Source organism: Ascaphus truei, unplaced genomic scaffold (genome assembly GCF_040206685.1).
Source record: "Ascaphus truei isolate aAscTru1 unplaced genomic scaffold, aAscTru1.hap1 HAP1_SCAFFOLD_1723, whole genome shotgun sequence".
Classification (NCBI taxonomy): Eukaryota; Metazoa; Chordata; class Amphibia; order Anura; family Ascaphidae; genus Ascaphus; species Ascaphus truei.
Window position 1 is genome coordinate 7,453 of NW_027454619.1, and position 61,135 is coordinate 68,587.

At 50.2% G+C, this 61,135-nt stretch overlaps 1 protein-coding gene across 1 annotated transcript; it reads right to left on the reverse strand.

Moving 5' to 3' along the window:
• Nucleotides 1-32,442: 32,442 nt before the first annotated feature.
• On the reverse strand, nt 32,443-59,355 carry LOC142476770 (diacylglycerol O-acyltransferase 2-like). The gene is made up of 8 exons (XM_075581941.1): nt 59,275-59,355; nt 56,330-56,442; nt 55,358-55,465; nt 45,395-45,465; nt 44,361-44,565; nt 39,667-39,841; nt 37,475-37,677; nt 32,443-34,275 (listed from the first exon to the last, which is right to left on the reverse strand). The coding sequence occupies exons 2-8, from the start codon at nt 56,400-56,402 to the stop codon at nt 34,121-34,123; spliced, it is 990 nt and encodes a 329-aa protein (XP_075438056.1). The 5' UTR covers nt 56,403-56,442; nt 59,275-59,355; the 3' UTR covers nt 32,443-34,120.
• Nucleotides 59,356-61,135: the final 1,780 nt, after the last annotated feature.

Below are 61,135 nucleotides of genomic sequence, written 5' to 3' on the forward strand. Positions count from 1 at the left end.
GGGGGCTGGGCGTGCCGTGCTTGTTCGCTTACTACGAGGCAGCTCAATTAACGCAGATTCTGCAGTGGCACACAGACCCGACCCTTAGGAGATGGGTGGCACTGGAGAGGGAGTGCTGCGCCCCGGTAGATCTGAAGAACCTGATATGGCTACCTAAGAGTAGTCACATACGGATGTCTACACCACTGCAGGCCATGAACAATTCCCTGAAAGTTTGGGGGGCCACTAAATTCAGATGTTCTCTTACAACACAGCGGTCATTGATGACCCCCATATGGGGCAACCCAGATTTCGCTCCTGGCCTAAATAGCGCTCAGTTCACAAAGTGGATCCAAGCAGGCTATCTCCGATTCTATGATCTCGGCAGCAAGGGTGTAATTAAATCCTTCGCTCATGTAAAAGAGGAAAAAAACATTCCGAATACTGAATTATTTAGATACTTGCAGATCAGGGCCTTCTATTCCAGGACCCCAACTCGGCCACGGAGAACAAATTTTGAGCAGTTGTGTGCCAGACAAACGGACACACGGGGACTAACCTCTCGAATGTACAGGGAAGTGATCTGTCCAGAGACGGCTGACACTCCTAGACTTAATTATATGAGGCAATGGGAAGCTGACTTAGGGGACACACTAGAGGACGACGACTGGGATAGGATCCTACAGGCAGCAGCGAAGAGCTCTATCTGTACCACGCTAAAGGAGAACGCCTATAAGGTCCTCATGCGTTGGTACTACACCCCAACAAAACTCTCGAAATTTGTCAGAGGCTACTCCCCGCTCTGCCCCAAACAGTGCGGGGAGAGAGCGGACTTGCTACACATGCTGTGGTCGTGCGCAAAAGTGGCCCCGATTTGGGAAGAAGTACAGATGTGGTTGCAGCGTCTACTGGAGATCGAGGTCCCCTTGGACCCGTGGCTGTTCCTGTTAGGCCGGCGGGTTCAGGGGTTCTCAAACGCAACACACAGACTAGTGGCGCATTTTGCCACTGCCACCAGATGCGAGATCGCAGCGCTGTGGAAGCAACCACAAATTCCAATTATACCCAAAATCAGAAATCGAATTTGGTTCGTCTGCCGGATGGAACAGTTGACAAGTCTGGTCAACGACACCGGCACAAATTTTCTAAAAGTTTGGTCACCTTGGCTGACACAGACAGACATCCCGGGGGTTGATCTTACCAACATTTTGCAATGATTTTTAGCAAAGGCGTTCTCCGGTGGCGAAATGGATCCTGGACGTTAGGTACTGGGGTAAGCGACGTCGAAAAGGAGAATTCACTACAGGATATCACGAACTAATACAGGCAAGTAGGCGTATAGCTACGTAAAGAGCTGCGATCCCGACCCTACTTAGGAAGGCCTCAATTAGCATAGCCCACAAACCGCCAGTGTCGCTCTCCACACCCCCACTCCCTTCCTCCCCCCCCCCCCCGGTCCCTGGTTCCTTTGTTCGTCCGGTATGTCACGTTATGTTTTGTATGTTGATTGGAGGAGAAGTATGGAAACAAGGTGACGCATTGTAAGCCAATGGTTTGTGTTAACATGTCTGTATTGCCTCACCTAATAAAATGAAAGTTATAAAAAAAAAAAAACAGAGCTCCTCATACTTCCTCCCAAACCTGGCCCTACTACCTCCTTCCACATTACTGTTGGAACTACGATCATTCACCAAGTAGCCCAAGCATGCTGCCTAGGGGTCACATTCGACTCCTCTCTCACATTCGCCCCTCACATTCAAAACATTTCTAAAACTTGTCGCTTTTTCCTCCGCAATATAACTAAGATACGCCCTTTCCTCTGTTGCTCGACTGCTAAAACTCTGACCCAGTCCCTCATTCTCTCCCGTCTTGATTACTGTAACCTCCTGCTGTCCGGCCTTCCTGCCTCTCACCTGTCTCCACTACAATCTATCCTAAACTCTGCTGCCAGAATCACGCTACTCTTTCCTAGATCTGTCTCAGCATCTCCCCTCCTGAAATCCCTCTCCTGGCTTCCGATCAAATCCCGTATCTCACACTCCATTCTTCTCCTCACTTTTAAAGCTTTACATTCTTCTGCTCCTCCTTACATCTCAGCCCTAATTTCTCGGTATGCACCATCCAGACTCTTGTGTTCTTCTCAAGGATGTCTTCTTTCTACCCCCTTTGTATCTAAAGCCCTCTCCTGCCTTAAACCTTTTTCACTGACTGCCCCACACCTCTGGAATGCCCTTCCCCTCAGTACCCGACTAGCACCCTCTCTATCCACCTTTAAGACCCACCTTAAGACACACTTGCTTAAAGAAGCATATGAATAGCACTGTGGATATTCTAAACATGATACATAAAGCTTGGCCCCCTGCAGACGCACTTACCAGAACTCCCTCCTACTGTCTCTGTACGTTCTCCCTACCTACCAATTAGACTGTAAGCTCCTCGGGGCAGGGACTCCTCTTCCGAAATGTTACTTTTATGTCTAAAGCACTTATTCCCATGATCTGTTATTTATATTATCTGTTATTTATTTGATTACCACATGTATTACTACTGTGAAGCGCTATGTACACTAATGGCGCTATATAAATAAAGACATACAATACAATACAGTCACACAGAGAGGCACACAGTCACACAGAGAGGGACACAGTCACACACAGAGAGGCACACAGTCACACAGAGAGGCACACAGTCACACAGAGAGGGACACAGTCACACACAGAGAGGCACACAGTCACACAGAGAGGCACACAGTCACACAGAGAGGGACACAATCACACAGAGAGGGACACAGTCACACAGAGAGGCACACAGTCACGCAGAGAGGGAGACATCACACATAGAGAGGCACACAGTCACACAGAGTGGCACACAGTCACACAGAGAGGGACACAGTTACACAGAGAGGGACACAGTCACACAGAGAGGCACACAGTCACACAGAGAGGGACACAGTCACACAGAGGGGGACACAGTCACACAGAGAGGCACACAGTCACGCAGAGAGGCACACAGTCACGCAGAGTGGCACACAGTCACGCAGAGAGGGACACAGTCACACAGAGGGGGACACAGTCACACAGAGAGGCACACAGTCACGCAGAGAGGCACACAGTCACGCAGAGAGGCACACAGTCATGCAGAGAGGGACACAGTCACGCAGAGAGGGACACAGTCACGCAGAGAGGGACACAGTCACGAGAGAGGCACACAGTCACGAGAGAGGCACACAGTCACACACAGAGGGACACAGTCACACAGAGAGGCACACAGTCACACAGAGAGGCACACAGTCACACAGGGGGGGGACACAGTCACACATAGAGAGGCACACAGTCACACAGAGAGGCACACAGTCACACAGAGAGGCACACAGTCACACAGAGAGGCACACAGTCACACAGAGAGGGACACAGTCACACAGAGGGGGACACAGTCACACAGAGGGGGACACAGTCACACAGAGGGGGACACAGTCACACAGAGGGGGACACAGTTACACAGAGAGGGACACAGTCACACAGAGAGGGACACAGTCACACAGAGAGGGACACAGTCACACATAGAGAGGCACACAGTCACACAGAGAAGGACATAGTCACACAGAGAGGGACATAGTCACACAGAGAAGCACACAGTCACACAGAGAGGCACACCATCACACAGAGAAGGACATAGTCACACAGGGAAGGACACCACAAATGTGTGAGAATTTTTTTAGGGCTAATCCTGTACATTTTGAGAATTACTCAGATACATTCACATTAACCCTGTTATTTGTTAATTCTGTAAAAGGCTTTTTTTTATCCCCCAGTGACACCAAAACAATAAACTAGTTTTCATGTTAATAGGACACTGTGATAAAGGGTCAGTCCCACGTAGGGGCAAAGTGACCTAATGACAGGGACGTGTGTAATGGGTTAAAGGGTCAGTCCCACGTAGGGGCAAAGTGACCTAATGACAGGGACGTGTGTAATGGGTTAAAGGGTCAGTCCCACGTAGGGGCAAAGTGACCTAATGACAGGGACGTGTTTAATGGGTTAAAGGGTCAGTCCCACATAGGGGAAAAGTGACCTAATGACAGGAATGTGTTTAATGGGTTAAAGTGTCAGTCCCACGTAGGGGCAAAGTGACCTAATGACAGGGACGTGTTTAATGGGTTAAATTGTCAGCCCCACAAGGTGACCTCATTTGAGGGATTTTGCATCGTTAGGAGCAGCTGGAAATAATACTAACGATGCAAATGACGGAGACGTGTGAATTTGCATAATACGAGCAGATGTCCCGGGACCTCATCAGCAGGACATCGGGACAGCGAGCGGTCAAGGAGTTAACACAAGTCACAGGATGGACGGTACAACGCCTGGTTCTCCCCCCCCCCCCCCTCCCCCAATGTAATCTACATGTCAGCATATCTAGGTGTGAAGGGAGGAGGGGGACGGCGTGAGGGGGAGAGGGAAGGAGAGAAAGGGGAGGATGGAGGGGAGAGGGAGGAGAAGAAAAAGGGGGGGAGAAAGGGAAGGGGAGAGAGAGTGAAAAAAGAGGGGATAAAGAGAGAGAAAGGGGAACAAGTGGAGGGGGGGAGGGATTGTACTGAGGTTTATCATGTGGTCAGGGCAGTGCGGCTGGAATATATCACAGGGATATAAACATTTATATACAGAGAGGGAGGAGGGAGAGAGAGAGAGACAGAGAGAAGGGAAGACTGGGAGAAGGGGAGGAGAGGAACCCCAAGCTGACTGAATGAGGAGACCACAGGAAGAGAGTCCCCTCTGGTGATTGGTTAGTCAGAGGTTAATGGACTGTTTTGGCAGAGGGGAAGGGAGGTGGTGTGGATAGGCTTGGGGAGAGGTTATATAAGTTTGGGGGTACCATTGTTACGGCCTCTTCCTGTCATTTCAGCTTGGCGGGATGGTATTTCGGCCGGTGTAGGGACCATGCCGGGTTGGGTCCATTGCTGGGTGGTTGATGGACATCTTGAGGGGTAGTCATGGGGAGAAGAGGTGTCATGCTAGGCTAATGCGGCAGGTATGGGTGGGCCCGCCTAGGGAAATGTGTGTTTTTAGAGGGTCATCGGGCTTGGGGCAGACGGTTTTGGGGTATCCCATAGGCTTCTGGTTGCAGAGGTCTAGTGAGAGAGACTATCCCCCAGTCAGAGAGATTGCCCTCCAATGAAGGAGACTGCCCTCCAATTAGTGAGACTGCTCCCCAATGAGTGACATTGTTTTCCAATGAGTGACACTGTCCTCCAAGGAGTGACACTGTACTCCAATGTGTGACACTGCTCCCCAATGAGTGACACTGCCTTCCAATGAGTGACACTGCCCTCCAATGAGTGACACTGACTTCCAATGTGTAAGACTGTCCTCCAATGAGTGACACTGCCCTCCAATGAGTGACACTGCCCTTCAATGAGTGACACTGCCCTCCAATGAGTGACACTGCCCTTCAATGAGTGAGACTGCCCTTCAATGAGTGAGACTGCCCTTCAATGAGTGACACTGCCCTTCAATGAGTGACACTGCCCTCCAATGAGCGAGACTGTCCTCCAATCACTGACACTGCCCTCAAATGAGTGACACTGCCTCCCAATGAGTGACACTGTCCTCCAAAGAGTGACACTGCCTCCCATTGAGTGACACTGCCCTCCAATGAGTGACACTGCCCTCCAATGTGTGACAGTGCCTTCCAATGAGTGACACTGCCCTCCAATGTGTGACAGTGCCTTCCAATGTGTGACACTGCCTCCCAATGAGTGACACTGCCCTCCAATTAGTGACACTGCCCTCCAATGAGTGACACTGCCCTCCAATGAGTGACATTGCCCTCCAATTAGTGACACTGCCCTCCAATGAGTGACACTGCTCCCAATGAGTGACACTGCTCCCAATGAGTGACACTGCCCCCAATGAGTGACACTGCCTCCCAATGAGTGACACTGCCCCCAATGAGTTAGTCTGCCCTCCAATGAGTGACACTGCCTCCCATTGAGTGACACTGTCCTCCAAAGAGTGACACTGCCTCCCATTGAGTGACACTGCCCTCCAATGAGTGACACTGCCCTCCAATGAGTGACACTGCCCTCCAATGTGTGACAGTGCCTTCCAATGAGTGACACTGCCCTCCAATGTGTGACAGTGCCTTCCAATGTGTGACACTGCCTCCCAATGAGTGACACTGCCCTCCAATTAGTGACACTGCCCTCCAATGAGTGACACTGCCCTCCAATGAGTGACATTGCCCTCCAATTAGTGACACTGCCCTCCAATGAGTGACACTGCCCCCCAATGAGTGACACTGCCTCCCAATGAGTGGCACTGCCCCCAATGAGTTAGACTGCCCTCCAATGAGTGACACTGTCCTCCAATGAGTGACACTGTCCCCAATGAGTGACACTGCCTCCCAATGAGTGACACTGCCTCCCAATGAGTGACACTGCCTCCCAATGAGTGACACTGCCTCCCAATTTGTGACACTGCCCCCAATAAGTGACACTGCCCCAATGAGTGACACTGCCCCAATGAGTGACACTGCCCTCCAATGAGTGTCACTGCCATCCAATGAGTGACACTGCCATCCAATGAGTGACACTGCCTCCCAATGAGTGACACTGCCTCCCAATGGGCGTCACTGCCCTCCAATGAGCAACACTGCCCTCCAATGAGCAGCACTGCCCTCCAATGAGCGACACTGCCCTTCAATGAGCGACACTGCCCTCCAATGAGCGACACTGCCCTCCAATGAGTGACACTGCCCTCCAATGAGTGATACTGCCCTCCAATGAGTGAGACTGCCCTCCAATGTGTGACAGTGCCTTCCAATGAGTGACACTGCCCTCCAATGTGTGACAGTGCCTTCCAATGTGTGACACTGCCTCCCAATGAGTGACACTGCCCTCCAATGAGTGACACTGCCCTCCAATGAGTGACACTGCCCTCCAATGAGTGACACTGCCCTCCAATGAGTGACACTGCCCTCCAATGAGTGACACTGCCCCCAATGAGTGACACTGCCTCCCAATGAGTGACACTGCCCCCAATGAGTGACACTGTCCTCCAATGAGTGACACTGCCTCCCAATGAGTGACACTGCCTCCCAATGAGTGACACTGCCTCCCAATTTGTGACACTGCCCCCAATAAGTGACACTGCCCCAATGAGTGACACTGCCCTCCAATGAGTGACACTGCCCTCCAATGAGTGACACTGACCCAATGAGTGACACTGCCCCCAATGAGTGACACTGCCTCCCAATGAGTGACACTGCCCCCAATGAGTTAGACTGCCCTCCAATGAGTGACACTGTCCTCCAATGACTGACACTGTCCCCAATGAGTGACACTGCCTCCCAATGAGTGACACTGCCTCCCAATGAGTGACACTGCCTCCCAATTTGTGACACTGCCCCCCATAAGTGACACTGCCCCAATGAGTGACACTGCCCCAATGAGTGACACTGCCCTCCAATGAGTGACACTGCCGTCCAATGAGTGACACTGCCCTCCAATGAGTGACACTGCCCCCAATGAGTGACACTGCCTCCCAATGAGTGACACTGCCCCCAATGAGTGACACTGTCCTCCAATGAGTGACACTGCCTCCCAATGAGTGACACTGCCTCCCAATGAGTGACACTGCCTCCCAATTTGTGACACTGCCCCCAATAAGTGACACTGCCCCAATGAGTGACACTGCCCTCCAATGAGTGACACTGCCCTCCAATGAGTGACACTGCCCCAATGAGTGACACTGCCCCCAATGAGTGACACTGCCTCCCAATGAGTGACACTGCCTCCAATGAGTTAGACTGCCCTCCAATGAGTGACACTGTCCTCCAATGAGTGACACTGTCCCCAATGAGTGACACTGCCTCCCAATGAGTGACACTGCCTCCCAATGAGTGACACTGCCTCCCAATTTGTGACACTGCCCCCCATAAGTGACACTGCCCCAATGAGTGACACTGCCCCAATGAGTGACACTGCCCTCTAATGAGTGACACTGCCGTCCAATGAGTGACACTGCCGTCCAATGAGTGACACTGCCTCCCAATGAGTGACACTGCCTCCCAATGGGTGTCACTGCCCTCCAATGAGCGACACTGTCCTCCAATGAGCAACACTGCCCTCCAATGAGCAACACTGCCCTCCAATGAGGGACAGTGCCCTCCAATGAGTGACACTGCCCTCCAATGAGTGGCACTGCTCCCCAATGAGTGACACTGCTCCCCAATGAATGACACTGCCCTCCAATGGGTGACACATCTCCCCCAATGAGTGACACTGCACTCCAATGAGTGGCACTGCTCCCCAATGAGTGACACTGCTCCCCAATGAATGACACTGCCCTCCAATGAGTGACACTGCCCTCCAATGAGTGACACTGCTCCCCAATGAGTGACACTGCCCTCCAATGAGTGACACTGCCCTCCAATGAGTGACACTGCCCTCCAATGAGTGACACTGCCCTCCAATGAGTGACACTGCTCCCCAATGAGTGACACTGCTCCCCAATCAGTGACACTGCCCTCCAATGAGTGACACTGCCCTCCAATGAGTGACACTGCTCCCCAATGAGTGACACTGCTCCCCAATGAGTGACACTGCTCCCCAATGACTGACACTGCCCTCCAATGAGTGACACTGCTCCCCAATGAGTGACACTGCCCTCCAATGAGTGACACTGCTCCCCAATGAGTGACACTGCTCCCCAATGAGTGACACTGCTCCCCAATGAGTGACACTGCTCCCCAATGAGTGACACTGCCTCCCAATGAGTGACACTGCCCCCCAATGAGTGACACTGCCCTCCACAAACACAAATTACCGCATCAAAAAATCATTATAAAGTAATAATCATCAAAACCACGCAATAAAACACATTTTATGCTGGTGGCGCTGCTATAGGGAAAATATATTGAAACACAAAAGTGAAAGACACTCACAACAAGCCCTCTGATGTATCCAAAAGTAACAAATCATTTATTAACCAAAAGAACAATGAATTCAATTAAAAAAGGCAGATTAGGAGCAAAGCTGGGGCCTTCAGAAACCTCTCCAAATAACCTCACAAAGGCAGGAACAAACCCCAATCAGGACGGAGAATCACCAGCCTTCAAAGGCCCTAAATAAATACATTTAGCAAACACCCAGAGAAACCCAATCATAGGTGAGATCTGAGCCGCTCTCACTGGAAGTACTGGCTGGCCAGGCAGGAAGGGTGAAGAATGGGACCCCAGCACTAACTATAATACTACTACTAATACTACTACTACTAATAATAATAATAATAATAATACTACTACTAATAATAATAATACTACTACTAATAATAATAATACTAATAATACTACCACTACTACTACTACTAATAATAATAATAATAATACTACTACTACTACTAATAATAATAATAATAATAATACTACTACTACTAATAATAATAATAATACTACTACTACTACTACTAATAATAATAATAATAATAATAATAATAATACTACTACTACTAATAATAATAATAATACTACTACTACTACTACTAATAATAATAATAATACTAATAATACTACTACTACTAATAATAATAATAATAATAATACTACTACTACTACTAACAATAATAATAATAACTATAATGCCGGATGGAACAGAGCTGTGGGTCACTGTGTGTGTCACAGTGTGTGTGTCCCTGTCACTATGTGTCCCTGTCACTGTGTGTATGTCACAGTGTGTGTGTGTGTTTCTGTCAATGTGTGTCACTTTGTGTATGTCAATGTGTGTGTGTCCCTGTCGCTATGTGTCCCAGTCACTGTGTCACTGTGTCACTGTGTATGTCACAGTGTGTGTGTGTGTGTGTGTGTGTGTGTGTGTGTGTGTGTGTGTGTGTGTGTGTGTGTGTGTGTGCGCGTGTCACTGTGTGTCACTGTGTGTATGTCACAGTGTGTGTGCATGTCACAGTGTGTGTATTCCTGTCACTGTGTGCATGTCACAGTGTATGTCTGTCACTGGGTGTCACTGTGCACTTGTCACAGTGTGTGTCTCTGTCACTGTGTGTATGTCACAGTTAGTGTGTATGTCACAGTGTGTGTGTGTGTGTGTGTGTGTGTGTGTGTGTGTGTGTGTGTGTGTGTGTGTGTGTGTGTGTGTGTGTGTGTGTGTGTGTGTGTGTGTGTGTGTGTGTATGTCTGTCACTGTGTGTCACTTTGTGCATGTCACAGTGTGTGTGTCCCTGTCACTATGTGCCCCTGTCACTGTGTGTCACTGTGTGTATGTCACAGTGTGTGTGTCCCTGTCACTATGTGTCCCAGTCACTGTGTCACTGTGTGCATGTCACAGTGTTTGTGTGTGCATGTCACTGTGTGTCACTGTGTGTATGTCACAGTGTGTGTGTTCCTGTCACTGTGTGTCACTGTGTGTATGTCACAGTGTGTGTGTTCCAATCACTGTGTCACTGTGTGTATGTCACAGTGTGTGTGTCCCTGTCACTATGTGTCCCAGTCACTGTGTCACTGTGTGCATGTCACAGTGTTTGTGTGTGCATGTCACTGTGTGTCACTGTGTGTATGTCACAGTGTGTGTGTTCCTGTCACTGTGTGTCACTGTGTGTATGTCACAGTGTGTGTGTCCCTGTCACTGTGTGTCACTGTGTGTATGTCACAGTATGTGTATGTCACTATGTGTCCCAGTTACTGTGTCACTGTGTGCATGTCACAGTGTGTGTGTGCATGTCACTGTGTGTATGTCACAGTGTGTGTGTGCATGTCACTGTGTGTCACTGTGTGCATGTCACAGTGTGTGTGTCTGTCACTGGGTGTCACTGTGCGCTTGTCACAGTGTGTGTCTCTGTCACTGTGTGTATGTCACAGTGTGTGTGTGTGTGTGTGTGTGTGTCCCTGTCCCTGTGTATCACTGTGTGTATGTCACAGTGTGTGTGTGTCCCTGTCACTGTGTGTCACTGTGTGCATGTCACAGTGTGTGTGTGTGTGTGTGTGTGTGTGTGTGTGTGTGTGTGTGTGTGTGTGTGTGTGTGTGTGTGTGTGTGTGTGTGTGTGTGTGTGTGTGTCTATCACTGTGTGTATATCATAGTGTCCCTGTCACTGTGTGTCACTTTTTGTATGTCACAGTATGGGTGTCCCTGTCACTGTGTGTATGTCACAGTGTGTGTATGTCACTATGTGTCCCTGTCACTGTGTGTCACTGTGTATGTCACAGTGTGTGTCTCTGTCACTGTGTCACTGTGTGTATGTCACAGTGTGTGTGTCCCTGTCACTGTGTGCATGTCGCAGTGTGTGTCCCTGTCACTGTGTGTCACTGTGTGCATGTCACAGTGTGTGTGTGTCCCTGTCACTGTGTGCATGTCGCAGTGTGTGTCCCTGTCACTGTGTGTCACTGTGAGAATATGACACTTGTGTCCTGTGTCTCAGTTTCCGCTTCTCAATAATGAATTTGGAAAGTTTCTGTCTTATTAAAAAAACATGTCTGAGCTTTTCACCTGTGTGTATATGTTCTCTGTGTATATGTTCTGTGTGTGTATATGTTCTGTGTGTGTATATGTTCTGTGTGTGTATATGTTCTGTGTGTATATGTTCTGTGTGTGTATATGTTCTGTGTGTATATGTTCTGTGTGTGTATATGTTCTGTGTGTGTATATGTTCTGTGTGTGTATATGTTCTCTGTGTATATGTTCTCTGTGCGTATATGTTCTCTGTGCGTATATGTTCTCTGTGCGTATATGTTCTCTGTGTGTATATGTTCTGTGTGTGTATATGTTCTCTGTGTATATATGTTCTGTGTGTATATGTTCTGTGTGTGTATATGTTCTCTGTGTGTATATGTTCTCTGTGTGTATATGTTCTCTGTGTGTATATGTTCTCTGTGTGTATATGTTCTCTGTGTGTATATGTTCTCTGTGTTTATATGTTCTCTGTGTTTATATGTTCTCTGTGCGTATATTTTCTCTGTGCGTATATGTTCTCTGTGTGTATATGTTCTCTGTGTGTATATATTCTCTGTGCGTATATGTTCTCTGTGCGTATATGTTCTCTGTACGTATACAGTATGTTCTCTGTGCGTATATGTTCTCTGTGCGTATATGTTCTCTGTGCATATATGTTCTCTGTGCGTATATGTTCTCTGTGCGTATATACAGTACTGTATACTCACTGTGTGTACTGTATATATACTGTTGGTATACAGTATATTCTGTGTGTATATGTTCTTTGTGTGTATGTATTGTGTGTATATACTGTATACTCAGTGTGTGTACTGTATATATACTGTTGGTATACAGTATACTCTGTGTGTATATGTTCTCTGTATGTATTGTGTGTATATACTGTATACTCAGTGTGTGTACTGTATATACTGTTGGTATACAGTATACTCTGTGTGTATATGTTCTTTGTGTGTATGTATTGTGTGTATATACTGTATACTCAGTGTGTGCACTGTATATATACTGTTGGTATACAGTGTGTGTCTCTGTCACTGTGTGTATGTCACAGTGTGTGTGTGTGTGTGTGTGTGTGTCCCTGTCCCTGTGTATCACTGTGTGTATGTCACAGTGTGTGTGTGTCCCTGTCACTGTGTGTCACTGTGTGCATGTCACAGTGTGTGTGTGTGTGTGTGTGTGTGTGTGTGTGTGTGTGTGTGTGTGTGTGTGTGTGTGTGTGTGTGTGTGTGTGTGTGTGTGTGTGTGTGTGTGTCTATCACTGTGTGTATATCATAGTGTCCCTGTCACTGTGTGTCACTTTTTGTATGTCACAGTATGGGTGTCCCTGTCACTGTGTGTATGTCACAGTGTGTGTATGTCACTATGTGTCCCTGTCACTGTGTGTCACTGTGTATGTCACAGTGTGTGTCTCTGTCACTGTGTCACTGTGTGTATGTCACAGTGTGTGTGTCCCTGTCACTGTGTGCATGTCGCAGTGTGTGTCCCTGTCACTGTGTGTCACTGTGTGCATGTCACAGTGTGTGTGTGTCCCTGTCACTGTGTGCATGTCGCAGTGTGTGTCCCTGTCACTGTGTGTCACTGTGAGAATATGACACTTGTGTCCTGTGTCTCAGTTTCCGCTTCTCAATAATGAATTTGGAAAGTTTCTGTCTTATTAAAAAAACATGTCTGAGCTTTTCACCTGTGTGTATATGTTCTCTGTGTATATGTTCTGTGTGTGTATATGTTCTGTGTGTGTATATGTTCTGTGTGTGTATATGTTCTGTGTGTATATGTTCTGTGTGTGTATATGTTCTGTGTGTATATGTTCTGTGTGTGTATATGTTCTGTGTGTGTATATGTTCTGTGTGTGTATATGTTCTCTGTGTATATGTTCTCTGTGCGTATATGTTCTCTGTGCGTATATGTTCTCTGTGCGTATATGTTCTCTGTGTGTATATGTTCTGTGTGTGTATATGTTCTCTGTGTATATATGTTCTGTGTGTATATGTTCTGTGTGTGTATATGTTCTCTGTGTGTATATGTTCTCTGTGTGTATATGTTCTCTGTGTGTATATGTTCTCTGTGTGTATATGTTCTCTGTGTGTATATGTTCTCTGTGTTTATATGTTCTCTGTGTTTATATGTTCTCTGTGCGTATATTTTCTCTGTGCGTATATGTTCTCTGTGTGTATATGTTCTCTGTGTGTATATATTCTCTGTGCGTATATGTTCTCTGTGCGTATATGTTCTCTGTACGTATACAGTATGTTCTCTGTGCGTATATGTTCTCTGTGCGTATATGTTCTCTGTGCATATATGTTCTCTGTGCGTATATGTTCTCTGTGCGTATATACAGTACTGTATACTCACTGTGTGTACTGTATATATACTGTTGGTATACAGTATATTCTGTGTGTATATGTTCTTTGTGTGTATGTATTGTGTGTATATACTGTATACTCAGTGTGTGTACTGTATATATACTGTTGGTATACAGTATACTCTGTGTGTATATGTTCTCTGTATGTATTGTGTGTATATACTGTATACTCAGTGTGTGTACTGTATATACTGTTGGTATACAGTATACTCTGTGTGTATATGTTCTTTGTGTGTATGTATTGTGTGTATATACTGTATACTCAGTGTGTGTACTGTATATATACTGTTGGTATACAGTATACTCTGTGTGTATATGTTCTCTGTATGTATTGTGTGTGTATATACTGTATACTCAGTGTGTGTACTGTATATATACTGTTGGTATACAGTATACTCGGTGTGTGTATACTATATACTGTGTGCATAAATTCACTGTGTGTATATACTGGATGTTGTGTGTATGTACTGTATACTGTGTCTATATATACTGCTTGTACTGTATATACTCTATATACCATGTACTGTGTATATATATTCACTCCATGTATATACTATATACTGTGTGTATATACTGCATGTACATACTGTATACTGTGTATGTATATAATATATGTATATATATATATATATATACTCCGTGTATATACTGTATGCTGTGTGTATGTATACTGCATGTATATACCGTATACTGCGTGCATGCTTAAACTGTGCGTGTGTTCATACAGTGTCTGTTTACTGCATAGTGTGTGTGTGTATATATATAAATAAATAGCAAATAAAAAGATCACTTGTGAGCACCTTCACATGTCTTAGGCTGCGGCCCCGCTAGCGCTGAGCGGTTACATGCATATATATATATAAATGCATGTTCCCGCTCACGCGATGCGCGGGCACACACGCTTGGTGTGTGTGTGTGTGTATATCTTCACTCAGTGTGTGTGTGTGTGTGTGTGTGTGTGTGTGTGTGTGTGTGTGTGTGTGTGTGTATATATCTTCACTCAGTGTGTGTGTGTGTGTGTGTGTGTGTGTGTGTGTGTGTGTGTGTGTGTGTGTGTGTGTGTGTGTGTGTGTACATACATACATATACACATACATACATACATACATACATACATACATACATATACACATACATACATGCATACATACATATACACATACATACATGCATACATACATACATATACACATACATACATACATACATATACACATACATACATACATACATACATACATACATACATATACACATACATACATACATACATATACACATACATACATATACACATCTCCCCGCCGATCGGACCTCCCCTTCTTCCGCCGCCATCTTTAAAGGTCCCCAGCATCACATCTCCCTGCCGGCACCGGAGCGGCGGACAGCTGAGTATCGAGTCACTTTTTCAAGTATAGGAGTGCCTGTCCTGTTTTCCTTTTATATATATATATATCTTATACTATATTAGTGAAAGCACTGTATGTTTGCCTGCATGCATGCATGCATGCCTGCCTGCTGGATGTCCGGTGTCCCTAGCGGCAATCTCATTGGTCCCTTGGCCCGCCCGCCCCCGCACACCTCTCATTGGCCTCACACACTCACACCACCCCCCTTGGCCCGCCCCCCACACCTCTCATTGGCCTGAGGCGGAGTGACGGGCCAAAGGTCCAAAAATAAAAATAAAACACACACACACACACACACACACACACACACACACACACACACACACACACACACACACACACACACACACACACACCTCTCTCTCCCCTCTCCAAATCACCTCTTCCCCCTCCCCAGCGGCATCACCTCTTCCCCCTCCCCAGCGGCATCACCTCTTCCCCCTCCCCAGCGGCATCACCTCTTCCCCCTCCCCAGCGGCATCACCTCTTACCCCTCCCCAGCGGCATCACCTCTTCCCCCTCCCCAGCGGCATCACCTCTCCCCCCTCACCGCTCCAAATCACCTCTCCCCGCTCCAAATCACCTCTCCCCGCTCCAAATCACCTCTCCCCGCTCCAAATCACCTCTCCCCCCTCCCCGCTCCAAATCACCTCTCCCCCCTCCCCGCTCCAAATCACCTCGCTTCCCGCAGCTGCCACGCGGCGCGTAAGATGGCGGACCCCCTTCCTCCCTCGCGGCGCCGAGTCAGACGGTGGCGGCGCCCGGAAGTACAGGTAGGTGTCGCTCCCCACCTCCGGCGCCAAACGGAACTGAGAAAGGGCGCATCAACTGAGGGTGTGTGTGTGTGTGTGTGTGTGTGTGTGTGTGTGTGTGTGTGTGTGTGTGTCACTGTCCACTGCCCCCCCCTCCTATCCACTGCCCCCCCCTCCTGTCCACTGCCCCCCCCTCCTGTCCACTGCCCCCCCCTCCTGTCCACTGCCCCCCCCTCCTGTCCACTGCCCCCCCCTCCTGTCCACTGCGTCCCCCCTCCTGTCCACTGCGTCCCCCCTCCTGTCCCCCCTCCTGTCCCCCCTCCTGTCCACTGCCCCCCCTCCTGTCCACTGCCCCCCCCTCCTGTCCACTGCCCCCCCCCTCCTGTCCACTGCCCCCCCTCCTGTCCACTGCCCCCCCTCCTGTCCACTGCCCCCCCCTCCTGTCCACTGCCCCCCCCTCCTGTCCACTGCCCCCCCTCCTGTCCACTGCCCCCCCCTCCTGTCCACTGCCCCCCCCCTGTCCACTGCCCCCTCCCTCCTGTCCACTGCCCCCCCCCCTCCTGTCCACTGCCCCCCCCCTCCTGTCCACTGCCCCCCCCTCCTGTCCACTGCCCCCCCCTCCTGTCCACTGCCCCCCCCTCCTGTCCACTGCCCCCCCCCTCCTGTCCACTGCCCCCCCCCTCCTGTCCACTGCCCCCCCCCCTCCTGTCCACTGCCCCCCCCCTCCTGTCCACTGCCCCCCCCCTCCTGTCCACTGCCCCCCCCTCCTGTCCACTGCCCCCCCCCTCCTGTCCACTGCCCCCTCCCTCCTGTCCACTGCCCCCCCCTCCTGTCCACTGCCCCCCCCTCCTGTCCACTGCCCCCCCCCTCCTGTCCACTGCCCCCCCCCCTCCTGTCCACTGCCCCCCCCCTCCTGTCCACTGCAGGAAATGCAGGGGGAGGAATCCATGGCTTTGAGGCGCCCCCCCCTCCCTTTGACGCCCCCCCCCTCCCTTTGACGCCCCCCCCTCCCTTTGACGCCCCCCCCTCCCTTTGACGCCCCCCCCCTCCCTTTGACGCCCCCCCCCCCTCCCTTTGACGCTCTCCCTTTGACGCCCCCCCCCTCTCCCTTTGACGCCCCCCCCTCCCTTTGACGCCCCCCCCCTCCCTTTGACGCCCCCCCCTCCCTTTGACGCCCCCCCCCTCCCTTTGACGCCCCCCCCCTCCCTTTGACGCCCCCCCCTCCCTTTGACGCCCCCCCCCTCCCTTTGACGCCCCCCCCCTCCCTTTGACGCCCCCCCTCCCTTTGACGCCCCCCCCCTCCCTTTGACGCCCCCCCCTCCCTTTGACGCCCCCCCCTCCCTTTGACGCCCCCCCCCTCCCTTTGACGCCCCCCCCTCCCTTTGACGCCCCCCCCCTCCCTTTGACGCCCCCCCCCCTCCCTTTGACGCCCCCCCCCTCCCTTTGACGCCCCCCCCTGCCTTTGACGCCCCGCGCGCACACACTGACTGACTGCCGCACGCACGCACACACTGACGCGCACACAAAGCCTGACTGACGCACGCACACACTGACTGAGGCACACACTGACTGTGTGTGCGTCAGTCAGTCTGTGTGTGTTTGTGTTTCTGCCTCAGACTCACTGACGCGCGAGCAAACACACAGTGACTGACGCACACACGCTACATGAAGCTGTAAAGGAGGGAGGGAGGGGGGGGACTGGATTGATGTGAATGGGGGACAAACAGAGAGGGGGGGGAGGAGAGAGAGGAACGGGAACATTACATCCCGGGCAACGCCGGGTCTCTCAGCTAGTTATATATATAATACAGTATATACACTATATAATTTATATGTGTGCTGCATATCTTATTGCCTGCATAAAATATTTGGTGTATTTTAGTGTTAAAAATGCCTTCAGGAACGGAACCTTTCATTTAAACAGTGTTCCTATGGGGAAACGCGTTTTGCTTCACAACGTTTCGCTTTACAACGCCATTTTGAGTAATGCATTGTGTCGAATAACCGAGGACTGCCTGTACAGTATATTTGTGTATATGATACATGTACAGTATATGTGTGTATAAGATTAATGTATAGTATATGTGTGTGCATGAGATAGATGTAGTGTGTGTGTGTGTGTGTGTGTGTGTGTGTGTGTGTGTGTGTGTGTGTGCGCACGCGCGGCCGTGTGTGTGTGTGTGTGTGTGTGTGTGTGTGTGTGTGTGTGTGTGTGTGTGTGTGTGTGTGTGTGTGTGTGTGTGTGTGAGAGATAGATGTACAGTATATTTGTGTATATGATACATGTAAAGTATATGTGTGTATAAGATCAATGTACAGTATATGTGTATGTGTGTGTGTGTGTGCATGAGATAGATTGTGTGTGTGTGTGTGTGTGTGTGTGTGTGTGTGTGTGTGTGTGTGTGTGTGTGTGTGTGTGTGTGTGTGTGTGTGTGTGTGTGTGTGTGTGTGTGTGTGTGTGTGTGTGTGTGTGTGTGTGTGTGATGTTCAGTATATTTGTGTATATGATACATGTACAGTATATGTGTATAAGATTAATGTACAGTATATGTGTGTGTATGAGATTGATGTACAGTACTGTGTGTGTGTGTGTGTGTGTGTGTGTGTGTGTGCATGAGATAGATGTACAGTATGTGTGTGCATGAGATAGATGTACAGTATGTGTGTGTGTGCATGAGATAGATGTACAGTATGTGTGTGCATGAGATAGATGTACAGTATGTGTGTGTGTGCATGAGATAGATGTACAGTACGTGTGTGTGTGTGCATGAGATAGATGTACAGTATGTGTGTGTGTGTGCATGAGATAGATGTACAGTATGTGTGTGTGTGCATGAGATAGATGTACAGTATGTGTGTGCATGAGATAGATGTACAGTATGTGCGTGCATGAGATAGATGTACAGTATGTGTGTGTGTGCATGAGATAGATGTACAGTATGTGTGTGTGTGCATGAGATAGATGTACAGTACAGGTGTGTGTGCATGAGATAGATGTACAGTACAGGTGTGTGTGCATGAGATAGATGTACAGTATATGTGTGTGTGTGTGTGTGTGTGCATGAGATAGATGTACAGTATGTGTGTGTGCATGAGATAGATGTACAGTATGTGTGTGTGCATGAGATAGATGTACAGTATGTGTGTGTGTGCATGAGATAGATGTACAGTATGTGTGTGCATGAGATAGATGTACAGTATGTGTGTGTGTGTCTGTAAGATAGAACAGTATACTGTATGTGTGTGCATGTGATAGATGTACAGTATGTGTGTGTGTGCATGAGATAGATGTACAGTATGTGTGTGCATGAGATAGATGTACAGTATGTGTGTGTGTGCATGAGATAGATGTACAGTATGTGTGTGTGTGCATGAGATAGATGTACAGTATGTGTGTGCATGAGATAGATGTACAGTATGTGTGTGCATGAGATAGATGTACAGTATGTGTGTGTGTGTGCATGAGATAGATGTACAGTATGTGTGTGTGTGTGTGCATGAGATAGATGTACAGTATGTGTGTGTGCATGAGATAGATGTACAGTATGTGTGTGTGCATGAGATAGATGTACAGTATGTGTGTGTGCATGAGATAGATGTACAGTATATGTGTGTGTGTGCATGAGATAGATGTACAGTATGTGTGTGTGTGTGTGTGTGTGTGTGTGTGTGTGTGTGTGTGTGTGTGTGTGTGTGTGTGTGTGTGTGTGTGTGTGTGTGTGTGTGTGTGTGTGTGTGTGTGTATGAGAAAGATGTACAGTGTGTGTGTGTGTGTGTGCATGAGATAGATGTACAGTATGTGTGTGTGCATGAGATAGATGTACAGTATGTGTGTAGGTGCATGAGATAGATGTACAGTGTGTGTGCATGAGATAGATGTACAGTATGTGTGTGTGCATGAGATAGATGTACAGTGTGTGTGTGTGCATGAGATAGATGTACAGTATGTGTGTGTGTGTGCATGAGATAGATGTACAGTATGTGGGTGCATGAGATGAATGTACAGTATGTGTGTGTGCATGAGATAGATGTACAGTATGTGTGTGTGTGCATGAGATAGATGTACAGTATTTGTGAGTGTGCATGAGATAGATGTACAGTATGTGTGTGTATGAGATAGATGTACAGTATGTGTGTGCATGAGATAGATGTACAGTATGTGCGTGCATGAGATAGATGTACAGTGTGTGTGTGTGTGTGCATGAGATAGATGTACAGTATGTGTGTGTGTGTGCATGAGATAGATGTACAGTATGTGTGTGTGTGTGTGTGTGTGTGTGTGTGTGTGTGTGTGTGTGTGTGTGTGTGTGTGTGTGTGTGTGTGTGTGTGTGTGTGTGTGTGTGTGTGTGTGTGTGTGGTGGTGTGTGTGTGTGTGTGTGTGTGTGTGTGTGTGTGTGTGTGATAGATGTACAGTATGTGTGTGTGTGTGTGTGTGTGTGTGTGTGTGTGTGTGCGTGAGATAGATGTACAGTGTGTGTGTGTGTGTGTGTGCATGAGATAGATGTACAGTATGTGAGTTTGTGCATGAGATAGATGTACAGTATGTGTGTGTGTGTATGAGATAGATGTACAGTATGTGTGTGTGCATGAGATAGATGTACAGTATGTGTGCGTGCATGAGATAGATGTACAGTATGTGTGTGTGCATGAGATAGATGTACAGTATGTGTGTGTGCATGAGATAGATGTACAGTATGTGTGTGTGCATGAGATAGATGTACAGTATGTGTGTGTGTGTGTGTGTGTGCATGAGATAGATGTACAGTATGTGTGTGTGCATGAGATAGACGTACAGTATTTGTGTGTGTGCATGAGATAGATGTACAGTATGTGTGTGTGCATGAGATAGATGTACAGTATATGTGTGTGTGCATGAGATAGATGTACAGTATAGGTGTGTGTGCATGAGATAGATGTACAGTGTGTGTGTGTGTGCATGAGATAGATGTACAGTATGTGTGTGTGTGCATGAGATAGATGTACAGTATGTGTGTGTGTGCATGAGATAGATGTACAGTATGTGTGTGTGTGTGTGTGTGCATGAGATAGATGTACAGTATGTGTGTGTGCATGAGATAGATGTACAGTACGTGTGTGCATGAGATAGATGTACAGTATGTGTGTGTGTGCATGAGATAGATGTACAGTATGTGTGTGTGTGTGTGTGTGTGTGTGTGTGTGTGTGTGTGTGTGTGTGCATGAGATAGATGTACAGTATATGTGTGTGTGTGTGTGCATGAGATAGATGTACAGTATGTGTGTGTGTGCATGAGATAGATGTACAGTATGTGTGTGTGCATGAGATAGATGTACAGTATGTGTGTGTGCATAAGATAGATGTACAGTATATGTGTGTGCATGAGATAGATGTACAGTATGTGTGTGTGCATGAGATAGATGTACAGTATGTGTGTGTGCATGAGATAGATGTACAGTATATGTGTGTGCATGAGATAGATGTACAGTATGTGTGTGTGCATGAGATAGATGTACAGTACGTGTGTGTGCATGAGATAGATGTACAGTATATGTGTGTGTGCATGAGATAGATGTACAGTATGTGTGTGTGTGCATGAGATAGATGTACAGTATGTGTGTGTGTGCATGAGATAGATGTACAGTATGTGTGTGTGTGCATGAGATAGATGTACAGTATGTGTGTATGTGCATGAGATAGATGTACAGTATGTGTGTGTGCATGAGATAGATGTACAGTATGTGTGTGTGTGCATGAGATAGATGTACAGCATGTGTGTGTGTGCATGAGATAGATGTACAGTATGTGTGTGTGTGTGTGCATGAGATAGATGTACAGTATGTGTGTGTGCATGAGATAGATGTACAGTATGTGTGTGTGTGTGCATGAGATAGATGTGCAGTATATGTGTGTGCATGAGATAGATGTACAGTATGTGTGTGTGCATGAGATAGATGTACAGTATGTGTGTGTGTGCATGAGATAGATGTACAGTATGTGTGTGTGCATGAGATAGATGTACAGTATGTGTGTGTGTGTGCATGAGATAGATGTGCAGTATATGTGTATGCATGAGATAGATGTACAGTATGTGTGTGTGCATGAGATAGATGTACAGTATGTGTGTGTGTGCAGGAGATAGATGTACAGTATGTGTGTGTGTGCATGAGATAGATGAACAGTATGTGTGTGTGCATGAGATAGATGTACAGTATGTGTGTGTGTGTGCATGAGATAGATGTACAGTATGTGTGTATGCATGAGATAGATGTACAGTATGTGTGTATGCATGAGATAGATGTACAGTATGTGTGTGTGCATGAGATAGATGTACAGTATGTGTGTGTGTGCATGAGATAGATGTACAGTATGTGTGTGTGCATGAGATAGATGTACAGTATGTGTGTGTGTGTGCATGAGATAGATGTACAGTATGTGTGTGTGCATGAGATAGATGTACAGTATGTGTGTGTGTGCATGAGATAGATGTACAGTATGTGTGTGTGCGTGAGATAGATGTACAGTATGTGTGTGTGTGTGTGTGTGTGTGTGTGTGTGTGTGTGTGTGTGTGTGTGTGTGTGTGTGTGTGTGTGTGTGTGTGTGTGTGTGTGTGTGTGTGTGTGTGTGTGTGTGTGTGTGTGTGTGTGTGATAGATGTACAGTATGTGTGTGTGTGTGTGTGTGTGTGCGTGAGATAGATGTACAGTGTGTGTGTGTGTGTGTGCATGAGATAGATGAACAGTATGTGTGTGTGCATGAGATAGATGTACAGTATGTGAGTTTGTGCATGAGATAGATGTACAGTATGTGTGTGTGTATGAGATAGATGTACAGTATGTGTGTGTGCATGAGATAGATGTACAGTATGTGTGCGTGCATGAGATAGATGTACAGTATGTGTGTGTGCATGAGATAGATGTACAGTATGTGTGTGTGCATGAGATAGATGTACAGTATGTGTGTGTGCATGAGATAGATGTACAGTATGTGTGTGTGTGTGTGCATGAGATAGATGTACAGTATGTGTGTGTGCATGAGATAGACGTACAGTATTTGTGTGTGTGCATGAGATAGATGTACAGTATGTGTGTGTGCATGAGATAGATGTACAGTATGTGCGTGCATGAGATAGATGTACAGTATGTGTGTGTGTGTGCATGAGATAGATGTACAGTATGTGTGTGTGTGCATGAGATAGATGTACAGTACAGGTGTGTGTGCATGAGATAGATGTACAGTACAGGTGTGTGTGCATGAGATAGATGTACAGTATATGTGTGTGTGTGTGTGTGCATGAGATAGATGTACAGTATGTGTGTGTGCATGAGATAGATGTACAGTATGTGTGTGTGCATGAGATAGATGTACAGTATGTGTGTGTGTGCATGAGATAGATGTACAGTATGTGTGTGCATGAGATAGATGTACAGTATGTGTGTGTGTGTCTGTAAGATAGAACAGTATACTGTATGTGTGTGCATGTGATAGATGTACAGTATGTGTGTGTGTGCATGAGATAGATGTACAGTATGTGTGTGCATGAGATAGATGTACAGTATGTGTGTGTGTGCATGAGATAGATGTACAGTATGTGTGTGTGTGCATGAGATAGATGTACAGTATGTGTGTGCATGAGATAGATGTACAGTATGTGTGTGCATGAGATAGATGTACAGTATGTGTGTGTGTGCATGAGATAGATGGTGTGTGTGTGTGTGTGTGTGTGTGTGTGTGTGTGTGTGTGTGTGTGTGTGTGTGTGTGTGTGTGTGTGTGTGTGTGTGTGTGTGTGTGTGTGTGTGTGTGTGTGTGATGTTCAGTATATTTGTGTATATGATACATGTACAGTATATGTGTATAAGATTAATGTACAGTATATGTGTGTGTATGAGATTGATGTACTGTGTGTGTGTGTGTGTGTGTGTGTGTGTGTGTGTGTGTGTGTGTGTGTGTGTGTGTGTGTGTGTGTGTGTGTGTGTGTGTGTGTGTGTGTGTGTGTGTGCATGAGATAGATGTACAGTATGTGTGTGCATGAGATAGATGTACAGTATGTGTGTGTGTGCATGAGATAGATGTACAGTATGTGTGTGTGTGCATGAGATAGATGTACAGTATGTGTGTGCATGAGATAGATGTACAGTATGTGTGTGTGTGCATGAGATAGATGTACAGTACGTGTGTGTGTGTGCATGAGATAGATGTACAGTATGTGTGTGTGTGTGCATGAGATAGATGTACAGTATGTGTGTGTGTGCATGAGATAGATGTACAGTATGTGTGTGCATGAGATAGATGTACAGTATGTGTGTGCATGAGATAGATGTACAGTATGTGCGTGCATGAGATAGATGTACAGTATGTGTGTGTGTGCATGAGATAGATGTACAGTATGTGTGTGTGTGCATGAGATAGATGTACAGTACAGGTGTGTGTGCATGAGATAGATGTACAGTACAGGTGTGTGTGCATGAGATAGATGTACAGTATATGTGTGTGTGTGTGTGTGTGCATGAGATAGATGTACAGTATGTGTGTGTGCATGAGATAGATGTACAGTATGTGTGTGTGTGCATGAGATAGATGTACAGTATGTGTGTGCATGAGATAGATGTACAGTATGTGTGTGTGTGTCTGTAAGATAGAACAGTATACTGTATGTGTGTGCATGTGATAGATGTACAGTATGTGTGTGTGTGCATGAGATAGATGTACAGTATGTGTGTGTGTGCATGAGATAGATGTACAGTATGTGTGTGCATGAGATAGATGTACAGTATGTGTGTGCATGAGATAGATGTACAGTATGTGTGTGTGTGTGCATGAGATAGATGTACAGTATGTGTGTGTGTGTGTGCATGAGATAGATGTACAGTATGTGTGTGTGTGCATGAGATAGATGTACAGTATGTGTGTGTGTGCATGAGATAGATGTACAGTATGTGTGTGCATGAGATAGATGTACAGTATGTGTGTGTGTGTCTGTAAGATAGAACAGTATACTGTATGTGTGTGCATGTGATAGATGTACAGTATGTGTGTGTGTGCATGAGATAGATGTACAGTATGTGTGTGCATGAGATAGATGTACAGTATGTGTGTGTGTGCATGAGATAGATGTACAGTATGTGTGTGTGTGTGCATGAGATAGATGTACAGTATGTGTGTGCATGAGATAGATGTACAGTATGTGTGTGCATGAGATAGATGTACAGTATGTGTGTGTGTGTGCATGAGATAGATGTACAGTATGTGTGTGTGTGTGTGTGCATGAGATAGATGTACAGTATGTGTGTGTGCATGAGATAGATGTACAGTATGTGTGTGTGCATGAGATAGATGTACAGTATGTGTGTGTGCATGAGATAGATGTACAGTATATGTGTGTGTGTGCATGAGATAGATGTACAGTATGTGTGTGTGTGTGTGTGTGTGTGTGTGTGTGTGTGTGTGTGTGTGTGTGTGTGTGTGTGTGTGTGTGTGTGTGTGTGTGTGTGTGTGTGTGTGTGTGTGTGTGTATGAGAAAGATGTACAGTGTGTGTGTGTGTGTGTGCATGAGATAGATGTACAGTATGTGTGTGTGCATGAGATAGATGTACAGTATGTGTGTGTGTGCATGAGATAGATGTACAGTATTTGTGTGTGCATGAGATAGATGTACAGTATGTGTGTAGGTGCATGAGATAGATGTACAGTGTGTGTGCATGAGATAGATGTACAGTATGTGTGTGTGCATGAGATAGATGTACAGTGTGTGTGTGTGTGTGTGCATGAGATAGATGTACAGTATGTGTGTGTGTGTGCATGAGATAGATGTACAGTATGTGGGTGCATGAGATGAATGTACAGTATGTGTGTGTGCATGAGATAGATGTACAGTATGTGTGTGTGTGCATGAGATAGATGTACAGTATTTGTGTGTGTGCATGAGATAGATGTACAGTATGTGTGTGTATGAGATAGATGTACAGTATGTGTGTGCATGAGATAGATGTACAGTATGTGCGTGCATGAGATAGATGTACAGTGTGTGTGTGTGTGCATGAGATAGATGTACAGTATGTGTGTGTGTGCATGAGATAGATGTACAGTATGTGTGTGTGTGTGTGTGTGTGTGTGTGTGTGTGTGTGATAGATGTACAGTATGTGTGTGTGTGTGTGTGTGTGTGTGTGCGTGAGATAGATGTACAGTGTGTGTGTGTGTGTGTGTGTGCATGAGATAGATGTACAGTATGTGAGTTTGTGCATGAGATAGATGTACAGTATGTGTGTGTGTATGAGATAGATGTACAGTATGTGTGTGTGTGTGTGCATGAGATAGATGTACAGTATATGTGTGTGTGCATGAGATAGATGTACAGTATGTGTGTGTGCATGAGATAGATTTACAGTATGTGTGTGTGTGTGTGCATGAGATAGATGTACAGTATATGTGTGTGTGCATGAGATAGATGTACAGTATGTGTGTGTGCATGAGATAGATGTACAGTATGTGTGCGTGCATGAGATAGATGTACAGTATGTGTGTGTGCATGAGATAGATGTACAGTATGTGTGTGTGCATGAGATAGATGTACAGTATGTGTGTGTGCATGAGATAGATGTACAGTATGTGTGTGTGTGTGTGCATGAGATAGATGTACAGTATGTGTGTGTGCATGAGATAGACGTACAGTATTTGTGTGTGTGCATGAGATAGATGTACAGTATGTGTGTGTGCATGAGATAGATGTACAGTATATGTGTGTGTGCATGAGATAGATGTACAGTATAGGTGTGTGTGCATGAGATAGATGTACAGTGTGTGTGTGTGTGCATGAGATAGATGTACAGTATGTGTGTGTGTGCATGAGATAGATGTACAGTATGTGTGTGTGTGCATGAGATAGATGTACAGTATGTGTGTGTGTGTGTGTGTGTGCATGAGATAGATGTACAGTATGTGTGTGTGCATGAGATAGATGTACAGTATGTGTGTGCATGAGATAGATGTACAGTACGTGTGTGCATGAGATAGATGTACAGTATGTGTGTGTGTGCATGAGATAGATGTACAGTATGTGTGTGTGCATAAGATAGATGTACAGTATATGTGTGTGCATGAGATAGATGTACAGTATGTGTGTGTGCATGAGATAGATGTACAGTATGTGTGTGTGCATGAGATAGATGTACAGTATATGTGTGTGCATGAGATAGATGTACAGTATGTGTGTGTGCATGAGATAGATGTACAGTACGTGTGTGTGCATGAGATAGATGTACAGTATATGTGTGTGTGCATGAGATAGATGTACAGTATGTGTGTGTGTGCATGAGATAGATGTACAGTATGTGTGTGTGTGCATGAGATAGATGTACAGTATGTGTGTGTGTGCATGAGATAGATGTACAGTATGTGTGTATGTGCATGAGATAGATGTACAGCATGTGTGTGTGTGCATGAGATAGATGTACAGTATGTGTGTGTGTGCATGAGATAGATGTACAGCATGTGTGTGTGTGCATGAGATAGATGTACAGTATGTGTGTGTGTGTGTGCATGAGATAGATGTACAGTATGTGTGTGTGCATGAGATAGATGTACAGTATGTGTGTGTGTGTGTGCATGAGATAGATGTGCAGTATATGTGTGTGCATGAGATAGATGTACAGTATGTGTGTGTGTGCATGAGATAGATGTACAGTATGTGTGTGTGTGCATGAGATAGATGTACAGTATGTGTGTGTGCATGAGATAGATGTACAGTATGCGTGTGTGTGTGCATGAGATAGATGTGCAGTATATGTGTATGCATGAGATAGATGTACAGTATGTGTGTGTGCATGAGATAGATGTACAGGATGTGTGTGTGTGCAGGAGATAGATGTACAGTATGTGTGTGTGTGCATGAGATAGATGAACAATATGTGTGTGTGCATGAGATAGATGTACAGTATGTGTGTGTGTGTGCATGAGATAGATGTACAGTATGTGTGTATGCATGAGATAGATGTACAGTATGTGTGTATGCATGAGATAGATGTACAGTATGTGTGTGTGCATGAGATAGATGTACAGTATGTGTGTGTGTGCATGAGATAGATGTACAGTATGTGTGTGTGTGCATGAGATAGATGTACAGTATGTGTGTGTGTGCATGAGATAGATGTACAGTATGTGTGTGTGTGTGTGCATGAGATAGATGTACAGTATGTGTGTGTGTGTGTGCATGAGATAGATGTACAGTATGTGTGTGTGCATGAGATAGATGTACAGTATGTGTGTGTGTGTGTGCATGAGATAGATGTGCAGTATATGTGTGTGCATGAGATAGATGTACAGTATGTGTGTGTGTGCATGAGATAGATGTACAGTATGTGTGTGTGTGCATGAGATAGATGTACAGTATGTGTGTGTGCATGAGATAGATGTACAGTATGCGTGTGTGTGTGTGCATGAGATAGATGTGCAGTATATGTGTATGCATGAGATAGATGTACAGTATGTGTGTGTGCATGAGATAGATGTACAGGATGTGTGTGTGTGCAGGAGATAGATGTACAGTATGTGTGTGTGTGCATGAGATAGATGAACAATATGTGTGTGTGCATGAGATAGATGTACAGTATGTGTGTGTGTGTGCATGAGATAGATGTACAGTATGTGTGTATGCATGAGATAGATGTACAGTATGTGTGTATGCATGAGATAGATGTACAGTATGTGTGTGTGCATGAGATAGATGTACAGTATGTGTGTGTGTGCATGAGATAGATGTACAGTATGTGTGTGTGTGCATGAGATAGATGTACAGTATGTGTGTGTGCATGAGATAGATGTACAGTATGTGTGTGTGTGTGCATGAGATAGATGTACAGTATGTGTGTGTGCATGAGATAGATGTACAGTATGTGTGTGTGTGCATGAGATAGATGTACAGTATGTGTGTGTGCGTGAGATAGATGTACAGTGTGTGTGTGTGTGTGTGTGTGTGTGTGTGTGTGTGTGTGTGTATGTGTGTGTGTGTGTGTGTGTGTGTGTGTGTGTGTGTGTGTGTGTGTGTGTGTGTGTGTGTGCATGAGATAGATGTACAGTATGTGTGTGTGTGCATGAGATAGATGAACAATATGTGTGTGTGCATGAGATAGATGTACAGTATGTGTGTGTGTGTGCATGAGATAGATGTACAGTATGTGTGTATGCATGAGATAGATGTACAGTATGTGTGTATGCATGAGATAGATGTACAGTATGTGTGTGTGCATGAGATAGATGTACAGTGTGTGTGTGTGTGCATGAGATAGATGAACAGTATGTGTGTGTGCATGAGATAGATGTACAGTATGTGAGTTTGTGCATGAGATAGATGTACAGTATGTGTGTGTGTATGAGATAGATGTACAGTATGTGTGTGTGCATGAGATAGATGTACAGTATGTGTGCGTGCATGAGATAGATGTACAGTATGTGTGTGTGCATGAGATAGATGTACAGTATGTGTGTGTGCATGAGATAGATGTACAGTATGTGTGTGTGCATGAGATAGATGTACAGTATGTGTGTGTGTGTGTGTGTGCATGAGATAGATGTACAGTATGTGTGTGTGTGTGTGTGTGTGCATGAGATAGATGTACAGTATGTGTGTGTGCATGAGATAGACGTACAGTATTTGTGTGTGTGCATGAGATAGATGTACAGTATGTGTGTGTGCATGAGATAGATGTACAGTATGTGTGTGTGTGCATGAGATAGATGTACAGTATGTGTGTGTGTGCATGAGATAGATGTACAGTACAGGTGTGTGTGCATGAGATAGATGTACAGTACAGGTGTGTGTGCATGAGATAGATGTACAGTATATGTGTGTGTGTGTGTGTGCATGAGATAGATGTACAGTATGTGTGTGTGCATGAGATAGATGTACAGTATGTGTGTGTGCATGAGATAGATGTACAGTATGTGTGTGTGTGCATGAGATAGATGTACAGTATGTGTGTGCATGAGATAGATGTACAGTATGTGTGTGTGTGTCTGTAAGATAGAACAGTATACTGTATGTGTGTGCATGTGATAGATGTACAGTATGTGTGTGTGTGCATGAGATAGATGTACAGTATGTGTGTGCATGAGATAGATGTACAGTATGTGTGTGTGTGCATGAGATAGATGTACAGTATGTGTGTGTGTGCATGAGATAGATGTACAGTATGTGTGTGCATGAGATAGATGTACAGTATGTGTGTGCATGAGATAGATGTACAGTATGTGTGTGTGTGTGCATGAGATAGATGTACAGTATGTGTGTGTGTGTGTGTGCATGAGATAGATGTACAGTATGTGTGTGTGCATGAGATAGATGTACAGTATGTGTGTGTGCATGAGATAGATGTACAGTATGTGTGTGTGCATGAGATAGATGTACAGTATATGTGTGTGTGTGCATGAGATAGATGTACAGTATGTGTGTGTGTGTGTGTGTGTGTGTGTGTGTGTGTGTGTGTGTGTGTGTGTGTGTGTATGAGAAAGATGTACAGTGTGTGTGTGTGTGTGCATGAGATAGATGTACAGTATGTGTGTGTGCATGAGATAGATGTACAGTATGTGTGTGCATGAGATAGATGTACAGTACGTGTGTGCATGAGATAGATGTACAGTATGTGTGTGTGTGCATGAGATAGATGTACAGTATGTGTGTGTGTGTGTGTGTGTGTGTGTGTGTGTGCATGAGATAGATGTACAGTATATGTGTGTGTGTGTGTGTGTGCATGAGATAGATGTACAGTATGTGTGTGTGTGCATGAGATAGATGTACAGTATGTGTGTGTGCATGAGATAGATGTACAGTATGTGTGTGTGCATAAGATAGATGTACAGTATATGTGTGTGCATGAGATAGATGTACAGTATGTGTGTGTGCATGAGATAGATGTACAGTATGTGTGTGTGCATGAGATAGATGTACAGTATATGTGTGTGCATGAGATAGATGTACAGTATGTGTGTGTGCATGAGATAGATGTACAGTACGTGTGTGTGCATGAGATAGATGTACAGTATATGTGTGTGTGCATGAGATAGATGTACAGTATGTGTGTGTGTGCATGAGATAGATGTACAGTATGTGTGTGTGTGCATGAGATAGATGTACAGTATGTGTGTGTGTGCATGAGATAGATGTACAGTATGTGTGTATGTGCATGAGATAGATGTACAGCATGTGTGTGTGTGCATGAGATAGATGTACAGTATGTGTGTGTGTGCATGAGATAGATGTACAGCATGTGTGTGTGTGCATGAGATAGATGTACAGTATGTGTGTGTGTGTGTGTGCATGAGATAGATGTACAGTATGTGTGTGTGCATGAGATAGATGTACAGTATGTGTGTGTGTGTGCATGAGATAGATGTGCAGTATATGTGTGTGTGCATGAGATAGATGTACAGTATGTGTGTGTGTGCATGAGATAGATGTACAGTATGTGTGTGTGTGCATGAGATAGATGTACAGTATGTGTGTGTGCATGAGATAGATGTACAGTATGTGTGTGTGTGTGCATGAGATAGATGTGCAGTATATGTGTATGCATGAGATAGATGTACAGTATGTGTGTGTGCATGAGATAGATGTACAGTATGTGTGTGTGTGCAGGAGATAGATGTACAGTATGTGTGTGTGTGCATGAGATAGATGAACAGTATGTGTGTGTGCATGAGATAGATGTACAGTATGTGTGTGTGTGTGCATGAGATAGATGTACAGTATGTGTGTATGCATGAGATAGATGTACAGTATGTGTGTATGCATGAGATAGATGTACAGTATGTGTGTGTGCATGAGATAGATGTACAGTATGTGTGTGTGTGCATGAGATAGATGTACAGTATGTGTGTGTGTGCATGAGATAGATGTACAGTATGTGTGTGTGCATGAGATAGATGTACAGTATGTGTGTGTGTGTGTATGAGATAGATGTACAGTATGTGTGTGTGCATGAGATAGATGTACAGTATGTGTGTGTGTGCATGAGATAGATGTACAGTATGTGTGTGTGCATGAGATAGATGTACAGTATGTGTGTGTGCATGAGATAGATGTACAGTATATGTGTGTGTGCATGAGATAGATGTACAGTATGTGTGTGTGTGCATGAGATAGATGTACAGTATGTGTGTGTGTGCATTAGATAGATGTACAGTGTGTGTGTGTGTGTGTGTGTGTGTGTGTGTGTGTGTGTGTGTGTGTGTGTGTGTGTGTGTGTGTGTGTGTGTGTGTGTGTGTGTGTGTGTGTGTGTGTGTGTGTGTGTGTGCATGAGATAGATGTACAGTATGTGTGTGTGTGTGCATGAGATAGATGTACAGTGTGTGTGTGTGTGTGTGTGTGTGTGTGTGTGTGTGTGTGTGTGTGTGTGTGTGTGTGTGTGTGTGTGTGTGTGTGTGTGTGTGTGTGTGTGTGTGTGTGTGTGTGTGTGTGTGTGTGTGTGTGTATGAGATAGATGTACAGTACGTGTATACACATAACAGACACATTAACACTTTGTTTTAACTCTTTAATTCTCACACAATATTTGACTTAATGAGACTCCTCATATGGAATGTTCTGCTTCTGCAGAGCGTCGCTCCCTTAAACCCCCTCCCTGCCAGAGACCCGCAGAGCATCACCCCTAGGAAGCCGGAGGGAATCACAGTATCTGCAGACTGGAGGGCTTAAAGGTTTTACAGAGTATCACTCCTGGGGGTGGTCACAGGATCTGCAGAGTATCACTCCTTGGGAGGGGGGGGGTCACAGGATCTGCAGAGCATCACTCCTGAGGGAGGGGGGGTCACGTGAGCTTCAGAGCATCACTCCGAGGGGGACAGTCACAGGTTCTGCAGAGTATCACTCCTTGGGAGGGGGTGGGGGTCACAGGATCTGCAGAGCATCACTCCTGAGGGAGGGGGACACAGGAGCTGCAGAGCATCACTCCTGGGGGGACAGTCACAGGTTCTGCAGAGTATCACTCCTGGTGGGGGGGGTCACAGAATCTGCAGAGTATCACTCCTGAGGGAGGGGGGGTCACATGAGCTGCAGAGCATCACTCCTGAGGGAGGGGGACACAGGAGCTGCAGAGCATCACTCCTGAGGAAGGGGGGGCCACAGGATCTGCAGAGAATCACTCCTGGGGGGACAGTCACAGGTTCTGCAGAGTATCACTCCTGGGGAGGGGTTGGGGGGTGGTCAGAGGATCTGCAGAGTATCACTCCTGGGGAGGGGTGGGGGGTGTCACAGGATCTGTAGAGCCTCACTCCTGAGGGGGGGGGGGGGGCACAGGATCTGCAGAGTATCACTCCTGAGGGGGGGTGGTCAGAGGATCTGCAGAGTATCACTCCTGGGGGGGGGGGGGGTCAGAGGATCTGCAGAGTATCACTCCTGGGGTGGTGGTCAGAGGATCTGCAGAGTATCACTCCTGGGGGAGGTGGTCAGAGGATCTGCAGAGTATCACTCCTGGGGGAGGTGGTCAGAGGATCTGCAGAGAATCACTCCTGGGGGGGGGTGGTCAGAGGATCTGCAGAGTATCGCTCCTGGGGAGTGGTCAGAAGATCTGCAGAGTATCACTCCGGGGGGGGGGGGGGTGGTCAGAGGATCTGCAGAGTATCACTCCTGGGGGGGTGGTCAGAAGATCTGCAGAGTATCACTCCTGGGGGGGGGGGGGTCAGAGGATCTGCAGAGTATCACTCCTGGGGGGGTGGTCAGAGGATCTGCAGAGTATCGCTCCTGGGGGGGGGGGTCAGAGGATCTGCAGAGTATCACTCCTGGGGGGGTTGTCAGAGGATCTGCAGAGTATCACTCCTGGGGGGGTGGTCAGAGGATCTGCAGAGTATCACTCCTGGGGGGGTGGTCAGAGGATCTGCAGAGTATCACTCCTGGGGGGGTGGTCAGAGGATCTGCAGAGTATCACTCCTGGGGGGGTGGTCAGAGGATCTGCAGAGTATCACTCCTGGGGGGGTGGTCAGAGGATCTGCAGAGTATCACTCCTGGGGGGGTGGTCAGAGGATCTGCAGAGTATCGCTCCTGGGGGGGTGGTCAGAGGATCTGCAGAGTATCGCTCCTGGGGGGGGTGGTCAGAGGATCTGCAGAGTATCACTCCTGGGGGGGGTTGTCAGAGGATCTGCAGAGTATCACTCCTGGGGGGGTTGTCAGAGGATCTGCAGAGTATCACTCCTGGGGGGGTTGTCAGAGGATCTGCAGAGTATCGCTCTCAGAGAGTCCGCAGGACACTTTATGCTCCTGGAAGAGTAGCTGCAGTCCCTTTATATAGAGGTCGTGGTACTGAGAGACTTCCTCCTCCGAGGGGACCGGGGAGCGAGGCACAGGGATCGGACACCCCACTGCAGGGGGAGAGCAGAGAGTGCGGGGTTAGGGGGGAGAGCAGAGAGTGCCGGGTTAGAGGGGGAGGGCAGAGAGTGCGGGGTTAGGGGGGGAGAGCAGAGAGTGCGGGGTTAGGGGGGGAGAGCAGAGAGTGCGGGGTTAGGGGGGGAGAGCAGAGAGTGCGGGGTTAGGGGGGGAGAGCAGAGAGTGCGGGGTTAGGGGGGGAGAGCAGAGAGTGCGGGGTTAGGGGGGGAGAGCAGAGAGTGTCGGGTTAGGGGGGAGGGCAGAGAGTGTCGGGGTTAGGGGGGAGAGCAGAGAGTGCGGGGTTAGGGGGGAGAGCAGAGAGTGCGGGGTTAGGGGGGAGGGCAGAGAGTGCGGGTTAGGGGGAGGGCAGAGAGTGCGGAGTTAGAGGGGGAGGGCAGAGAATGCGGGGGGAGAGCAGAGAGTGTCGGGTTAGAGGGGGAGAGCAGAGAGTGTCGGGTTAGAGGGGGAGGGCAGAGAGTGTCGGGTTAGAGGGGGAGGCAGAGAGTGCGGGGTTAGGGGGAGGGCAGAGAGTGCGGGGTTAGGGGGGAGAGCAGAGAGTGCAGGGTTGGGGGGAGGGCAGAGAGTGCAGGTTAGGGGGAGGGCAGAGAGTGCGGGTTACAGGGAGAGCAGATAGTACGGGTTAGGGGGAGAGCAGAGAGTGCGGGGTTAGGGGGAGAGCAGAGAGTGCGGGGTTAGGGGGAGAGCAGAGAGTGCGGGGTTAGGGGGAGAGCAGATAGTGCGGGGTTACGGGGAGAGCAGACAGTGCGGGTTAGGGGGGAGAGCAGAGAGTGCGGGGTTAGGGGGAGAGCAGAGAGTGCGGGGTTAGGGGGAGAGCAGAGAGTGCAGGGTTAGGAGGAGAGCAGAGAGTGCGGGTTAGGGGGGAGAGCAGAGAGTGCGGGGTTAGGGGGAGAGCAGAGAGTGCGGGGTTAGGGGAGAGCAGAGAGTGCGGGGTTACGGGGAGAGCAGACAGTGCGGGTTAGGGGGAGAGCAGAGAGTGCGGGGTTAGGGGGAGAGCAGAGAGTGCGGGTTAGGGGGGAGGGCAGAGAGTGCAGGTTTACGGGGAGAGCAGATAGTACGGGTTAGGGGGGAGAGCAGAGAGTGCGGGGTTAGGAGGAGAGCAGAGAGTGCGGGGTTAGGGGGAGAGCAGAGAGTGCGGGGTTACGGGGAGAGCAGACAGTGCGGGTTAGGGGGGAGAGCAGAGAGTGCGGGGTTAGGGGGAGAGCAGAGAGTGCGGGGTTAGGGGGAGAGCAGAGAGTGCAGGGTTAGGAGGAGAGCAGAGAGTGCGGGGTTAGGGGGAGAGCAGAGAGTGCGGGTTAGGGGGGAGAGCAGAGAGTGCGGGGTTAGGGGGAGAGCAGAGAGTGCGGGGTTAGGGGGAGAGCAGAGAGTGCGGGTTACGAGGAGAGCAGACAGTGTGGGTTAGGGGGGAGAGCAGAGAGTGCGGGGTTAGGGGGAGAGCAGAGAGTGCGGGGTTAGGGGGAGTGCAGAGAGTGCAGGGTTAGGAGGAGAGCAGAGAGTGCGGGGTTAGGGGGAGAGCAGAGAGTGCGGGTTAGGGGGGAGAGCAGAGAGTGCGGGGTTAGGGGGAGAGCAGAGAGTGCGGGGTTAGGGGGAGAGCAGAGAGTGCGGGGTTAGGGGGAGAGCAGAGAGTGCGGATTAGGGGGAGAGCAGAGAGTGCGGGGTTAGGGGGAGAGCAGAGAGTGCCCCTCTCTCATTGTCTTTATCTCCCCCTCTCTCTTTCTCTCCCTGCCTTCTCTCTTTCTCTCCCACCCTCTCTCTCCTTTTCTCTCCCACTCTCTCTTATTCTCTTTCTCTCCCCCTCTCTTTTTTCATTCTCTCCCCCTCTCCTCTCTCTCTCATTCTCTTCGCCCCCCCTCCCTCATTCGCTCTCTCATTCTTTCTCTCCCTCTCTTTTCTCTCCCTCCCACTCTATCTTTCACTCTCCTTTTTTCTCTCCCTCTTTCTGTTGCTCTCACCCGTTCCCCATGTCTATCTCCCTCTCTCCCCCTCCCACCCTTTCTCTCCCCCTCTCTCACACCCCTCTCTCACACCCCTCTCACACACCCCCTCCCTCCCTCTCACATGTTATCTCTCTGTCTATATATATCTCTTTGTAACCTGATGACACAAACGCTGTGTGTAATGTTACAGATCCCCACCAACCTACAATTACCCTGCAGAGCATCGCACCATAACCCCTCTCACTGCTGTATACACGCAGAGCATCACACCATAACCCCTCTCACTGCTGTATACCCGCAGAGCATTGCACCGTGATCCCTCTCACTGCTGTATACCCGCAGAGCATCGCACTGTGATCTCTCTCACTGCTGTATACCCGCAGAGCATCGCGCCATAACCCCTCTCACTGCTGTGTATCTGCAGAGCATCACACTATAACCCCTCTCACTGCTGTGTACCTGCAGAGCATCACACTATAACCCCTCTCACTGCTGTGTACCTGCAGAGCATCGCACCGTGACCCCTGTCACTGCTGTATATCCGCAGAGCATGACACCGTGACCACTCGCACTGCTATATACATGCAGAGCATTGCACCATAACCCCTCTCACTGCTGTATACTCGCAGAGCATCGCACCGTGATCCCTCTCTCTGCTGTATACCCGCAGTGCATCGCACCGTGATCCCACTCACTGATGTATACCCGCAGAGCATCGCACTGTGATCCCTCGCACTGCTATATACATGCAGAGCATTGCACCATAACCCCTCTCACTGCTGTATACTCGCAGAGCATCACACCATGACCCCTCTCCCTGCTCTATACCCACAGGACATCGCACCGTGAACCCACTCACTGCTGTATACCCGCAGAGCATCGCACTGTGATCTCACTGACTGATCGCACCGTGATCCCACTCACTGCTGTATACCCGCAGAGCATCGCACCGTGATCCCACTCACTGCTGTATACCTGCAGAGCATCGCACCATGATCCCTCTCACTGCTGTATACCCGCAATGCATCGCACCGTGATCCCTCTCACTGCTATATACCCGCAGAGCATTGCACCATAACCCCTCTCACTGCTGTATACCCGCAGAGCATCGCACCGTGATCCCTCACTCTGCTGTATACCCGCAGAGCATCGCACCGTGACCCCTCTCACTGCTGTACACCCGCAGAGCATCGCACTGCTAACCCCTTCCCTCCTGTACTACGGCACGCTCACTACTCACCCACGGTGGTGATGGGGCGGGGGAAGGGGTTGATGCCCCAGCTGTCCCCACTAAACACCCCCCTGCCCCGGAAGATGCAGGGGGCGAACCCCACGTGTTTCTGGAAGAGCCGCTGCAAGCGCCGACCCCACGAGTCGGGAGAGAGCCGGACCTGATCAAATATATCGTTCTCACCGAAGGAATATACCGGGACCAAGTCTGCCCTGCGGGAAGGGGGGGAAATCAATAACCTGTCAATAGCCAATCACCAATCAATACCAGGTAACTGTCCATCAGTAAGCCACATCCTGGTGAATAATCAATAGACATCCGACAATCAGCAATCAATCATCTTTGGATCGTCAGTCGATAAACAATCCATTTCAAGATCAATTACCTGAGAAGTAGCCAAATCACAGAGCAAAAAACAATATCAAATCAATAATCAATACTGGATCAATTAACAATATCAATATATCAATACTGGATCAATCAATATATCAATAATCAGCACTGGATCAATCAATATAATATTAATCAACACTATCAATCAATATGCAATAAAATCATTACCAGATAAATCAATATGTCAATAATATACACTGGAACAATCAATATATTGGTAATCAATACTGGATCATTCAATATATCAATACTGGATCGATCAATATATTGGTAATCCATACTGGATCATTCAATATATCAGTAATTAACACTGGATCAATCAATTTTTCAGTAACCAAAATATTGGATCAACATACCAATAATCAAAAATGGGTCAATCAATTTATCAATAATCAATACTGGACCATTAAGTATACCAATAATCAATACTGGACCATTAAGTATACCAATAATCAATACTGGATCACTCAATATATTAAAAACCAACACTGGGTCATTCATTAGATCAGTGATAAATATCGGATCAATCAATATATCAACACTAGATCAATCAATATATCAGTTATCAACACTGAATCAATATATCAATACTGGATCGATCAATATATCGATAATCAGCACTGGATCAATCAATATATTAATCAACACGGCATCAATCAATCAATATGCAAAAAAATAAATACCTGATAAATCAAAATGTCAAAAATCTACACTGGAACAATCAATATATTGGTCATCAATACTGGATCATTAAATATATCAATACTGGATCAATCAATCTATTGGAAATCAATACCGGATCATTCAATATATCAGTAATCAACACTGGATCAATCAATATATCAGTAATCAATACTGGATCAATATGTTAATAAAACTGGATCAATCAATTTATCAATAATAAATACTGGACCATTCAATATACCAATAATACTGGATCACTCAATATATCAAAAAACCAACACTGGATCATTCACTAGATCAGTGATCAATATAAGATCAATCAATATATCAACACTGGATCAATCAATATATCAGTTATCAACACTGAATCAATATATCAATACTGGATCAATCAATATATCAATAATCAGCACTGTATCAATAGTAATATATATATGTCAATATTGGATCAATAATTAGCAATGGATCAATCAATATAATATTAATCAACACTGCATCAATCAATATGCCGAAAAATCAATATGTCAATAATATACACTAGAACAATCAAAATATCAGTAATCAATACTGGATCAATATACCAAGAATCAATACTGGATCAATCAATTTATGAATAATCAATACTGGACCATGCAATATACCAATAATCAAAACTGAATCACTCAATATATCAAAAACCAACACTGGATCATTCACTATATCAGTGATCAATAGTGGATCAATCAATATATCAACACTGGATCAATCAATAATGAATACTGGATTAATCAATATATCAATTATTAACACTGGATCAACCAATATATCAATACTGGATTGATCAATATATCTATAATCAATACTTGATCGATCAATAGATTGATAATTAACACTGGATCATTCAATATACCAATAATCAATACTGGATCAATCAATATACAGATGTAACTGGGGTGAGTGCTCCTGCTGGGCTGGCCTGTGACAGGCTCTATATATTATGTGTGTGTGTATATATATACTGTATATATGAGCACACAGTGCCACCTTGTGCTTCAAAACCATATAACATGGTCCCCTGATTTTATCAATCATCTTTCAATAACCAATAGTAACAATCAGTACCCCATGGGTTGTCTGGTACATACCCGTACTGCAGGGCGAGCCGCACGAATCCCCGCCTGCAGCTCAGCGTCACCGCGTGCTCCCCCGGAGCGCTCTGCAGGGACTCTGCCGCTCCGCCCACCACGATAACCACAGCGTTACCTGAACCGCACTGAGAGAGGAGGAACTCCAGGCTGTGTCTGCTGACCGGAGATAACCCTGGGGGGGGGGGGGGGGGGGGGCGAGGGAGAGAGGGGGGAGAGAGACAAAGGGGGGCAGGGGGAGAGAGAGACAGAGGGGGAGGGAGAGACGGGGGGAGAGAGAGAGGGGGAGAGAGATAGAGACAGAGGTGGGGAGAGAGAGAGGGCAGAGAGAGACAGAGGAGGGAGAGAGAGACGGGGGGAGGGAGAGAGAGAGAGAGACAGGGGGGGAGAGAGATAGAGACAGAGGTGGGGAGAGAGAGAAGGGGCAGAGAGAGACAGAGGAGGGGGAGGGAGAGAGAGACAGGGGGGGAGAGAGAGACAGAGGGGGGAGAGAGACAGAGGGGGGAGGGAGAGAGAGAGAGAGACGGGGGAGAGAGAGGGGGAGAGAGATAGAGACGGAGGGGGAGGGAGAGAGAGGGGGCAGGGAGAGACAGAGGAGGGAGAGAGAGGGGGGAGTGAGAGAGAGAGGTGGGGAGATAGAGAGGGGGCAGAGAGACAGAGGAGAGGGAGAGAGAGACAGAGGGGGGAGCGAGAGAGAGAGACGGGGGGAGAGAGAGGGGGAGAGAGATAGAGACAGAGGGGGGGGGAGAGAGAGGGGGCAGAGAGAGTCAGAGGAGGGGGGGAGTGAGGAAGAGAGGGCGACAGGGAAAAGTAGAGAGGGAGAAGGGGGGAGAGAGAGGGGGCGAGCAAGGGAGGAGGGGGAAGGAGAAGAGATTAAAGGGGAAGAGAGTGGGAGAAGGGATGAGAGGGAGAGAAGGGGAGGATAGAGGAAGAGAGGGGAGGATCGAGGAAGAGAGGGGAGGATCGAGGAAGAGGGGGGAGAGGGAGAAGGGAGAGGGGGCAGAGAGAAGGATAGAGGGTGTAAAGAGGGGGATAGAGATGGAGAGGGAATGATAGGGGGAGAGAAAGGAGAGGGAAAGATTGTGTAGAGAGAGAAAGAGGGGAGGGAGGGGGAGTGATACATTTGCTTAGAACAGGTAGGTTCCCCCTTTCACCACATAGCAGGTAGGTGCCCCCTCTCCCCACACCACATAGCAGGTAGGTACCCCCTCTCCCCACACCACATAGCAGGTAGATACCCCCTCGCCCCACACCACATAGCAGGTAGGTACCCCCTCTCCCCACACCACATAGCAGGTAGGTACCCCCTCTCCCCACACCACATAGCAGGTAGGTACCCCCTCTCCCCACACCACAAAGCAGATAGGTACCCCCTCTCCCCACACCACATAGCAGGTAGGTACCCCCTCTCCCCACACCACAAAGCAGATAGGTACCCCCTCTCCCCACACCACATAGCAGGGTAGGTAACCCTCTCCCCACACCACATAGCAGGTAGGTACCCCCTCTCCCCACACCACAAAGCAGATAGGTACCCCCTCTCCCCACACCACATAGCAGGTAGGTAACCCTCTCCCCACACCACAAAGCAGATAGGTACCCCCTCTCCCCACACCACATAGCAGGTAGGTAACCCTCTCCCCACACCACAAAGCAGATAGGTACCCCCTCTCCCCACACCACATAGCAGGTAGGTAACCCTCTCCCCACACCACATAGCAGATAGGTACCCCCTCCCTCCCACAGCACATAGAAGGTAGGTACCATGGGCGTCCGCAGAATTTTTTTCAGGGGGGGCATAATTTTAACGGCCAGTGCCCGGCGTGAAAGTGGTGGTGAGTGCACCGTGGCGAGCGAGCACGACCAGCATAAGGGGGGTTTCTCCTCCCCCCTTACCCCCCCCCCCCCCCCCCGAGAAAATTTTGAAAAAAAAGTGGGCAAATGGTGCATTTTCAAGCAAATTTGAGAAAGCTTGAAGGTTAATAAAGCAATATTAAATATTAAAAAAACACCATTGCATGCAGTTGCACCACATTATTCATACACACACTCTCCCCCCCCCCCTCTGCATCTCCCATCTCTCTCCCCCCCTGCATCTCCCATCTCTCTCCCCCCCCCTCTGCATCTCCCATCTCTCCCCTCCCCCTGCATCTCCCATCTCTCCCCCCCCCTGCATCTCCCATCTCTCCCATCTCTCCCCCCCTCTGCATCTCCCATCTCTCTCCCCCCCTGCATCTCCCATCTCTCTCCCCCCCTCTGCATCTCCCATCTCTCTCCCCCCCCCCCCTGCATCTCCCACCTCTCCCCCCCCCTCTGCATCTCCCATCTCTCTCCCCCCTGCATCTCCCATCTCTCCCCCCCCTGCATCTCCCATCTCTCCCCCCCTCTGCATCTCCCATCTCTCTCCCCCCCTGCATCTCCCATCTCTTCCCCCCCCCCTGCATCTCCCATCTCTCTCCCCCCCCTGCATCTCCCATCTCACTCCCCCCCTGCATCTCCCATCTCTCCCCCCTCTGCATCTCCCATCTCTCTCCCCCCTGCATCTCCCATCTCACCCCCCCTGCATCTCCCATCTCTCTCCCCCCCCCGCATCTCCCATCTCACTCCCCCCCTGCATCTCCCATCTCTCTCCCCCCCTCTGCATCTCCCATCTCTCTCCCACCCCTGCATCTCCCACCTCTCCCCCCCCCTCTGCATCTCCCATCTCTCTCCCCCCCTGCATCTCCCATCTCTCTCCCCCCCTCTGCATCTCCCATCTCTCCCCTCCCCCTGCATCTCCCATCTCTCCCCCCCCCCTGCATCTCCCATCTCTCCCATCTCTCCCCCCCTCTGCATCTCCCATCTCTCTCCCCCCCTGCATCTCCCATCTCTCTCCCCCCCTCTGCATCTCCCATCTCTCTCCCCCCCCTGCATCTCCCACCTCTCCCCCCCCTCTGCATCTCCCATCTCTCTCCCCCCTGCATCTCCCATCTCTCCCCCCCTGCATCTCCCATCTCTCCCCCCCTCTGCATCTCCCATCTCTCTCCCCCCTGCATCTCCCATCTCTCCCCCCCCTGCATCTCCCATCTCTCTCCCCCCCCTGCATCTCCCATCTCACTCCCCCCCTGCATCTCCCATCTCTCCCCCCTCTGCATCTCCCATCTCTCTCCCCCCCTGCATCTCCCATCTCACCCCCCCTGCATCTCCCATCTCTCCCCCCCCTGCATCTCCCATCTCTCTCCCCCCCCTGCATCTCCCATCTCACTCCCCCCCTGCATCTCCCATCTCTCCCCCCCTCTGCATCTCCCATCTCTCTCCCCCCCTGCATCTCCCATCTCTCCCCCCCCTGCATCTCCCATCTCTCTCCCCCCCCCTGCATCTCCCATCTCACTCCCCCCCTGCATCTCCCATCTCTCCCCCCGTCATCTCCCATCTCTCCCCCCCCCTGCATCTCACATCTCTCTCCCCCCCGTCATCTCACATCTCTCCCCCCCCCTGCATCTCCCATCTCACCCCCTCTGCATCTCCCATCTCTCCCCCCCCCCTCTGCATCTCCCATCTCTCCCCCCCTGCATCTCCCATCTCTCCCCCCCCTGCATCTCCCATCTCTCCCCCCCCCATGCATCTCCCATCTCACCCCCCCCCTGCATCTCCCATCTCTCAATCTCCCTCGCCCCCCCCTCTCCCCACATAGCAGGTAGGTACCCCATCTCCCCATATAGCAGGTAGGTACCCCCTATCCCCACATAGCAGGTAGGTACCCCATATCCCCACATAGCAGGTAGGTACCCCCTCTCCACACATAGCAGGTAGGTACCCCATATCCCCACATAGCAGGTAGGTACCCCATATCCCCACATAGCAGGTAGGTACCCCATATCCCCACATAGCAGGTGGGTAGCTCCTCTCCACATAGCAGGTAGGTACCCCATATCCCCACATAGCAGGTGGGTACCCCTTCTCCCCACATAGCAGGTAGCTACCCCCTCTCCCCACATAGCAGGTAGGTACCCCCTCTCCCCACATAGCAGGTAGGTACCCCCTCTCCCCACATAGCAGGTAGGTACTCCCTTTCCCCACATAGCAGGTGGGTACCCCATATCCCCACATAGCAGGTGGGTACCCCCTCTCCCCACATAGCAGGTAGGTACCTCCTCTCACCACGTAGCAGGTAGGTACTCCATATCCCCACATAGCAGGTAGGTACCCCCTCTCCGCGCATAGCAGGTGGGTACCCCCTCTCCCCACATAACAGGTAGCTACCCCCTCTCCCCACATAGCAGGTAGGTACCCCCTCTCCCCACGTAGCAGGTAGGTACTTCCTCTCCCCACATAGCAGGTAGGTACCCCTCTCCTCACATATCAGATAGGTACCCCCTTCCCCACATAGCAGGTAGGTACCCCTCTCCCCACATATCAGGTAGGTACCCCCTTCCCCACATAGCAGGCAGGTACCCCCTCTCCCCACATAGCAGGTAGGTACCTCCTCTCCCCACATAGCAGGTAGGTACCCCTCTCCTCACATATCAGGTAGGTACCCCCTTCCCCACATAACAGGTAGGTACCCCCTCTCCCCACATAGCAGGTAGGTACCCCCTTCCCCACATAGCAGGTAGGTACCCCCTCTCCCCACATAGCGAGTAGATGCCCCCCTCTCCCCCAATTACAGGTAGGGCGCCTCTTCTCATCACACATGGGTGCTGCCCCCCTCTTACCCGCAGACATTAGGTAATCCCGGTACACGGGCAGCCTGAAGACCCCAGCGAGAATGGCAAGAACGGGGCGGACCCCCGGGTACAGGACGGAGAAGCCCCCCGCCTCGGTGGAGAAGTTGCAGAACGGTCCAGCTGACATTATTCCGTGGGGGTGGCAGCCCAGGATGTAATTCTTGTCTGGGCTGAGAGGGGAGGTCTTCACCAACTGTGAGGAGGAGGAGGAGGAGGAGGAGGAGGAGGAGGAGGAAGAAAGAAAGAGGCATGAGAGGAGGGAGGGGGGGAGAGGGGGGGATGAGAGGAGTGGGAGGGAGAGAGTGGGGATATGGAGGGAGGGAGAGGGGGGATGAGAGGAGTGGGAGAGTGGGGGGATGAGAGGAGTGGGGAGATGGAGGGAGAGGGGAGATGAGAGGAGTGGGAGAAAGAGATGGGGAGAGGGGGGATGAGGGGAGTGGGAGAGTGGGGAGATGGAGGGAGAGGGGAGATGAGAGGAGTGGGAGAGTGGGGAGATGGAGGGAGAGGAGATGAGAGGAGAGGGAGAAAGAGATGGGGGAGGGGGGGGATGAGAGGTGTGGGAGAGAGGGGATATGGAGAGAGAGGGGGTGAGAGGAGTGGGAGAGGGGATATGGAGAGAGAGGGGTATAAGAGGAGTGGGAGAGAGAGATAGACGGAGAGGGGGGATGAGAGGAGTGGAAGTGAGAGAGAGACAGGGAGATGGAGGGAGAGGGGGGGATGAGAGAAGTCAGAGAGAGGGACAGAGCCAGGGTATGAGAAGGGGAGAGAGCGAGGCAGGAGAGAGGAAAGAAGAGGAGTGGGAAAGGGCGGTGAGGAGAGGGAAAAGGAGGGAGAGGAATGAGAGGTTAGACAACAGGGGAGAGAAAAAAAGGGGAAAAGAGATGGGGATAGAGAATAAGGGGGATAGGGGGAGAGAGGGGAAGTGATGAGGGGGGGTAGAGACAATGGTGGAGAGGTGAGAAATGGGAGAATGAGGGAGGAGAGGGGCAATAAGGGTGTGACTGAGAGACAGAGACGGGCACCTTTATTGGGAAGTAATCTCTAAAATACGACCACACGGTCCATCTCCTCACCCACTCAACCCTGCGACCACCTGCAGAGAGAGGACCAGAGAGAGGACTGCAGAGAGAGGACCAGAGAGGAGTGGAGAATGCAGAGAGAGGACCAGGAAGAGGACTGCAGAGTGAGGACCAGAGAGAGGACTGCAGAGAGAGGACTGCAGAGAGAGGACTGCAGCGTGAGGACCAGAGAGAGGACTGCAGAGAGGACCAGAGAGAGGACTGCAGAGAGAGGACCAGAGAGAGGACTGCAGTGTGAGGACCAGAGAGAGGACCAGAGAGAGGACCAGGGAGAGGACTGCAGAGAGAGGACCAGAGAGAGGACTGCAGGGTGAGGACCAGAGAGAGGACTGCAGCGAGGACTGCATAGAGAGGACTGCAGAGAGAGGACCAGAGAGAGGAGTGCAGCATGAGGACTACAGCGTGAGGACTGCAGCGTGAGGACCAGAGAGAGGACTGCAGCGTGAGGACCAGAGAGAGGACCAGAGAGAGGACTGCAGCGTGAGGACCAGAGAGAGGACTGCAGCGTGAGGACCAGAGAGAGGACTGCAGCGTGGGGACCAGAGAGAGGACTGCAGCGTGAGGACCAGAGAGAGGACTGCAGCATGAGGACCAGAGAAAGGACTGCAGAGAGAGGACCAGAGAGAGGACCAGAGAGAGGACTGCAGAGAGAGGACTGCAGAGAGAGGACTGCAGAGAGAGGACCAGAGAGAGGACCAGAGAGGGGACTGCAGAGAGAGGACCAGAGAGAGGACTGCAGAGAGAGGACCAGAGAGAGGACTGCAGCGAGAGGACTAGATAGAGGACTGCAGAGAGAGGACCAGAGAGAGGACCAGAGAGAGGACCAGAGAGAGGACTGCAGCGTTAGGACCAGAGAGAGGACTGCAGAGAGAGGACCAGAGAGAGGACTTCAGCGAGAGGACTAGATAGAGGACCAGAGAGAGGACTGCAGAGAGAGGACTGCAGAGAGAGGACCAGAGAGAGGACGGCAGAGAGGACCAGAGAGAGGACCAGGGAGAGGACTAGAGAGAGGACTAGAGAGAGGACTGCAGAGAGAGGACTGCAGAGAGAGGACTAGAGAGAGGACTAGAGAGAGAGGACCAGAGAGAGGACTAGAGAGAGGACTGCAGAGAGAGGACTGCAGAGAGAGGACTAGAGAGAGGACTGCAGAGAGAGGACTGCAGAGAGAGGACAGCAGAGAGAGGACCAGAGAGAGGACTAGAGAGAGAGGACCAGAGAGAGGACTAGAGAGAGGACTGCAGAGAGAGGACCAGAGAGAGGACTAGAGAGAGGACCTTCAGAGAGAGGACCAGGGAGAGGACTGCAAAGAGAGGACTGCAGAGAGAGGACCAGGGAGAGGACCAGAGAGAGGACTAGAGAGAGGACCTTCAGAGAAAGGACCAGAGGAGAGGACTAGAGAGAGGACTAGAGAGAGAGGACCAGAGAGAGGACTAGAGAGAGGACTGCAGAGAGAGGACTGCAGAGAGAGGACGGCAGAGAGAGGAGCAGGGAGAGGACTGCAGAGAGAGGACCAGGGAGAGGACTGTAGAGAGAGGACCAGAGAGAGGACTACAGAGAGAGACCTTCAGACAGAGGACCAGGGAGAGGACTGCAGAGAGAGGACAGCAGAGAGAGGACCAGAGAGAGGACTGCAGAGAGGTGACCAGAGAGAGGACTGCAGAGAGGTGACCAGAGAGAGGACTGCAGAGAGGACTAGAGAGAGGACTGCAGAGAGAGGACCAGAGAGAGGACTAAAGAGAGGACCAGAGAGGGACCAGAGAGAGGACCAGAGAGAGGACTAAAGAGAGGACTAGAGAGGACTAGAGAGAGAGGACCAGAGAGAGGACTAGAGAGAGGACCAGAGAGAGACTGCAGAGAGAGGACTGCAGTGAGAGACTGCAGAGAGGACCAGAGAGAGGACTGCAGAGAGGACTGCAGAGAGAGGACTGCAGAGAGAGGACTGCAGAGAGAGGACTGCAGAGAGAGGACCAGAGAGAGGACCAGAGAGAGGACTGCAGAGAGAGGACTGCAGAGAGAGGACCTTCAGAGAGAGGACCAGGGAGAGGACTGTAGAGAGAGGACCAGAGAGAGGACTGCAGAGAGAGGACTGCAGAGAGAGGACCAGAGAGAGGACTACAGAAAGAGAACTGCAGAGAGAGGACCAGAGAGAGGACTGCAGAGAGGACCAGAGAGAGGACTAGAGACAGGACTGCAGAGAGATGACCAGGGAGAGGACTGCAGAGAGAGGACCAGAGAGAGGACCAGAGAGAGGACTGCAGAGAGAGGACCAGGGAGAGGACTGCATAGAGAGGACCAGAGAGAGGACTAGAGAGAGGACCAGAGAGAGGACTGCAGAGAGAGGACCAGGGAGAGGACTGCAGAGAGAGGACCAGAGAGAGGACTGCAGAGAGGAGACTGCAGAGAGAGGACCAGAGAGAGGACTGCAGAGAGAGGACTGCAGAGAGAGGACCAGAGAGAGGACTGCAGAGAGAGGACTGCAGAGAGAGGACTGCAGAGAGAGGACCAGAGAGAGGACCAGGGAGAGGACCAGAGAGAGGACTGCAGAGAGAGGACCAGAGAGAGGACTGCAGAGAGAGGACTACAGAGAGAGGGACTGCAGAGAGAGGACTAGAGAGAGGACCAGAGAGAGGACTGCAGAGAGAGTACCATGGAGAGGACCAGAGAGAGGACCAGAGAGAGGACTGCAGAGAGAGGACCAGAGAGAGGACTGCAGAGAGAGGACTGCAGAGAGAGGACTGCAGAGAGAGGACTAGAGGACAGGACCAGAGAGAGGACTGCAGAGAGAGGAGCAGAGAGAGGATCAGAGAGAGGATCAGAGAGAGGACCAGAGAGAGGACTGCAGAGAGAGTACCAGAGAGAGGACTGCAGAGAGGACCAGGGAGAGGACTGCAGAGAGTGGACTGCAGTGAGAGGACTGCAGAGAGGACTGCAGAGAGAGGACTGCAGAGAGAGGACCTTCAGAGAGAGACAGGGAGAGGACTGCAGAGAGAGGACCAGAGAGAGGACTGCAGAGAGAGGACTGCAGAGAGAGGACCAGAGAGAGGACTACAGAGAGAGAACTGCAGAGAGAGGACCAGAGAGAGGACTGCAGAGAGGACCAGAGAGAGGACTAGAGACAGGACTGCAGAGAGATGACCAGGGAGAGGACTGCAGAGAGAGGACCCAGAGAGAGGACCAGAGAGAGGACTGCAGAGAGAGGACCAGGGAGAGGACTGCAGAGAGAGGACCAGAGAGAGGACTAGAGAGAGGACCAGAGAGAGGACCAGAGAGAGGACTGCAGAGAGAGGACCAGAGAGAGGACTGCAGAGAGGAGACTGCAGAGAGAGGAGCAGAGAGAGGAGCAGAGAGAGGACTGCAGAGAGAGGACCAGAGAGAGGACCAGAGAGAGGACCAGAGAGAGGACCAGGGAGAGGACCAGAGAGAGGACTGCAGAGAGAAGACCAGAGAGAGGACTGCAGAGAGAGGACTACAGAGAGAGGACTGCAGAGAGAGGACTAGAGAGAGGACCAGAGAGAGGACTGCAGAGAGAGTACCATGGAGAAGACCAGAGAGAGGACCAGAGAGAGGACTGCAGAGAGAGGACCAGAGAGAGGACTGCAGAGAGAGACTGCAGAGAGAGGACTGCAGAGAGAGGACTAGAGAGACAGGACCAGAGAGAGGACTGCAGAGAGAGGAGCAGAGAGAGGAGCAGAGAGAGATCAGAGAGAGGATCAGAGAGAGGACTGCAGAGAGAGGACCAGAGAGAGGAGCAGAGAGGACCAGAGAGAGGACTGCAGAGAGAGTACCAGAGAGAGGACTGCAGAGAGGACCAGGGAGAGGACTGCAGAGAGTGGACTGCAGTGAGAGGACTGCAGAGAGGACTGCAGAGAGAGGACTGCAGAGAGAGGACCTTCAGAGAGAGACCAGGGAGAGGACTGCAGAGAGAGGACCAGAGAGAGGACTGCAGAGAGAGGACTGCAGAGAGAGGACCAGAGAGAGGACTACAGAGAGAGAACTGCAGAGAGAGGACCAGAGAGAGGACTGCAGAGAGGACCAGAGAGAGGACCAGAGAGAGGACTAGAGAGAGTACCAGAGAGAGGACTGCAGAGAGAGGACCAGGAAGAGGACTGCAGAGAGAGGACCAGAGAGAGGACTGCAGAGAGCGGACTGCAGAGAGAGGACAAGAGAGAGGACTGCAGAGAGGGACTGCAGAGAAAGGACTGCAGAGAGAGAACAAGAGAGAGGAGAAGAGATAGGAGCAGAGAGAGGACCAGAGAGAGGAGCAGAGAGAGGAGCAGAGAGAGGACTGCAGAGAGAGGACTGCAGAGAGATGAGCAGAGAGAGGACCAGAGAGAGGACCAGAGAGAGGACTGCAGAGAGAGGACTGCAGAGAGAGGACTGCAGAGAGAGGACTGCAGAGAGAGGACTGCAGAGAGAGGACTGCAGATAGAGGACTAGAGAGAGGACCAGAGAGAGGACTGCAGAGAGAGGACCAGGGAGAGGACCAGAGAGAGGACCAGAGAGAGGACTGCAGAGAGAGGACCAGAGAGAGGACTGCAGAGAGAGGACTGCAGAGAGAGGACTGCAGAGAGAGGACTGCAGAGAGAGGACTAGAGAGAGAGGACCAGAGAGAGGAGCAGAGAGAGGAGCAGAGAGAGGAGCAGAGAGAGGAATGCAGAGAGAGGACCAGAGAGAGGAGCAGAGAGAGGACCAGAGAGAGGACTGCAGAGGGAGGACCAGAGAGAGGACTGCAGAGAGGACCAGGGAGAGGACTGCAGAGAGGACTGCAGAGAGGACCAGAGAGAGGACTGCAGAGAGAGGACTGCAGAGAGAGACCAGAGAGAGGACCAGAGAGAGGACTACAGAGAGAGAACTGCAGAGAGAGGACCAGAGAGAGGACTGCAGAGAGAGGACTGCAGAGAGAGGACTGCAGAGAGAGGACCAGAGAGAGGACTGCAGAGAGAGGACTGCAGAGAGAGGACTGCAGAGAGAGGACTGCAGAGAGAGGACTGCAGATAGAGGACAAGAGAGAGGACAAGAGAGAGGACCAGAGAGAGGACTGCAGAGAGAGGACCAGAGAGAGGACCAGAGAGAGGACCAGAGAGAGGACCAGAGAGAGGACTGCAGAGAGAGGACTGCAGAGAGAGGACTGCAGAGAGAGGACCAGAGAGAGGACTGCAGAGAGAGGACTGCAGAGAGAGGACTGCAGAGAGAGGACTAGAGAGAGAGGACCAGAGAGAGGACCAGAGAGAGGAGCAGAGAGAGGAGCAGAGAGAGGAATGCAGAGAGAGGACAGAGAGAGGAGCAGAGAGAGGACCAGAGAGAGGACTGCAGAGGGAGGACCAGAGAGAGGACTGCAGAGAGGACCAGGGAGAGGACTGCAGAGAGGACTGCAGAGAGGACCAGAGAGAGGACTGCAGAGAGAGGACTGCAGAGAGAGGACCAGAGAGAGGACCAGAGAGAGGACTACAGAGAGAGAACTGCAGAGAGAGGACCAGAGAGAGGACTGCAGAGAGAGGACTGCAGAGAGAGGACTAGAGAGAGGACCAGAGAGAGGACTGCAGAGAGAGGCCCAGGGAGAGGACTGCAGAGAGAAGACCAGAGAGAGGACTAGAGAGAGGACCAGAGAGAGGACCAGAGAGAGGACCAGAGAGAGGACTGCAGAGAGGGGACTGCAGAGAGGGGACTGCAGAGAGAGGACTGCAGAGAGAGGACTGCAGAGAGAGGAGCAGAGAGAGGAGCAGAGAGAGGAGCAGAGAGAGGACTGCAGAGAGAGGACTGCAGAGAGAGGACTGCAGAGAGAGGACTGCAGATAGAGGACTGCAGAGAGAGGACCAGAGAGAGACCAGAGAGAGGACTGCAGAGAGAGGACCAGAGAGAGGACCAGAGAGAGGACTGCAGAGAGAGGACTGCAGAGAGAGGACTGCAGAGAGAGGACTGCAGAGAGAGGACTGCAGAGAGAGGACTGCAGAGAGAGGACTGCAGAGAGAGGACTAGAGAGAGAGGAGCAGAGAGGACTGCAGAGAGGGGACTGCAGAGAGAGACTGCAGAGAGAGGAGCAGAGAGAGGAGCAGAGAGAGGAGCAGAGAGAGGACTGCAGAGAGAGGACTGCAGAGAGAGGACTGCAGAGAGGGGACTGCAGAGAGAGGACTGCAGAGAGAGGACCAGAGAGAGGACTAGAGAGAGGACCAGAGAGAGGACTGCAGAGAGAGAACTGCAGAGAGAGGACTGCAGAGAGAGGACCAGAGAGAGGACCAGGGAGAGGACCAGAGAGAGACCAGAGAGAGGACTGCAGAGAGAGGACTGCAGAGAGAGGACCAGAGAGAGGACTGCAGAGAGAGGACTGCAGAGAGAGGACTAGAGAGAGGACCAGAGAGAGGACTGCAGAGAGAGGACCAGGGAGAGGACCAGAGAGAGGATCAGAGAGAGGACTGCAGAGAGAGGACTGCAGAGAGAGGACTAGAGAGAGAGGACCAGAGAGAGGACTGCAGAGAGAGGAGCAGAGAGAGGACCAGAGAGAGGACTACAGAGAGAGGAGCAGAGAGAGGACTGCAGAGAGAGGACTGCAGAGAGAGGACTGCAGAGAGAGGAGCAGAGAGAGGACTGCAGAGAGAGGACAAGAGAGAGGACGGCAGAGAGAGGACTGCAGAGAGAGGACTGCAGAGAGAGGACTGCAGAGAGAGGACTACAGAGAGAGGACTGCAGAGAGAGAACTGCAGAGAGAGAACTGCAGAGAGAGGACTGCAGAGAGAGGACTGCAGAGAGAGGACTGCAGAGAGAGGACTGCAGAGAGAGGACTGCAGAGAGAGGACCAGAGAGAGGACTGCAGAGAGAGGACTGCAGAGAGAGGACTGCAGAGAGAGGACTAGAGAGAGGACTGCAGAGAGAGGACCAGAGAGAGGACCAGAGAGAGGACTGCAGAGAGAGGACTGCAGAGAGAGGACTGCAGAAAGAGGACTGCAGAGAGGGGACTGCAGAGAGAGGACTGCAGAGAGAGGACCAGAGAGAGGACTAGAGAGAGGACCAGAGAGAGGACTGCAGAGAGAGGACTGCAGAGAGAGGACCAGAGAGAGGACCAGGGAGAGGACCAGAGAGAGGACTGCAGAGAGAGGACCAGAGAGAGGACTGCAGAGAGAGGACTGCAGAGAGAGGACTGCAGAGAGAGGACCAGAGAGAGGACTGCAGAGAGAGGACTGCAGAGAGAGGACTTGAGAGAGGACCAGAGAGAGGACTGCAGAGAGAGGACCAGGGAGAGGACCAGAGAGAGGACCAGAGAGAGGACTGCAGAGAGAGGACTGCAGAGAGGACTAAGAGGACTGCAAGAGAGGACTAGAGAGAGAGGACCAGAGAGAGGACTGCAGAGAGAGGAGCAGAGAGAGGACCAGAGAGAGGACTGCAGAGAGAGGAGCAGAGAGAGGACTGCAGAGAGAGGACCAGAGAGAGGACTGCAGAGAGAGGCGCAGAGAGAGGACTGCAGAGAGAGGACTGCAGAGAGAGGATCAGAGAGAGGACCAGAGAGAGGACTGCAGAGAGAGGACTGCAGAGAGAGGACTGCAGAGAGAGGAGCAGAGAGAGGACTGCAGAGAGAGGACTGCAGAGAGAGGACTGCAGAGAGAGGACCAGAGAGAGGACTGCAGAGAGAGGAGCAGAGAGAGGACTGCAGAGAGAGGACTGCAGAGAGAGGACCAGAGAGAGGAGCAGAGAGAGGACCAGAGAGCGAGGGAGCGACAAGAGAGAGACACAGAAGGGAAGGTGGAAGATAGGGCTGCAGAAGGGGAGAGAGAGTGGGGGAGAGGTAGAGAGAGAAGGAGAGGGGGAGAAAGAGGGGAGGAGAGAGTAAGGCTGTGGCCCCAGAGCTCACTGATGTATGCGCGCCTGGCGGCGCCTGCACGGGTGAAAGCCGCGATCTGCGGTCTATTGTGCATTGATGGGATGCGCGGTGGGCGTGGCCATGATGGGGGGAGGGTGGCGCAGCCATGATGGTCCACAATACCCGCACTCCTATTGGTCCACACTACCTGCCCTGCCATTGGCTGCCCACACACCATGTGATTGCGTCGCCGCACGGAAGTCAACATTCCGGTCTTCCCGGCCGGCGGACGCGCCATCGCGATATGTGAGCGCCCACACGCGCAGCTACCGGGGCCTGCCCCGACAAGAGGCCTGAATCTGGTGTGCGCCCGACACGCGTTTCGCTGTGACCACTGGGGACCTAGCCTAAGAGGACAGAGAGAGAGAGGGCAGAGGGAGAAAGAGAGGAGAGAGGAGGGGGAGAGAGCGAGGGCAGAGGGAGAAAGAGAGGAGAGAGGAGGGGAAGAGAGAGAGGGCAGAGGGAGAAAGAGAGGAGAGAGAAGGGGAAGAGAGAGAGGGCAGAGGGAGAAAGAGAGGAGAGAGGAGGGGGAGAGAGCGAGGGCAGAGGAGAAAGAGAGGAGAGAGGAGGGGAAGAGAGTTAGAGAGGGCAGAGGGAGAAAGAGAGGAGAGAGGAGGGGGAGAGAGAGAGGGCAGAGGGAGAAAGAGAGGAGGGGGAGAGAGAGGGCAGAGAGAGAAAGAGAGGAAGGGGAGAGAGAGAGGGCAGAGGGAGAAAGAGAGGAGAGAGGAGGGGGAGAGAGCGAGGACAGAGGGAGAAAGAGAGGAGGGGGAGAGAGAGAGGGCAGAGGGAGAAAGAGCGGAGAGAGGAGGGGGAGAGAGAGGGCAGAGGGAGAAAGAGACGAGAGAGGAGGGGAAGAGAGAGAGGGCTGAGGGAGAAAGAGAGGAGAGAGGAGGAGGAGAGAGCGAGGGTAGAGGGAGAAAGAGAGGAGAGAGGAGGGGAAGAGAGAGAGAGGGCAGAGGGAGAAAGAGAGGAGAGAGGAGGGGGAGAGAGAGAGAGGTAGAGGGAGAAAGAGAGAGAGAGATGGGAAGAGAAAGAGGGCAGAGGGAGAAAGAGAGAGGAGGAGAAGAGAGAGAGGGCAGAGGGAGAAAGAGGAGAGAGGAGGGGAATAGAGAGAGGGCAGAGGGAGAAAGAGAGGAGAGAGGAGGGGAAGAGAGAGAGGGCAGAGAGAGAGGAGGGGAAGAGAGAGAGGGCAGAGGGAGAAAGAGAGGAGAGAGGAGGGGAAGAGAGGAGCGAGGAGGGGGAGAGAGAGAGGGCAGAGGGAGAAAGAGAGGAGAGAGATGGGGAAGAGAAAGAGGGCAGAGGGAGAAAGAGAGGAGAGAGGAGGGGAAGAGAGAGAGGCCAGAGGGAGAAAGAGGAGAGAGGAGGGGAATAGAGAGAGGGCAGAGGGAGAAAGAGAGGAGAGAGGAGGGGAAGAGAGAGAGGGCAGAGGGAGAAAGAGAGGAGAGAGGAGGGGAAGAGAGAGAGGGCAGAGGGAGAAAGAGAGGAGAGAGGAGGGGAAGAGAGGAGCGAGGAGGGGGAGAGAGAGAGAGAGGGCAGAGGGAGAAAGAGAGGAGGGGAAGAGAGAGAGGGTAGAGGGAGAAAGAGAGGAGAGAGGAGGGGAAGAGAGAGAGGGCAGAGGGAGAAAGAGAGGAGAGAGGAGGGGGAGAGAGCGAGGGCAGAGGGAGAAAGAGAGGAGGGGGAGATAGAAATTGCAGGAGGAAGAGAGGAGAAAGGAGGGGGAGAGAGCGAGGGCAGAGGGAGAAAGAGGAGAGAGGAGGGGAAGAGAGAGAGAGGGCAGAGGGAGAAAGAGAGGAGAGAGGAGGGGGAGATAGAAATTGCAGGAGGAAGAGAGGAGAGAGGAGGGGGAGATAGAAATTGCAGGAGGAAGAGAGGAGAAAGGAGGGGGAGAGAGCGAGGGCAGAGGGAGAAAGAGGAGAGAGGAGGGAAGAGAGAGAGAGGGCAGAGGGAGAAAGAGAGGAGAGAGGAGGGGGAGATAGAAATTGCAGGAGGAAGAGAGGAGAGAGGAGGGGGAGATAGAAATTGCAGGAGGAAGAGAAGGGGGTGGGGGAGGTTCGTACCTTGTTCTGTGGTGTCCCAGTCGATCAGTAGCCAGGAGAAGTAGATCACAGGTACGAGCCAGTAGGAGGTGAACATCATGTACAGGAGGAGGACGGTGAAGAAGGCCCCTGGGAGGAGATCGAGGGGCGTCAGAAGAGATCTCCAAGGAATAAGCCACGCACTGGATCCCACTGGATCTCTCCCACACGTCTCTAAAGGGATCTCATACACGCAGATTTTCTTCACGCAAGGGATCGCATACAGATCCCAATGAATTCCAAAGAGCTCTGGGTAGAGGTGGGGGAATCCACCCACATCCGTTTCCGCGCATTACCCCCCCCCCCCCCCACCCCCTTCCCATCCCCCCCTAAGATCCGTTTCTCGGTGTAAAATCCGCAAACGGATTTGGTCGTTTTTTTTATCTGCGTAGAGTCACCAAAATCCACCGCTGGATACAACCGGTGGACGGATTTGTGGGATCTCGTCCGTGGATCGTAAAAATGGCCCTTTCGGAGATTGATCTGTTTACGAAAGGAACCGTCCGATCTGCTGCAGATCCCAATCCGCCCCCCCCCCCAAAAAAAATCATTGATCACTGAGATCTCACACTGGATCTCTTTGGATCACACACATAGATCTCTGGGGATCACATTGTTTTTTTTGTTTTTTTTTAAATGAGGGATCATATTGGGCCTCAAATAGGAATATCTGTAAGGGCATGATACGCAGATCTCCATGTGATCTCTCACACATATAGAGATCTCTTAGTGATCACGCATGGGTCTCTTTTAGTCCCGAACTGGATCTCTTTGAATCCCACACTGGATTCCCCACAAGTCCTCTTACTACTGGATACAACGTCTTACTACTGGATACCCCCTCTCTCCCTCCCCCCCCCCTCTCCCTCCCCCCCCTCACTCCCTCCCTCTTGTCCCCTCCCTCCTATTTCTCCCCCTCTTCCTCTCGCACCCCCCTCGCTCACTCACACTCACCCATTAACAGGAATGTCAGCACCCATTGGAACACACTCAGAGCCTGGAGATGTTTCTTCAGCACGTCCTCCATACCGAACACATAGAGATGTGTCACCGTGTCACCGTGTCACCTGCACATAGAGATGTGTCACTGTGTCACCTGCACATATAGATGTGTCACTGTGTCACCTGCACATATAGATGTGTCACTGTCACCTGCACATAGACATGTCACTGTGTCACCTGCACATAGAGATGTCACTGTGTCACCTGCACATAGAGATGTCACCGTGTCACCTGCACATAGAGATGTGTCACCGTGTCACCTGCACATAGAGATGTGTCACTGTGTCACCTGCACATAGACCATGTCACTAGTCACTGTGTCACCTGCACATAGAGATGTGTCACTGTGTCACCTGCACATATAGATGTGTCACTGTCACCTGCACATAGAGATGTCACTGCATCACCTGCACATAGAGATGTCACTGTGTCACCTGCACATAGAGATGTGTCACTGTGTCACCTGCACATAGAGATGTGTCACTGTGTCACCTGCACATATAGATGTGTCACTGTCACCTGCATATAGACATGTCACTGTGTCACCTGCACATAGAGATGTCACAGTGTCATCTGCACATAGAGATGTCACTGTGTCACCTGCACATAGAGATGTGTCACCGTGTCACCTGCACATAGAGATGTGTCACTGTGTCACCTGCACATAGAGATGTGTCACTGTATCACCTGCACATATAGATGTGTCACTGTCACCTGCACATAGACATGTCACTTTGTCACCTGCACATAGAGATGTCACTGTGTCACCTGCACATAGAGATGTCACTGTGTCACCTGCACATAGAGATGTGTCACTGTGTCACCTGCACATAGAGATGTGTCACTGTGTCACCTGCACATAGAGATGTGTCACTGTCACCTGCACATAGACATGTCACTGTCACCTGCACATAGAGATGTGTCACTGTGTCACCTGCACATAGAGATGTGTCACTGTGTCACCTGCACATAGAGATGTGTCACTGTCACCTGCACCTAGACATGTCACTGTGTCACCTGCATATAGACATGTCACCGTGTCACCTGCACATAGAGAAGTGTCACCGTGTCACCTGCACATAGAGATGTGTCACTGTGTCACCTGCACATAGAGATGTGTCACTGTCACCTGCACATAGGCATGTTACTGTCACCTGCACATAGAGATGTGTCACTGTGTCACCTGCACATAGAGATGTGTCACTGTGTCACCTGCACATAGAGATGTGTCACTGTCACCTGCACATAGAGATGTTACTGCATCACCTGCACATAGAGATGTCACTGTGTCACCTGCACATAGAGATGTGTCACAGTGTCACCTGCACATAGAGATGTCACTGCATCACCTGCACATAGAGATGTCACTGTGTCACCTGCACATAGAGATGTGTCACCGTGTCACCTGCACATAGAGATGTCACTGCATCACCTGCACATAGAGATGTCACTGTGTCACCTGCACATAGAGATGTGTCACCGTGTCACCTGCACATAGAGATGTGTCACTGTGTCACCTGCACATAGAGATGTCACTGTGTCACCTGCACATAGAGATGTGTCACCGTGTCACCTGCACATAGAGATGTGTCACTGTGTCACCTGCACATACAGATGTGTCACTGTCATCTGCACATTGAGAAGTGTCACCGTGTCACTGTGTCACCTGCACATAGAGATGTGTCACCGTGTCACTGTGTCACCTGCACATAGAGATGTGTCACTGTCACCTGCACATATAGATGTCATTGTGTCACCTGCACATAGAGACGTGTCACTGTGTCACCTGCACATAGATGTGTCACTGTCACCTGCACATAGAGATGTCACTGTGTCACCTGCACATAGAGATGTGTCACCGTGTCACCTGCACATAGAGATGTGTCACCGTGTCACCTGCACATAGAGATGTGTCACTGTGTCACCTGCACATAGAGATGTGTCACCGTGTCACCTGCACATAGAGATGTGTCACTGTGTCACCTGCACATAGAGATGTCACTGTGTCACCTGCACATAGAGACGTGTCACTGTGTCACCTGCACATAGAGATGTCACTGTGTCACCTGCACATAGAGATGTGACCCTGTGTCAAACATCTATACATAGACACACAAACACACACAAATATAGTACATACAGTATACACACGCACACATACAGTACATACAGTATACACACGCACAGACAGTACATACAGTATACACACGCACAGACAGTACATACAGTATACACACGGTCAGTATATACAGTATACACACACACACACACACACACACACACAGTATATACAGTACACACACACACACGCACACATACAGTATACACACACACACACACACACACACACACACAGGACACACAGTATACACACACACACACAGTACATACAGTATACACACACACAGTACATACAGTACACACACACACACACAGTACATACAGTACACACACACACACACACACACGCACACATACAGTATACACACACACACACACAGTACATACAGTACACACACACACGCACACATACAGTATACACATACACACACACACAGTACATACAGTATACACACACACACACACAGTACATACAGTACACACACAGTATAATACAGTACACACACAGTACATACAGTACACACACACACACACACACACACAGTATATACAGTACACACACACAGTATATACAGTACACACACACACAGTATATACAGCACACACACACACACACACACACACACACACACAGTATATACAGTACACACACACACACAGTACATACAGTACACACACACACACACACACAGTATATACAGTACACACACACACACAGTACATACAGTACACACACACACACACACACAGTATATACAGAGTTAGCTGTCTCTCACCTCCTGGGTTTTCTGTCTTTCTCGCTCTCTCTTCCTCCCCGTCTCCCCCTCTCTTGAATTCCCTACTTTATCGCTCTCCCTCCCCTTCTCCTCTCTCCCTTACCCCCCCCCTCTGTCCTCCCTCTCCCCCCCCCCTCTCTCCTTTTTCGTCTCTGTCTCTCCCCCTAACCCTCCCTTCCCCTTCTCCTCTCTCCCTTACCCCCCCTCTCCCTTTCTCCCCCTTCCTCTCTCTCTCCCCCTTCCTCTCTGTCTCTCCCCCTATCTCCCCCCTTCCTCTCTGTCTCTCCCCCTATCTCCCCCCCTTCCTCTCTGTCTCTCCCCCTATCTCCCCCTTCCTCTCTGTCTCTCCCCCTATCTCCCCCCTTCCTCTCTGTCTCTCCCCCTATCTCCCCCTTCCTCTCTCTCTCTCCCCCTTCCTCTCTGTCTCTCCCCTATCTCCCCCCTTCCTCTCTCTCTCCCCCTTCCTCTCTCTCTCCCTCCTCTCTCTCTCTCTCCCCCTTCCTCTCTGTCTCTCCCCCTTCCTCTCTGTCTATCCCCCTATCTCCCCCTTCCTCTCTCTCTCTCTCTCTCCCCTTCCTCTCTCTCTCCCCCTTCCTCTCTGTCTCTCCCCTATCTCCCCCCTTCCTCTCTCTCTCCCCCTTTCCTCTCTCTCTCCCCCTTCCTCTCTGTCTCTACCCCTTCCTCTGTGTCTCTCCCCTTATCTCCCCCCTTCCTCTCTCTCTCTCCCCTTCCTCTCTCTCTCCCCCTTCCTCTCTGTCTCTCCCCCTATCTTCCCCCTTCCTCTCTCTCCCCCTTCCTCTCTGTCTCTCCCCTATCTCCCCCCTTCCTCTCTGTCTCTCCCCCTTTCTCTCTGTCTCTCCCCCTATCTCCCCCGTTCCTCTCTCTCTCTCTCCCCCTATCTCCCCCTTTCTCTCTGTCTCCCCCTATCTCCCCCTTCCTCTCTCTCTCCCCCTTCCTCGTTGTCTCTCCCCCTATCCCCCCTTCCTCTCTGTCTCTCCCCCTTCCTCTCTCTCTCCCCCCCCTCCTCTCTGTCTCTCCCCCCTTCCTCTCTGTCTCTCCCCCTATCTCTTTCTCTGATATTCTGACCTTTGCACATATTAACAATCTGGACAGAAAGGACTGTGACCCAGGAACACAGGGAGCCTTAACCCCTGCACCGCCAGAGCCCTGCAGAGCATCGCTCCCTTACCCCCTCTCCCTGCCAGACCCACAGATCATCGCTCCCTTACCCCCTCTCCCTGCCAGAGACCTGCAGAGCGTCGCTCCCTTAACCCCTCTCCCTGCCAGACCTGCAGAGCGTTGCTCCCTTAACCCCTCTCCCTGCCAGACCCACAGAGCATCGCTCCCTTAAGCCCTCTCCCTACCAGACCCACAGAGCATCGCTCCCTTAACCCCTCTCCCTACCAGATCCGCAGAGCATCGCTCTCTTAACCCCTCTCCCTGCCAGACCCACAGAGCATCGCTCCCTTAACCCCTCTCCCTGCCAGACACCTGCAGAGCATCGCTCCCTTACCCCCTCTCCCTGTCAGAGACCTGCAGAGCGTCGCTCCCTTAACCCCTCTCCCTGCCAGAGACCTGCAGAGCATCACTCCCTTAACCCCTTTCCCTGCCAGACACCTGCAGAGCGTCGCTCCCTTAACCCCTTTCCCTGCCAGACACCTGCAGAGCGTCGCTCTCTTACCCCCCTTTCCCTGTCAGAGACCTGCAGAGCGTCGCTCCCTTAACCCGTCTCCCTGCTGGAGACCTGCAGAGCATCGTTCACTTAATCTCACCACTGTCAGACCTGCAGTGTGTCGCTCTTAACCCCTCTCCCTGCCTGAGACCTGCAGAGCATCACTCCCTTATCCCTTTCCCTGCCAGA

Excerpts from the sequence above, each read along its gene's own strand:
- LOC142476770 (XM_075581941.1), bottom strand. The coding sequence starts at position 56,402 with ATGGAGGACGTGCTGAAGAAACATCTCCAGGCTCTGAGTGTGTTCCAA. Across the intron at positions 55,466-56,329 it reads GCTGACATTCCTGTTAATGG|GGGCCTTCTTCACCGTCCTC; the intron begins GTGAGTGTGAGT and ends ATCTCCTCCCAG. Across the intron at positions 45,466-55,357 it reads CTGGGACACCACAGAACAAG|GTGGTCGCAGGGTTGAGTGG; the intron begins GTACGAACCTCC and ends CTCTCTCTGCAG.